The sequence below is a fragment of the Hylobates moloch genome, unplaced genomic scaffold (assembly GCF_009828535.3).
Source record: "Hylobates moloch isolate HMO894 unplaced genomic scaffold, HMol_V3 SCAFFOLD_19, whole genome shotgun sequence".
NCBI lineage: Eukaryota > Metazoa > Chordata > Mammalia > Primates > Hylobatidae > Hylobates > Hylobates moloch.
In genome coordinates, this window is record NW_026652294.1 from 24,184,416 (window position 1) to 24,255,132 (window position 70,717).

At 51.4% G+C, this 70,717-nt stretch overlaps 1 protein-coding gene across 5 annotated transcripts; it reads right to left on the reverse strand.

Moving 5' to 3' along the window:
* Positions 1-11,521: 11,521 nt before the first annotated feature.
* Positions 11,522-59,847, reverse strand: TTLL1 (TTL family tubulin polyglutamylase complex subunit L1). 5 transcript variants are annotated; one of them, XM_058431641.1, is made up of 12 exons: positions 59,714-59,847; positions 56,548-56,579; positions 50,985-51,069; positions 46,754-46,870; positions 42,233-42,441; positions 40,995-41,175; positions 36,721-36,855; positions 36,344-36,452; positions 31,925-32,068; positions 24,328-24,414; positions 20,464-20,627; positions 11,522-13,724 (listed from the first exon to the last, which is right to left on the reverse strand). In XM_058431641.1, the coding sequence occupies exons 4-12, from the start codon at positions 46,864-46,866 to the stop codon at positions 13,595-13,597; spliced, it is 1,272 nt and encodes a 423-aa protein (XP_058287624.1). In that variant the 5' UTR covers positions 46,867-46,870; positions 50,985-51,069; positions 56,548-56,579; positions 59,714-59,847; the 3' UTR covers positions 11,522-13,594. The 5 variants fall into 5 exon arrangements, with proteins under 5 accessions (XP_058287624.1, XP_031994444.1, XP_031994447.1 ...); XM_032138553.2 differs by lacking the exon at positions 56,548-56,579; XM_032138556.2 differs by lacking the exons at positions 50,985-51,069; positions 56,548-56,579.
* Between the last annotated feature and the right edge of the window lie 10,870 nt (positions 59,848-70,717).

A 70,717-nucleotide genomic window follows, 5' to 3' on the forward strand; every position in this document is an offset into this window, starting at 1 on the left:
CGCTCTGTCGCCCAGGCTGGAGTGCAGTGGCGCGATCTCGGCTCACTGCAACCTCCACCTCCCGCGTTCACGCCATTCTCCTTCCTCAGCCTCTCCAAGTAGCTGGGACTACAGGTGCCCGCCACCAGGCCCGGCTAATTTTTTTTTTGTATTTTTAGTAGAGACGGGGTTTCACCGTGGTCTTGATCTCCTGATCTTGTGATCTGTCTGCCTCGGCCTCCCAAAGTGCTGGGATTACAAGCGTGAGCCACTGCGCCTGGCCTTTTTTTTTTGAGATGGAGTCTCACTCTGTTGCCCAGGCTGGAGTGCAGTGGCGCAATCTTGGCTCACTGCAACCTCCACCTTCCAAGTTCAAGTGATTCTCCTGCCTCAGCCTCCTGAGTAGCTGTGATTACAGGCATGCACCATGGCACCCAGCTACTTTTTGTATTTTTAGTGGAGAGCGGATGTTTCACCATGTCAGCCAGGCTGGTCTCGAACTCCTGACCTCAAATGATCCGCCCACCTCAATCTCCCGAAGTGCCGGGATTACAGGCATAAGCGAACACACCTGGCCACCTCTTATTCTTTATATACTGTATTAGGGTGGTACCTTTACAATTGACGAGCCAATATTGATACATCATTATGAATTCAAGTCCACAGTTTACATTAGGGTTCATTGTTTGTGTCGTATAGTTTGTGAGTTTTGACCCATGCATAACTACATCATACATAGTAGTTTAACTAACCTAATAGTTCTCTGTGCCTCATGTTTTCATCTCTCCTCTCCACTCCCAAGTCCCTGCCAACCACCGATCTTTTTACCATCTCCATAGTTTTGCCTTTTCCAAAATGTCACAGAGTTGGAATCATAGTATTTGTAGCTTTTCAGCTTGCATCTTTAATTTGGTGATATGCATTTAAGTTTCCTCCATGTCTTGTCTTTTCTTTTTGAGACTGAGTGTCGCTCTATCGCCCAGGCTGGAGTGCAGTGGCACCATCTCAGCTCACTGCAACCTCCGCCTCCTGGGTTCAAGCGATTCTCCTGCCTCAGCCTCCTGAGTAGCTGGGATTACAGGCACCCACCACCATGCCCGGCTCATTTTTATACTTTTAGTAGAGACAGGTTTTCGCCATGTTGGCCAGGCTGGTCTCAAACTCCTGACCTCAGGTGATTCGCCCACCTCGGCCTCCCAAAGTGCTGGGATTACAGGCATGGACCACTGCGCCCGGCCTAATTTTTGTATTTTTAGTATGGGGTTTTACCATGTTGGCCAGGCTCGTCTCGAACCCCTGACCTCAAATGATCAGCCCACCTCAGCCTCCCAAAGTGCTGGGATTACAGGCGTGAGCCACCACACCTGACCTAGTTTTTGTATTTTTAGTAGAGATGGTGTTTTACCATGTTGGCCAGGCTGGTCTTGAACCCCTGACCTCAAATGATCGGCTTGCCTCGCCCTCCCAAAATGCCAGGATTATAGGCTTGAGCCTCAGCGCCCAGCTTCCTCCATGTCTTTTCACAGCTTGATAGCTCTTTTCTTTTTTTGAGACAGGGTCTTGCTCTATCACCCAGGCTGGAGTACAGGGGCACGATCTTGGCTCACTGCAGCCTGGAACCCCTGGACTAAAGCAATCCTCCCTCCCCAGCCCCACAAGTAGCTGGGACTACAGGCACGCACCGCCACGTCGGGCTAATTTTTGTATTTTTCGTAGAGACAGGGTTTTACCATGTTGGCCAGGCTGGCCTATCCAGCCTGGGTGCTATCCAAAGCCTGAAATGTCAAGGGCAGGCAGAGGACAGTGGCAGGGGCTACGTCAGAAGATGGCTGAAAGCCTCAGGGAAATGTTTTTTTTTTTTTTTTTTTTTTTTGAGATGGAGTCTCGCTCTGTTGCCCAGGCTAGTGGCACAATCTCGGCTCACTGCAGGCTCTGCCGCCCGGGTTCACGCCATTCTCCTGCCTCAGCCTCCCGAGTAGTTGGGATTACGGGCGCCCGCCACCACGCCCAGCTAATTTTTTTGTATTTTTAGTAGAGATGGGGTTTCACCGTGTTAGCCAGGATGATCTCAATCTCCTGACCTCGTGATCCGCCCGCCTTGGCCTCCCAAAGTGCTGGGATGAGAGGTGTGAGCCACCAAGCCTGGCCAGAAATGTGTTTTAACTGGGTCTCAGGAATGAGCAGGAGTTCAGCAGGTGAGGTAATGGGGAGGGGACCCACATACCAGGAACAGGTATGGCATGAGCTGTGGCCCTGGGGCAAGATGGTGAGGAGCACGGGGATGCCTGAAGGTTCAGTGCCTGTAGCTGGGAAACCCACTCCAGGCTGAGCAATGGGGCCGGGCCAGGTATAGATTGGGGGCTGATACTCCAAAGACTCTCCCACAATGAAGGGATTCCTGGACGGCCGTTAGTCAAAATTTTCCAGCTGCCCTCCTGTCTCCTTTCTTTGCCAAAGCCTTTCTGCTTGGGCTCACTTGCCCAAATGTGCCAAATGTGAGACATGGCACCCTCCAGGTTGGAAGTGGATGTCCTGTCACCATGACACACCCCGACCTTATGGCTGTGACTCAGCCTTCTTCCAGCCCAGAGTTCTGCCAGCCCCAAGCTCACCCTCCCTTGGCACTGGCCCATGTTCCAGCTCCACCAAATGTGCTGTTCTCCACAAGCCGGCAGGTGGTGGGCAAGGTCTGAAAACTGCCTGCCCAGGGAACCATGGGAGGGGAGGGGCAGCACCCAACAGCAGGTATGCCTTCATGGCTGCTAACAATAGCAGGAAAGCAACCAGACCCAGGCACAGGTGCACAAGCTTAGCCACCTGGGAGGTAGGATAGCCATTACCCTCCTGTCACCATCTGCAAGGAAATAGACTCAGAGAGGTGAAGGAGCCAACCTGAGCTCACACAGCCAGTAGGTGGGCAGGGAGTGCCTCCACGGACTCCTAATTCCAGAGCCCAGGCTTTTTAGCTGGAGGTGTCCAGCACCGTTCTGCACACTGGGGCTACTGAGGGGACTGTGATGACAAGCTCCTGCCCTCATGGGGCAGCCCTGATCTGCGGGGAGAAACATTCAACAAAGCAACAAGTGAGCAGAAATTCTTTCTCAGGGCCATGGAGCTTGGCCTGTCCTCGCCCTGGCTTCTCCGTGCCGTTCAGTTCCCAGGCTGGTGCTGTCTTTCCTCCCTGCCCCTGAAGTGGCTCTTTCCCCATCCCAGAAGTCCCAGGGCAAAATCTGGGTCTCCCCTGAAAGCTGGGTCAGTGCAGCACATGCCTTCAGCTGAGGGCACTCAGAGGCAGAAAGGACATCTTTTCCATGTGTCCCTTCTACGCACCCCCGGAGGAATCCGGCCTCTGCTTGAACTTGCCCTTGATAGGAGTCTCATTACCTCACAAGATGAACCATTCTATACCCAGGCAATGCTAATGGAGACATCCCCTGGCCCCTAACATTCGGCTAAGCATGGTGGCTCATGCCTGTAATCTCAGCACATTGGGAGGTTGAGGTGGGAGGATTCGCTTGAGTCCAGGAGTTCGAGATTAGCCTTTTTTATTTATTTTTTATTTTTTATTTTGAGACGGAGTTTTGCTCTTGTTGCCCAGGCTGGAATTCAATGGTGTGATCCTGGCTCACTATAACCTCTGCCTCCTGGGTTCAAGTGATTCTCCTGCCTCAGCCTCCCGAGTAGCTGGGATTACAGGCATGCGGCACCATGCCTGACTAATTTTGTATTTTTAGTAGAGATGGGGTTTCTCCATCTTGGTCAGGCTTTTCTTGAACTCCTAACCTCAGGTGATCCACCTGCCTCAGCCCCCCAAAGTGTTGGGATTACAGGCATGAGCCACTGCACCCGGCCGAGATTAGCTGTTTTTGTTTTTTTTTTTTTTTGAGACGGAGTCTTGCTCTGTCGCCCAGGCTGGAGTGCAGTGGCGTGATCTTGGCTCACTGCAAGCTCCGCCTCCCGGGTTCACGCCATTCTCCTGCCTTAGCCCCCCCAGCAGCTGGAACTACAGGCGCACACCTCCACGCCCAGCTAATTTTTTTGTATTTTTAGTAGAGACGGGGTTTCATCATGTTAGCCAGGATGGTCTCGATCTCCTGACCTCGTAATCCACCCACCTCGGCCTCCCAAAGTGCTGGGATTACAGGCGTCAGCCACCGCGCCCAGCAAGAGATTAGCCCATTTTTAACCCTTCCTATTGCCCTGACACCTCAACATGCCCACACACAGGCTGAGAGCACTCCACCCTGGCAGCCAGGTAGCCCCGTGGAATAAGCCTGATCCCTCCCCCAGGTTCCCTTCCAGCCTTCCCCTGAGGGTCACTCAGTCACTTTGAAACACACCAATGAGATCTGCTCACGTCTCTGGCTAGTGCCGTCCGCCCTGACCCCCAGGAAATGCACCTGCCTGCGGGTCCTCAGGCCCTCAGGCTCTCTTGGCCCGCACCTGCTAGGTGGGCCTGCTCCCTGTGGGCTCCTCCCATCCAGCCGCCTACATGGGGGCTGGCCTTCCTCTCTGGGGCCCGTGAGTGTAACTGAGCCCTTCACCTACACCTCTCTGAGTGTGATTTCTGCGGCTGTGCTGGAAAGACCCCAAAAGGCCAAAGGGGCTTCCCTGTCTCCAGCACTCTCTCCCTCCGTGGAGCCAGCGCCCCTCGCCCATTCCTTCTGTGCTCTGCTCCTCACCTTGGCCCCCAGAAACACATGCACATCACGAATTGCCCCTCATCACCTAACAGCCCCTGAAATCCTTAGTGTTACACCTAAATCATCCCTTCTAGAGACTAAATGTCTTTGACTTCCCCATCATCCCTCGCCCACCTGCTGCTCTCCCTCCGTTTTTGCTGCTCTGACATTGTCCATAAATGCTTCGACAAATGACCAGCGTTGCCTGGGCGTGGAGGACAGAACTCAGCCCTTGCCCTCCAGTTCCTCCTTATCTCAGCCTGGGGGTGGATAGCAAAGACCCAGGCAATAAGAGCGACATAGCAGGAGGACAAGGACAATCCCAAATGAGTAGACGGCCTGGTTCCCACAGTCGTCCAGCCATCACATATCATTGCTGCACGCGTGTGTCAGGCTGGGGCCAGGCAGGGGCACACGGAGCTGGAGGCTGTGCCGGGGAGAAAGCACAGAGGCACAGGCCTGACCCGGATCATCTCAGGGATATGAGTGCTTTGGAGAAAACAGAAGAAGGTGGTAAGAAAGTGGGGCTAGAGGGACCACCAGGAGAGCCTCTCTGGGACCGGGCACGGTGGCTCACGCCTGTAATCCCAGCACTTTGGGAGGCTGAGGGCAGGTGGATCACCTGAGGTCAGGAGTTCGAGACTGGCCTGACCAACATGGTAAAACCCCGTTTCTACTAGAAATACTAAAATTAGCCGGGCGTGGTGGTGGGTGCCTGTAGTCCCAGCTACTCAGGAGGCTGAGACAGGAGAATTGCTTGAACCCGGCAGGCAGAGGTTGCAGTGAGACAAGATCATGCCACTGCACTCCAGCCCGGGTGACAGAATGAGACTCAGTCTCAAAAAAAAAAAAAAAAAAAAAAAGGAGAGCCTCTCTGGGAAGGTGGCAGACAGGATAGGCTGCTCCAAGTGATGAAAAGAGCCAGGCCTGCAGAGATGGGGGAAGAGAATTCTAGTAGAGGGGCCTGCCGTGCAAAGGCCCTGAGGCAGGGAGGGGCATGACTCTTGAAGATTGCTGTGTCTCCAGCAAAACCAGCAAGGGCAGAAGGGAGGGGGCGGAGGGGGCGGAGAGGGAGGCCAGAGAGGCAAGGAACTTGAGTTTATTTATGTTCCAGGGGAGGCTTTTGGAGGGCATTAGGGCTCTGACAGAATCTGATTTATGCTTTACAATGCAAGAGAGGCTGGGCATGGTGACTCATGCCTGTAATCCCAGCACTTTGGGAGGCTGAGATGGGAGGATCCCTGGAGCCCAGGAGTTCCAGACCACCCTGGGCAACATAACAAGACCCCCATCTCTAATATTTTTTAAAATAATAATAAAATGTAAGAGAAAGGAGAGACCAGTAGAGACTAGAGTCACCAGGAAAGGCTACATGGAAGAGGCAATGATGCCTTCTACCACAGAATTAGAAAGGAGTCATGATTTCCTGTGAGCAGTACAAAAATCACCCCTTTAAAAATCTGGCTGGGCATAGTGGCCCCTGCCTATAATCCTTTGGGAGGCCAAGGTGGGTGGATCATGTGAGCCCAGGAGTTTTTTGTTTTTTTTTTTTTTGAGACAGAGTCTTGCTCTGATGCCCAGGCTGGAGTGCAGTGGCACAATCTCAGCTCACTGCAAGCTCTGCCTCCCAGGTTCACGCCATTCTCCTGCCTCAGCCTCCCAAGTAGCTGGGACTACAGGCGCCCGCCACCACGCCGGGCTAATTTTTTGTATTTTTAGTAGAGACGGGGTTTCACCGTGTTAGCCAGGATGGTCTTGATCTCGTGATCCATCTGCCTCGGCCTCCCAAAATGCTGGGATTACAGGTGTGAGCCACCGCGCCCGGCTGAGCCCAGAAGTTTGAAACCAGCCTGGGCAACATGGCAAAACCCCATCTCTACAAAAAAATTAGCCGAGTATGGTGGCACATGCCTGTAGTTCTAGCTACTCAGGAGGCTGAAGTGGGAGGATCACCTGAGCCTGGGAGGTTGAGGCTGTAGTGAGCTGTGATTGTGCCACTGCACTCCAGCCTAGGTGATGGAGTAAGACCCTGTCTCAAGAAAAAAAAAAAAAATCAAAATGGTTTCTCCCAGGAAGGTATACGAATGGCCAATAAGGACATGAAAAGATACTCGACATCATTAGCTGTCAGAAAAAATGCAAATCAAAACTATAATGAGATACCATTTCACGTGAGCAGTGGTTCACATTTGTAATCCCAGCACTTTGGGAGGCCAAGGCAGGCCAATTGCTTGAGGCCAGGAGTTCAAGACCAGCCTGGGCAACATGGTCAGACCCTGTCACTACAAAAAAATAAAAAATTAGCAGCCGGGCACGGTGGCTCATGCCTATAATCCCAGCACTTTGGGAGGCCGAGGCAGGTGGATCACGAGGTCAGGAGTTCAAGACCAGCCTGGCCAACGTGGTGAAACTCTGTCTCTACTGAAAATACAAAAGGTAGCCACATGTGATGGCATGTGCCTGTAATCCCAACTACTCAGGAGGCTGAGGCGGGACAGTCGATTGAACCCAGAAGGCAGAAGTTGCAGTGAGCCGAGACCACATCATTGCACTCCAGCCTGGGTGACAGAGTGAGACTGTTTCAAAAAATAAAATAAAATAAAATAAATAAAAATTAGCAGGGTGTGGCGGCATGCACCTGTAATCCCAGCTACTTGGGAGGCTGAGGTGGGAGGATCACCCCAGGAGGTCAAGGCTGCAGTGAGCTGTGATCATACCACTGTGCTCCAGCCTGGACGACACAGCGAGACCCTGTCTCAAAAAAAAGAGCTATCAGGCTGGGCGTGGTGGCTCACACCTGTAATCCCAGCACTTTTGGAGGCCGAGGCGGGTGGATCACCAGGTCAGGAGTTCAAGACCAGCCTGGCCAAGACGGTGAAACCCTGTCTCTACTAAAAATACAAAAATTAGCCGGGCATGGTGGCAGGTGCCTATAATCCCAGCTGAGACAGGAGAATCACTGGAACCCGGGAGGTGGAGTTTGCAGTGAACCGAGATTACGCCATTGCACTCCAGCCTGGGCAACAGAGCAAGACTCTGTCTCAAAAAAACAAAAAGTTCTGATTTCATTTTAACTAGTACAAGATACAGGAAGGGAAGCTGCCTGGTGACGTTCTTGCTATTCAGCCATGGCCTCGAGGCAGCATTATTCATAACCATGAGTAGCGTGGCCTTTCTGAACAGCTTCTGAAAAGCACGTTTGTTACTGCAGCTTTGCAGTTTACCTCCTTCTACATTCAGGGCTCAAACCCCATTTAACACACGCCCCCTGCTGGGCCACTGAGAACTGCTTGTCTCTGCAGGTCCGCTTCCACCCGGTGTGCAGGCTCCCCGTGCGCAACTCCGCTCCTCCCGTCCCTAGGGCCCCACCTGAGTTCACATTCTGGCCTGCACTGCCAGATCTCCCTCTAGCCTCTCACCAGCTCCATCATCCTCTGATGTGCCCCAGAGGCACATCTCTAAGAACACTAATGCCATCACTCAAAAACATTTGGCTGGAAGCCGGGCACGGTAGCTCATGCCTGTAATCCCAGCACTTTGGGAGATGGAGGCCGGCGGATCACTTGAGGTCTGGAGTTCAAGACCAGCCTGGCCAATGTGGTGAAACCCCGTCTCTACTAAAAATACAAAACTAGGCCGGGCGCGGTGGCTGATGCCTGTAATCCCAGCACTTTGGGAGGCCGAGGCAGACGGATCACGAGGTCAGGAGATCAAGACCATCCTGGCTAACATGGTGAAACCCCATCTCTAATAAAAATACAAAAAATTAGCCGGACATGGTGGCGGGCGCCTACTGTAGTCCCAGCTACTCAGGAGGCTGAGGCAGGAGAATAGCATGAACCTGGGAGGCGGAGCTTGCAGTGAGCTGAGGTCAAGCCACTGCACTCCAGCCTGGGTGACAGAGCGAGACTCCGTCTCAAAATAAAACAAAACGAAACTAGCTGGGCATGGTGGCGCATGCCTGTAATCCCAGCTACTTGGGAGGTTGAGGCATGAGAATGACTTGAACCCAGGAGGCAAAGGTTGCTGTGAGTCGAGATTGTGCCACTAGCCTGGGCAACAGAGTGAGACTCTGTCTCAAAAAAAAAAAAAAAAAAAGAGGAAAGAAAGGAGGGGGGGAGGAGAGGGGAGGGGAGGGGTGGGAAGGGGAGGGGAGATTAGGTGAGTTAAACTGGAGTTGCCGGGGAATGTTGGCCAAGTGGCAGGCAGGGTGGGCCTGGGCCTGGGGGAACACCGTGGGCCCCTAGACTTGTTCCTGCTGACAGAGCGCCAGCGGCTGGGAAGGAGCATGAGCAAGGTGGGTTTGCATCTGTCACTGGAGGAGCGCTCTGAATACTTCTCAGGACAAAAGCAGGAGGCCGCCATTGTTCACAGGATGTGAGATCTAATATGGTTCAGGCTGGGGCAAATCAGTGAAGATCAAAATCCCTCATCTTCCACAATGAGGGACTGGAATCAAAGGTGGATGTGCTCCCACCTGCTCACAAAGGGTCCTCACGTGCCCCAGGGCCCTCCGCTGGGACACAGTTCACATTAGGCGTGCCCAGTCGCTGAGCAGCCCCAGTCGCTGTGCCGTTACAGGCAGGCAGGGCCCTGCAGGAGATCTTGGCCTCCCCAGACCACAGGGGCTGCAGGGCTGCTGCGGGGAGAGGGCCAGGCGGCCACAGCACAGCCGGGAATGGCTCCAGAGGGGAGGGTGGAGAGTGCGCTGGCCCCTGGGGGGACTCAGGGAGGAGTTGCATGGGTTTGGCGCTGGTGGACATGGTGTGTGGCAGTGCGAGCCAACAGGCCAATGGGCGGCAAGCATAGGAGGCTTTATGGAGCGCCCTGAAGAACCACTGTGTGGAGGGGAAATGGCCCCTGTGAGGAAAGTCCTAGAAGCCAGTGGAGCGCAACCAGATGCAGGTCCAGACTGATGGGGTCTCCGTGGAAGCCCAGGTGGGAGGCGGAGGAGGAGAAGGGAGACAGTGAGAAGGTTGTCACCAGGCCCTCACTAATACCCGGGGAGCAGCCCGTGTGCAAAGGAGGTGAAGGATGGTGGTTTTGTTTTGTTTTGTGTGAGATGGAGTCTTGCTCCATTGTCCAGGCTGGAGTGCAATGGTGCCATCCCGGCTCACTGCAACCTCCGCCTCCTGGGTTCAAGTGATTCTTCTGCCTCAGCCTCCCAAGTAGGTGGGATTACAGGCATGAACCACCAAGCCCAGCTAATTTTTGTATTTTTAGTAGAGACAGGGTTTCACCATGTTGGCCAGGCTGGTCTCAAACTCCTGACCTCAGGTGATCCACCCACCTGAGCCTCCCAAAGTGCTGGGACTACAGGTGTGAGCTACTGTGCCCAGTCGAGGATGGGTTTATATTGGGAAAAACCAAGCCTATCAAACTTGGTGAAAACAACCACAGGATGCAACCTTCTGGCCTGGGACCCACCCCATCAAGTGTGTGGGGGCTGACAAGAAAACAGCGACGGCTCCTGGACAGCTCCCAGCAGGGCTCACTGCTCGGGCCCAGCCTAGCGCTGAATGGGGCTGTTCCTGGCCCGACAGCCTCCCGAGGCCAGCTGCCAACACCGCACCCTTCCCACCCGTGTCCTGGAAGTGCTCAGAGGAAACATCTGCCCAGAACATGACATCACTAATGAGACAGTCACTATATGACATAAATCCACTTAGCAGAGCCTCACCCTCACCTAGCAACTGGGTCACCAGCAAACTAACCACTTGGTGTGACTCCTCCGTTAGGACTACGTGGCCCTGGAGCCTCAGAGGCCAACGTTCCCAACCAGGGACTCCACCCTTCTCCCAGAGAGAGGCAAAAACAACACAATGTAACTGAGAACCGGGTTGTAAAAACCGGTGGAAGAGATGGGAACAGTTAACAGGGTGTCTTTCACCTCTGTGTGTAGGAGCCGAGGTGGAGCCGCCAGCTGTGCAGAGGACACCCCCTCCTGGGGGGTAAGAGGGCTCGCCAGAGCCAGCGAGGCGGGAGGGCAGGGTCCCTGTGCGGTGGCACTGGTTGTTTCTGTGGCAAACAGAACTCCCCCACCTTTTTTTTTTTGAGACGGAGTTTCACTCTTATTGCCCAGGCTTGAGTGTAATGGCGCCATCTCGGCTCTCCACAACCTCCGCCTCCTGGGTTCAAGCAATTCTCCTGCCTCAGCCTCCAGGCTAATTTTTGTATTTTTAGTAGAGATGAGGTTTCACCATGTTGGCCAAGCTGGTCTCGAACTCCTGACCTCAGATGATCCACCCTCCTCAGCCTCCCAAAGTGCTGGGATTACAGGCATGAGCCACCGCGCCCGGCCACAGAGCTCCCCATTTTATACAGTGGGAAACAAAGGTGCAACAACCCCAGGGACAGGCTTGGGAAACAGCTAATAAACAGCAGAGCCAGGCCACAAGGCCAAGTCTGACTCGGGGATCTCCATCCCACACCCGCCATCAACAGCAAACACATTAAAACTAAACCCCACGGCTGGGTGCAGTGGCTCACACCTGTATTCCCAGCACTCTGGGAGGCTGACGCAGGCAGATCACCTAAGGTTGGGAGTTTCAGACCAGCCTGGCCAACATGGTGAAGCCCCATCTCTACTAAAAATACAAAAATTAGCCAGGCATGGTGGTGTACATCTGTAATCCCAGCTACTTGGGAAGCTGAGGCACGAGAATCACTTCAACCTGGGAGGCAGAGATTGCAGTGAGCTGAGGTCGCGCCACTGCACTCCAGCCTGCTGGGCGACAAAGCGAGACTCTGTCTCAAAAACAAAACAAAAACAAAAAAAACAAAAACTTAAACACCAGGGAACACACACAACGCACATACCCATAAGATCATGAAGAAGGAACGGCTGAAACGTCCACCAATAGCAGTTTATTTGGAGTCTAGCCAAGTACCATTTGTGTATGTTTCTCTTACTTTCTATTCTACCATGTGTTGAAAAGATCTATTTTTCCCTAATTGGCAGTGAAACATCATCAAATATATGTACACATATACACACACACAATATGGCACGTACACTTGACACACATCCATGCATGGGTACTGAGAGAGCTTGGGCAAGTCAGGGAAGACCCTTATCTGAAGGACATACCCTTGGTGCCATTTGGGAGAACAAACTCCTGTTACTAGCATTGCAACAAAAACAGGTGGCAAGCTTTAAAGATAAACTCAAGACAGGGAGTGAAACTTCAGCAAATATGTGTTAATACGACCATGAATAAAAGGCCCTTCCTGGCCAGGCGCGGTGGTTCACGCCTATAATTTCAGCACTTTGGGAGGCCGAGGCGGGAGGATCACCTGAGGTCAGGAGTTCGAGACCAGCCTGGCCAACATAGTGAAACCCCCGTCTCCACTAAAAATACAAAAATTAGTTGGGCGTGGTGGCAGGCGCCTGTAATCCCACCTCCTTGGGAGGCTGAGGCAGGAGAATCGCCTGAACCCAGGAGGTGGAGGTTGCAGTGAGCCTAGATTGTGCCATTGCACTCCAGCCTGGGTGTCAAGAGTGAAACTCCACCTCAAAAAAAAAAAAAAAAGACCCTTCCTAAGAACAGCACTGTAACTCATGAGTTATTACTCAAATGCATCTGTCCATCTACCCACCAACTCAGGTCCTCTCCATACACTCCTGTAAGTCACCGGGCTACCGGGAGACTGCATGGGAACACCATGCTTGTGCAGCCTGTCCCGCAGCCATCGCTCCTCCCACAGCTCCTGGCTGCCCGCGGCGCTTCCCTGCAGCAAACTCAGCTGCTGACGTCATAAAAGACCTGTTTGCGCTCGTCTGCTTCAATTTACAACTGACTCATCCACAAAACCGAAGTGGTAGGAACAGGTCTTTTTGAAGCCGGGCGTGGTGGCTCATGCCTGTAATCCCAACACTTTGGGAGGCTTAGGCAGGAGGATCACTTGAGCCCAGGAGTTCGAGACCAGCCTGGCCAACACGGTGCAACTCTGTCTCTACAAAAAAAAACTTTAAAAAGTAGCTGGGGGTGGTGGTGTGTGCCTGTGTGGTCCCAGCTAGTCGGGAGGCTGAGGCGGGCGGATCACTTGAGCCCAGGAAGTTGAGCCATGATCGCACCATAGCACTCCAGCCTGGGTGACGGGGCGAGGTCCTACCTGAAAAGAAAAAAGAAAAGAAACCAGGTCTTCCTGGGAGCACCTAGACACCTAGACTGACGCATATTTCTAGTTGCCTGTTTTCTTCAAAATCACAGTCAAGTAAGCTGGGCGCGGTGGCTCACGTCTGTAATCCCGGCATTTTGGGAGGTCGAGGTGGGCAGATCACCTGAGGTCAGGAGTTTGAGACCAGCCTGCCCAACACGGTCGAGACCCCATCTCTACTAAAAATACAAAAATTAGCTGGGTGTGGTGGCACACACCTGTAATCCCAGCTACTTGGGAGCCTGAGGTGGGAGAATTACTATCCAGGATGCAGAGGCTGCAGTGAGCCGAGATTGTGCCAGTGCACTCCAGCCTGGGCGACAGAGCAAAACTCTGTCTTGGAAAAAAAAAGAAAAAAATCACAGTCAAGTAAAAAGAAACACAACTAAATGAGCCGTCAGTTAAATACATTCCTCTCTCATGGCAGGACTAGTCTATAAGATTTGTTTTGTTTTTAATTTAGTGTAAAGTTTTTAAATGTTTAAACCTTGTGACACATCAAATTACATGCTTGAATCTGTTACTTTCTGTCAAAAAAAGTGAGTTTTTAATATGAAAATTCTGCTTAGGTTAAAAAAAAACGAGTTTTATACATCTGCGTGAATTGTTTCCTTTAGCACTGTCAAACAGACTCCATAACCTTCCAAAGAAGTGCCTTCATTTATTTACAGGGCTTAGGAAAGGAAAAAAGCTCTACAAAAGGGAAATTTCAAAATAGGGCTTCAGCAGGGGCCCAGGTGGAGTGAGTAGTTTTGATAAGGTCCAGGTGGGAGTCACTTCCAGGTGGTGAGGACGGTTCTCCCCGAGTCTCTCGATCGGCCTGCTCTGGGCCCCAGAGACTGACCCTGACGGCTTCTCAGCTCCCGGTCAGCCCCGTCACCCTGGGCCAGTTCTTCATCGTACCTGGAGACAGAAACAGCCAGGATCACGGCAGGCTCTCTTTCGAAGGCAACAGGCAGGGCCACCAGGCTGCTGTGTGGCAAAAACATCACCCAGAGAAGCGGCCTGAGGGGGCCCCACTCCGCAACTCCTGCTGGCTCCCGCCCACCTCCCACCTGGCTCCAGCCCACCTGCCCGCCAGGTGGCTTTCGCAGCCCAGCAAACGCTCCCCAAGGCCAGCCTGCCTCTGTGGACAACCCTGTTAAGTTGTTATTGTGGACAGTGCTCTCCCCTCGGAAGCTGACATTTTATACAGGTCACCAGGTCAAATTTGGCAATGACTCCAAAGGCAACATGAATGAGGTGACACAGAACCAGCCCGGGGTAAGTGAGGTGAGACTGCCTGGCTGGAAACGCTTCACACAAGGCACCTGCAGGCTGGGGGGACTAACCCCATTCCAGATGGGAGCGGCACATGAGCACCGGCCAGTGGAGGCCAGGGCAGAGAGGCCCCACAGTGCACACTCAGCTAGAGACTCTGCCACTGTGACCCACGCCATCCCTCCCCATTTTCTTTTTCTTCTTTTTTTGAGATGGAGTTTCACCCTATCACCCAGGCTGGTATACAATGGTGCAATCTTGGCTCACTACAACCTCCACCTCCCAGGTTCAAGCGATTCTCCTGCCTCAGCCTCTCGGGTAGCTGGGATTATAGGTGCCCACCACCACACCCAGCAAATTTTTGTATTTTTAGTGGAGACGGGGTTTCCCCATGTTGGCCAGGCTGGTCTCGAACTCCTGACCTCAGGTGATCTGCCCGTTTGGCCTCCCAAAGTGCTGGGAATGACAGGCGTGGGCCACCGTGCCCAGCCCCCATTTTCTTTAACTGCCTGTTTCCCAGTTAAAGTTCATGCATCCTAAGGCCGCATGCACTAAGGAGGCAATAGTGCAGGAAACAGCCTGAATTTTCGCATCTGGAAGAGCTGGATGCCAGCTGCAGCTCCCCAGATGGGGTGGTCACAGCATCTGGGCAAGTCCTGGGTCCTTCCCACAGTGACGGGGCCCTTCTCTCACGGGGTCCCGGAGCATGGTCATTGCTGCCTGCACCTATTGCAGGCTGTGGCAGGGAGCAGGCTAGGGGAATGGGGCCGCCCCCTCCACGGTGACTCACATTACCCTCCCAACTCGGGCGGCAGCACCAGGACTTGCTTCCTCTGGGGGGAAACTGGGGTTCTAGAGGTTTGCTCAGGGCCTAGGGTCCCACAGCCAGTCCGTGGCAGAGGTAAGATTAACCTTTAGGACTTCTGATTTCTAATTCAAGAGTTTTTTGTCCAGCAGAGCTGAGGAGTGTGGAAAGCATCTTTCCCCAGTTAAAGCACATCCGTCGGTGTGCTGCGCTGGCCATCCTGACTAGGACCCTCGGTTGTATGTAGGTATTTATGTCAAACACGAAAGGTACCCAGATGCTGAGTGCTAATCTTTCGGACTTCTGGAAAAGGGTGGATTTCTGTGATAAGCTTATTACCAAAACCAGAGTCTGCAGGTTGAATGTAGTGTGAGTTAGAAACTTCTGAGGTTAAAGAATGTATTTTCTGCATTGTGCTTCTGGTGGCAAACTGGGACTGAAAGAGGAGGTGGGAAGAAAGCATTTTCGGATTCCTTTTTTTTTTTTTTAAACGGTCACCCAGACTGGAGTGTAGTGGCGCGATCTTGGCTCACTGCAACCTCTGCCTCCTGGGTTCAAGAGATTCTCATGCCTCAGCCTCCCAAGTGGCTGGGATTACAGGTGCATGCCACCACGCCCGGCTAATTTTTTGTATTTTTGGTAGAGATGGGGTTTCACCATGTTGCCCAGGCTGGTCTCGAACCCCTGAGCTCAAGCCATTTTCCTGCCTCGGTCTCCCAAAGTGCTGGGATTACAGGTGTGAGCCACTGTGCCTGGCCGCATTTTCTGACTTCTGTCTGTGAAGCAGACACCACAGGGATCCAGGCTCTGCACCAGGGTGCGGCTGTCAGGACGATGACATGGGGGCCTGCTTCCTCTCTGCCTCTCGAAGGAGAGACACAGCCACAGTCCTTATGACACAAGGAAGCCAGACAGGACACCCCCGGAACTCTGGAATCTGCCTGGGTGGGGGATCCTCCAGGAAGCCTCCCTGGCCCCTCTCCACAGGATGAGATACCCCTCCCCACTGGGGGCTCCACATTCATAAATGTCTTCACTCCACTGCCCCTCTGTGTTTGCTTCACTGGCCAGGGGGCTGCAGTGACTGCCTGTCTGGTTCGTGGCTGCCTCCAGCAGCTTGCTCAAGGTCTGGTGGATAGGAATCTATTGAATGAATGGAGAAAAGGATCACATATGGTGACCCGTTTCACAGAGCACTTGTGCTGATATGTGTGGCTCAAAAAACAAAACAAACAGAAAGGAGCATTTGGCAAGCAGCTGGCACCGGGATGCGCTGTTCCCAGGGGTGGTCTGGCCACCTACCGAGCCAACGCAGAGGAGAATCAGAGCCAAGATGGTTCTTCAAAGTTCCTGTTCTAGCAGGCTTTTCTTCTGGGTTTTCACAGAAAGAATCTAGTCACTGTTAGGGTTTTTTAAAGGCTGTAAAAGTACAGTCAGCAACTTCAGAACAGGGTCCTGGAGGTGGCAGATGCAAAGTGCCAGGCCTTGTGGGGTCATAGCCAATGGCGTGGCCTGGGGCACGTGATCTCATGTGGCCAGTGTCCTCTGCTAGATGCTGCTGGGCTCTGAGGGGTTGCTGTGGGCACGCAGAGCACCTGGCATGGACGCGCGGCGCCGCTCAGATGACGTGGCCCTCCCAGTCAGCACCAACTGCTACTGCTGCAGGTGGCTGCACCTGAAAACGGAGCTGGGGTTCTTTGATCAGCTGAATGCCTAAGGGAAGCAAGGCCCGACTAGAAGCGTTTAGAAGCCATCAGCTCCACACAAGAGCCTTCCATTACTCCTCAGGAGCCGGGAGTGGATGGCTGGATCAGGGAGCGGGGTCACCTTGTTGTCTCTTCAACTAAAAGCAGTGAGGCTCTGGCCTCTGCTTCTTCTTCTTTTTTTTTTTGAGGCAGAGTTTTGCTCTGTCGCCCAGGCTGGAGTGCAGTGGCACGATCTCAGCTCACTGCAACCTCCGCCTCCTGGGTTCAAGCCATTCTCCTGCCCTCAGCCTCCCAAGTAGCTGGGATTACAGGTGCCCACCACCACGTCCAGCTAATTTTTGTATTTTTAGTAGAGATGGGATTTCACCATGTTGGCCAGGCTGGTCTTGAACTCATGACCTCAGGTGAGCCACCTGCCTTGGCCTCCCAAACTGCTGGGATTACAGGTATGAGCCAACATGCCCAGCCTGGCCTCTGCTTCTTAGCCTGGAAATGGCGAGTCTGGCCCACTCCCTCAAGAAGGCCAAGGGCTGGATGGGGCAGAGGCTCCACACACTCCCAACAAGCCAGCCTCTCCACCACCCTCAACTGGACTGAAGAGAATCCCCCAAGGTCCTCATGCTACTGACAAGTCTCCCTGCAATGGTCCCCAACCCATACACCCTCACAGGCCCCCTCAGTCCTCCAGCACAGGGGCCACCAGGACCCAGCCCCCAAGGCCGCCATCGCAGTTGCCATCCCCAACCCTGATCTCACCCTTCACTTCCCAGGCTGCCAATCCCAGTCTGACCCCATCCCCAGACTCACCTTCTGTGGGCTCCGGAACTCTCTGCCCATCATCGCACCGACCATGCCCTCCGCTTGTCCTTCAATCTCCGCTTCCCCTTCCTGCTCTAACAGGCTCCTGCGAGACGCTGCTTCCCCTGCAGCCCCTGGTGTGGAGGCTGCTTTCTCTCCCACCCACCATACTCCTGGTTGGAGGCGGCCTCCTCTCTAAAGCCCCCAGCTCTTTCCGGGCCTGGTCACCACAGTTACCTTCGTCCTTGCGCCGTCACCTCCAGTCCTCCCGGTCACCACCCCAGATCCCTTGGAGAGCCAGGGTCCTACCTAGTTCATGGTGGCAGGTGACGGCAATGACCAAACAGATGAAACCCCCAACTCCCTGACCTCTGGTGACCCTGTCCTCTACTCCATCTCAGTCCCATCCCCAGGGAGTCCCCAAGCCTCGTCACCCCTCGCATTATCTCCATGGCGAGTGCTCACTCCCTGACCACTGCCCCTTCTCCTCCCAGCCCACTTCCCTAGTGCCCGACTCCAACAACCCTCCTCCCCGTGGGACTGCCACCCACCCCCGCCTTCTCCCTGTCCCCACTGCCCTCTCTCTTGCCATCGCAAGCTCCCAATCCTGGTCCCTCCCAACCCTCTGCCTTCTCTGTACCTAGCCTGGGCAGCTGACCATGGCGGGAGAGAACAGCCAACCACACACACTGACTGGTCGCCCCTGAAGTTCACAGCCACTACCCTGTAGAGGCCCCGAGGTTGCCGGCAAGCCCAGCATACTTCCATCTGAACTTCCCTTCCACCTGCTCATCCTGTTCCAGACAATGAGCTGTAACATGCGCATCCACACCACAAATCACCCACAGCAGGGGCAAGAGGCAGCTGAGCGTGGGCTCCAGAGTCCTGGGCCCGTGTTCAGATCCTCCCACCAGCAGCGCCTACCCGCTACAAGCCTGACGTCTGTGTGTGTGTGTGTGTAAATTTCACTAAATATTTCTTCGTTTTTTAAAAATTTAAATGAAACGCACATTTTTGCTTTGACAGAAGCATGTAACTGTGAACCTAACACACCTACTCCTCTGCCTTTTACTGCCGTCTCCTTCCCCCTCTTCTCTATGCCCACTCGACCGCAGTATCGATGCCAACAACATGATGTGTGTCCTTCCACGTTTCCCTGCTCATGCATTCGCATGTAAGCCACTGCACATGTCACTTCATGTACACACAGGGGATTCTGAGGCCAATGTTTTACAAGGATTACATTATACACCCTTTTCTGCAGTGTTTTTTTCCCAGGCAACCTCCCAGGCCCCATGGTGTAGCTCTGGGTCAATCTTTTTTTTTTTTTTTTGGAGACAGTCTCACTCTGTCGCCCAGGCTGGAGTGCAGTGGTGCAATTTGGGCTCACTGCAACCTCTGCCTCCCGGGTTCAAGTGATTCTCCTGCCTCAGCCTCCTGAGTAGCTGAGATTACAAGCGTGCACTACCACACCCAGCTAATTTTTTTTTTTTTTTTGTGAGACAGAGTTTCACTCTTTTTGCCCAGGCTGGAGTGTAATGGCATGATCTCGGCTCACTGCAACCTCTGCCTCCCGGGTTCAAGTGATTCTCCTGCCTCAGCCTCCCAAGTAGCTGGGATTACAGGCGCCTACCACCATGCCTGGCTTTTTTTGTATTTTTAGTAGAGACGGGGTTTCACCATGTTGGCCAGGGTGGTCTCGATCTCTCGACCTCGTGATCCGCCCACCTCGGCCTCCCAAAGTGCTGGGATTACAAGTGTGAGCCACCGCACCCGGCCTAATTTTTGTATTTTTAGTAGAGATACAGTTTCACCATGTTGGTCAGGCTGGTCTCGAACTCCTGAGCTCGTGATCCACCCGCCTCGGCCTCCTAAAGTGCTGGGATTACAGGCATGAGCCACTGCGCCCAGCCGGGTCAATCTTTTTAAAGGCCACTTAATAGACCACAGAATGAATGAACCATACTGTGTTCAGCCCCCACACTCCTAATGGGCTCTCACTTTGTTCCCACTTTCGTCACTACAAGTATGCCACGGAACCGCTCTAAGCCTTTGTTTCCACACCTGTGAAATGGAGCTAATAGTCTTACCTACTTCAAAATATTACTGGGGAAAGGAATTGATACTGTGTGTAAAGCACTCTGCACAGTTTCTGACACATGACAAGCCCTCGAAAGTTAGCTATTTCCTTCCCACCCTGTAAGATAGATCTTATTATACCCATTTTTTTTTTTGTAGAGATGGGGTTTCGCGATGTTTGCCAGCCTGGTCTCGAACTCCTGACCTCAGGTGATCCGCCTGCCTCAGCCTCCCAAAATGCTGGGATTACAGGCGTGGGCCACTGCACCTGGTCTATGATACCCATTTAAAGGTAGACAAACTGAGGCTCAAACAGTTGCACTGAGTTCCTCCCTGTCACCCAGCTCTATGTGGCAAAGCCAGGGAATGAGCTCAGGTGACCTGTGAGAAATACGCACTCCACCCAGCCTGCTCCAGCTATCCCGGAGGCCAACGGGGGAGCCTGGCACGTGATCAGTGCAGCACACATATGTCGTGAGTAGGAGCATACACGATGATCAAGTTTAGCACCCAAACTGCTTTTCTGGGCTGGGTGCAGTAGCTCACACTTGTAATCTCAGCACTTTGGGAGGCCGAGGTGGGAGAATCACTTGAGGTCAGGAGTTCAAGACCAGCCTGGCCAACATGGTGAAACCCTGTCTATACTAAAAACACAAAATTTAGCCAGGAGTGGTAACACATGCCTATAATCCCAGCTACTTGGGAGGCTGAGGCAGGAGAACTGCTTGAACCCAGGAGGCAGAGGTTGCAGTGCGCCGAGATCGTGCCACTGCACTCCAGCCTTGGCGACAGAGTGAGACTCCCTCTCAAAATAATAATAAAATAAACAAATTGCTTTTCTGCTACAACACGATCTATCCCATCATGTCATTAGTAAATGAAACACTCTGCCCAAATAAGGAGAATCCTCATATGCCCAGAAATCCAAGCTGGGCTATGGCACACGCCATTCGGAAACACAGAAGGACAAGCGCACAGTCGCACGCAAACTTACAGAATCTCGTAATTGCCGAGGACTTCCTTTGGGGGCGACTTGTTCCATTTGCAGTCTGGGATTTCGCCATTCGGGACGGCGATGTTGAGGGTGTCGTTAATCAGGTTGTACTTGAGGATTCGGTCGTTGGCAGTGCTGGACGTGAGAGACGGGGACGCATTCACCTGTGAGACGAAAGATCCACGTTCCTCACCTGTGTCTCTCGCTCTTTTGGAGTGAAAACGTGCACTGCAGAAGGAGATGCTGGCTGCTACACACTTGTCAAGTCTTTTTTTTTTCTTTTTTTTGAGACAGAGTTTCGCTCTTGTTGCCCAGGCTGGAGTGCACTGGCGCGATCTCGGTTCACTGCAACCTCCGCCTCCCGGGCTCAAGCGATTCTCCTGCCTCAGCCTCCGGAGTAGCTGGGACTACAGGCGCACACCACCACGCCCAGCTATTTTTTGTATTTTTATTAGAGATGGGGTTTCACCACGTTGACCAGGCTGGTCTCGAACTCCTGACCTCAGGTGATCCTCCCACCTCAGCCTCCCAAAGTGCTGGGATTACAGGTGTGAGCCACCGTGCCTGGCAAATGGTTATTTAATATTGCTACTATCTAATACCATCAGAGCACCTTGGATAGGAAGCACTTTGTGATCCACTTTTATTAGCTGTTCAATGAAACATAAGTAATACTTAAAGGTAGGATTAGAATTAGGATCTACAAATCAGAGATCACACAAACATTTTGGGCTAGTGTATGTCACAAACATATTATCAGTGCCTACCTGTGTGACTGGTTCTGTCCTAAGAACCAAGAGCCCCACAGGGGTTTGTTAGAATCAGGGACCCAAATGACCCTGCCCAAGCAGCAGTGTGGGTTTAAGTGGAAGACAATGGGCTCCCTTTTTGCTAAGAGAGTAATATTTCATCAATAAAGCAGCATTCTCACTCAAATGATGAATCCTTCCAACACATGGAAAGGTGGTCCCATAAGGCCTCTGAGAAGCTAAGCAATGTCACAAAATCTGCACATTAAAATGACGACATTTGCTTTGTTCTGTGGAGAGTCCCATAGGCTCTCAGTCACTACTTTTTTTTTTTTGAGACAGAGGCTTGCTCTGTCACCCAGGCTGGAGTGCAGTGGTGCGATCTCGGCTCACTGCGACCTCTGCCTCCCACGTTCAAGCAATTCTCCTGCCTCAGCCTCCCGAGTAGCTGGGATTACAGGCGCGCACCACCACGCCTGGCTAATACTTGTATTTTTAGTAGAGACGGGGTTTCACCATGTTGGTCAGGCTGGTCTTGAACCCCTGATCTCAGGGGATCTGCCTGCCTCGGCCTCCCAAAGTGCTGGGGTTACAGGTGTGAGCCACCGTGCCCGGCCAGTCACTACTTATTTACTTATATTTTAGGCACTGTTCTAATGACCGTGGTTAGCTGTTTCAGGCCATGGGGGATTAGAGGGAGCAAATTTGTAAGCTGTTCAGGTTTCTCCCAGTCAGACTGCCTGTCTGTGCTGCTAGCAGGGCATCAAATATGTACTGTGCCAAAGAATTGCACAGATCTCATTGTCCCAAAAATGACCACTGTAGTATACCATAATAATATAATTCTTATTATGAATACATGAAGATTAAGAATTATTATTAGGGGCCGGGCGCGGTGGCTCATGCCTGTAATCCTAGTACTTTGGGACGCCGGGGCGGGTGGATCATGAGGTCAAGAGCTTGAGACCAGCTTGGCCAACATGGTGAAACCCTGTCTCTACTAAAAATAAAATTAGCCAAGTGTGGTGGCGGGCGCCTATAATCCCAGCTACTTGGGAGGCTGAGACAGGAGAATCGCTTGAACCCAGGAGGCGGAGGTTGCAGTGAGCTGAGATCACGCCACTGCACTCCAGCCTGGGTCACAGAGTGAGACTCTGTCTCCAAAAAAAAAAAGAATTGTTTTAGGCTATGTGCAGTGGCTCACACCTATAACCCCAGCACTTTGGGAGGCCAAGGTGGAGGGATCACTTGAAGCTAGGAGTTCAAGGCTAGCCTAGGCAACACAGCGAGACCCTATCTCTACCAAAAAAAAAAAAAAAAATTATCTGGGAAGAGTGGCAGACACCTCTTGTCCCAGCTACACAGGAGGCTGAGGTGAGAAAGATCACTCGAGCCCAGGAGTTCAAGTTGCGCCGAGCAACGATGGTGACATTGCACTCCAGCCTGGAACACAGAGCAAGACTTGGTCTCTTAAAAAAAAAAACCCAGGCCAGCCATGGTGGCTCAAGCCTGTAATCCCAGCACTTTGGGAAGCTGCAGTGGGCAGATCACTTGAGGTCCGGCGTTCAAGACCAGCCTGACCAACATGGTAAAACCCCATCTCTACTAAAAATACAAAAATTAGCCAGGCGTGGTGGCAGTTACCTGTAATCCCAGCTACTCAGGAGGCTGAGGCAGGAGAATTGCTTAAACCCGGGAGGCGGAGGTTGCAGTGAGCCAAGATTGTGCCATTGTACTCCAGCCTCGGTGACAGAGCAAGACTCTGTCTCAAAAAAAAAAAAATGTTCACAATTAAGATCCTAGTTCATCCAGGAGAGACTTCCATTCAAGTCACTCTGTTTTTGTTTTTTTTGTTTGTTTGTTTTTGAGACAAAGTCTCCCCTCTGTCACCCAAGGTTGGAGTGCAGTGGCGTGATCTCAGCTCACTGCAACCTCAGCCTCCCCAGTTGAAGCCATTCTTCTGCCTCGGCCTCCCCAGTAGCTGGGATTACAGGTGCGCACCACCACACCTGGCCAATTTTTTTATTTTTAGTAGAGGCGGGGTTTTGCCATGTTGGCCAGGCTGGTCTTGAATTCCTGACCTCAGGTGATCCACCCGCCTTGGCCTCCCAAAGTGCTGGGATTACAGGAGTGAGCCACCGTGCCCGGCCTCGTTATTCTGTTTAACATGGAGGACAAGAAAGTACAAACGCTGGCTGTCTATTCCCCGCTCACACACCCAGCTTTGGTGGCAGAAGGATATGCCTGGAAGATGCCATGATGGAACCAGCTCACTTGCTCTTCAGCAGCTTCCTACAGGGGTTCTCATGACTCTACCCACAGGGAACCAGTCCCTACAACCTGCTATTGTGGACTTGGGTGTCCTGGCTCAAAATGTGACCGAGATGAAGGGCCCAAGCCATCCACTGGCGAAAGAACTTGGTTGGGAGGGCGTGCAGGGAGATGAACCAATAGAGCTGGAGTTCTTTTGTCCCCTTGGAGGCCTGAAGCTCCTCCTCCTGGCTCCAGAGCAATGGTTGGGTTTGAAGCTGGGGCCTCTGAGAAGTGCGCCAGCGCCCACTGTGGCTGAGGTCGCACCAGCCAGGCTTGGTGTCAGGAGGCAGCGCTAAACAGATAGTCACCACGACATCCTCTCTACCCATTGAAAGAGGCAGAGGAATCCACTTCCAAACTCTGCCTTCATATATGCCGAAGAACAGCAGGGGCGTTCCTTCCCTCAGGAGAGTGTGCTCCTGCTGGCCAAGGGCTGCCGAGGTTGTGCGCTGCTTTCCTAGATGGGAACACTGTCACCCATGAGGACAGTGGAGGGCCTGGGGGACAGGGTGCAGGACTGAGGGAGGACGGACTAGCCCAGACGCACCCTGGAGGTGTCGTAGCCACCAGGTTCACGTGAGATGGGCCACAGCTCCTTGTCGTGGGCTGGGCTCTGGGAGGGGAGCAAGGCAGGAATGTGCTTATACCTTAACCATCAGCAAACAATCAAACCTGAACATCAGTCCCCTTCCTGCCTGGCCTGAGAAACATCTGGGGCCTGGGGGACTGCTGGGCCCGAATCGGGGCAGAAGCGTGTCGGGGGCTGTGTGTGGTGACCAGGTGCAGGTGCTCCCGCAGTTACCTCAATCAGCCAGGGCTTCAGCTTGTCGTCGATGATGATGTCGTAGCCATAGCATTCAAAGCAGTGCTTGTCATTGTTCATCACCGGCTGGAGAGAGAGTGACCAGTGGGTGACATGGCCAGCATCGAAGGGCGCAGCCGAGACCAACGCCACAGAGACAAGCAGGGTCGTCCCACAGTCCCAACCTCCCACAGCAGGGGTTCCCACCCTCCACCACAAACGCTTCCTTCCCTCCTCTCCCTCTTCCTCCCGCAGAGCTCAGAGATTGGGCACTTTCCTTAGCCTGACAGAGGGAACTGATGAAGCCGTAACGGGCATCTCTGCATCTCACTCATCAGAGGCTTGACTAGCACCCAACCCCTCTGTCGGCGTGAGACTGTCATCAGAGTGGACAGATGTCCAGCTCCAAGCCCAGAACCTGCAGTGAAGGTCTGTGCAGCCTTATCACAGACAAACACAAACTGTCCACCAGGCTGCCCGTCACCCCTTCCCAGGCCCTTAGGGATCCGGGTGCCAGACTATTAACCTCTGTTCCCTGTGACAAAAGTAAATCCATTTAAATACAAATTTTTGAATTTCCTTTGTAATTTTCAATTCCATTTCACTTAGATACACCTTAGATTAACTGTTCTCCAGATACATAAATAACGCCACCTGAGGCTGGGTGCAGTGGCTCATGCCTGTAATCCCAGCACTTTGGGAGGCCAAGGTGGGAGGATCACTTGAGCCCAGGAGCTTGAGACCAGCCTGAGCAACACAGCGAGACCCCCGCCTCTACAAAAAATAAAAAATTTAGCTGGGTGTGGTGGTATGTGCCGGTAGTCCCAGCTACTCGGGACGGCTGGAGGCTGGGAGGGAGAGGAGTGTGGTGAGGAGTGCTGGAGTACAGTGAGCCATGATCATGCCACTGCACTCCGGCCTGGGTGACAGGGCAAGAACCTGTCACTTAAAAGCAAACAAACAAACAAAAAAAGAAAACTGGCTGGGCGCAGTGGCTGATGTCTGTAATCCCAGCACTTTGGGAGGTGGAGGCGGGTGGATCACCTGAGGTCGGGAGTTTGAGACCAGCCTGGCCAACATGGTGAAACCCTGTCTTACTAAAAATACAAAAAATTAGCGGGCCGTGGTGGTGGGTGCCTGTAATTCCAGCTGCTTGGGAGGCTGAGACAGGAGAATCACTTGAACACAGAAGGTGGAGGTTGCAGTGAGCCGAGACTGCGCCACTGCACTCCAGCCTGGGCAACAAGAGTGAAACTCCGTCTCAAAAAAAAAAAAAACAACACAAAAAAGCCCCCCAAAGCCAGCTGCTTATGATGCAGATTCCTGGGCCCTCCCCAGCCTGCCTGGATTCAACCTCTGGAGACGCACCACAGTTTTACAGGCTCCTCAGAGACTTGTGCAACCTGGCCGGGCGCGGTGGCTCACACCTATAATCCCAGCACTTTGGGAGTCCGAGGCGGGTAGATCACGAGGTCAGGAGATCGAGACCATCCTGGCTAACACGGTGAAACCCCATCTCTACTAAAAATACAAAAAATTAGCCGGGCGTGGCGGCGGGCGCCTGTAGTCCCAGCTACTCGGGAGGCTGAGGCAGGAGAACGGCGTGAATCCGGGAGGCGGAGCTTGCAGTGAGCTAAGATCACACCACTGCACTCCAGCCTGGGCGACAGAGTGAGACTCTTGTCTCAGAAAAAAAAAAAAGAAAGAGAGACTTGTGCACCCTATAGTCAGTGAAGCATAGAGATGGGGTAGGGAGGTCTTGTCACACGATAGAGGGCATCAGACTCCCCTTCAACAAAACACTTGAAGCTAGAAACTCTGGGAAGGAGAGAGCCCGGTCCACCCTCCTCACTCACTGAGGGAAAGGGAGGCTCTGGTTGGCTGCCTCCTCATGTAATTTAGTGGAATTACATTTAAACTAAAAGCCTGGTATCCTCATCCAGGCCAGTGCCCAGATGACTGTCTCAGAAAATGTCTGTAAGACAGGAAGTCATTAGCCTGACTGTCATTCTCCAAACCCCGCTCTGCCTCCAGCCCTGAGCAGGCTGCCTGCATTGCGTAGCTCTCAGCATCTCTGTCCAGTCTCATGCTGCAGGTTTGGGTTCCTCGAGGGGTCTCAGAGCCACCTCCCGTCCTGCACCAGGCCCCTCCCATGTGCCTGTTTCCTTGTCTGCCGCACTCTGAGGACAACATGCCTGGTAAAAACCAGGTGATGAAATATTTGCTAAGTGAATAAAAACTGAATAAATAAATTCCTGCTCCCAAAGGCTCGCAGAGCCTTAGAAATCTATCATAACAGCTTTTCAGTTCAGGAAACTGAGGCCCAGAAGGAGTCGTTCAGAGGCACCTGCCAGAGGGCCAGGCTTGAAGGGATATAGGTTTCCTTGATTAAACAGCTAACTTTTTCTCAAAGCTCTACCAAAATGGGCTGGGGAGGGAGAGAGAACAAAGGGCGGGTTAATCTGGTATTAGAATTCACACAATCACGTGTTAACAGATTAGCGGAATTTAACTCTACCCAATCATGAAGTCAGTCTCTGCAGAGCACTGTTCACGTATACGCCGTGACACTGCTGTCAGGGTCCCGGTTTCACAGATGAGGCATCTGAGGCCCAGCAAGAGTGGGCTCTTGAGCAAAGTCCCCTGTCGGGATATGGTGGGGCCTGGCATGGAATCAGATCTGAACTCCACACTCGTTACCTGCCACCCAAGCTGCAACCCAAGCCACCAAGGTATAAGGAGCTTCAGTGGGACAAGAGATGGGGCACTCTGCCCCTAAGATGTATCTCCAGCAATGAACTAGGTCCTGAGTTTTTTCTGTCGAATCCTCACTGTGAGCCAAAGACACAGAACGAACCCACACACCATGCTCATGCACCACTTTGAAAGCAGGAAGAGCTTCACTCAAAGTGCAGAAAGTCAAGGCACCCACCCGACATCATCTCTTTCTTTCTTTTTTTTTTTGAGATGGAGTTTTGCTCTTGTTGACCAGGCTGGAGTGCGATGGCACGGTCTCGGCTTACTGCAAATTCCACCTCCCAGGTTCAAGCGATTCTCTTGCTTCAGGCTCCCAAATAGCTGGGATCACAGGCGTGCACCACCACACCCAGCTAATTTTGTATTTTTAGTAGCGATAGGATTTCACCATGTTGGCCAGGCTGGTCTCAAACTCCTGACCTCAGGTGATCCACCCACCTTGCCCTCCCAAAGTACTGGGATTACAAGCATGAGCCACCGCACCGGGCCTTTTTTTCTTTTTTTTTTTGAGACGGAGTCTTGCTCTGTGGCCCAGGCTGGAGTGCAGTGGCGCAATCTCGGCTTACTGCAATCTCTGCCTTCCGGGTTCACACCATTCTCCTGCCTCAGCCTCCCGAGTAGCTGGGACTACAGGTGCCCACCACCACGCCCGGCTAATTTTTTGTATTTTTAGTAGAGATGGGGTTTCACCATGTTAGCCAGGATGGTCTTGATCTTCTGACCTTGTGATCCACCCACCTTGGCCTCCCAAACTGCTGGGATTACAGGTGAGCCACCACAGCCCCTTCTTTTCGTTTTTTGAGACAGAATCTTAGTCTGTCACCCAGGCTGGGGTGCAGTGGTGTGGTCTCCGCTCACTGCAACCTCTACCTCCCGGGTTCAAGCGATTGTCCTGTGTCAGCCTCCCGAGTAGCTGGGATTATGGGTGTGTGCCATCACGCCTGGCTAATTTTTGTATTTTTAGTAGAGATGGGGTTTCGTCATGTTATCCAGGCTGGTCTTGAACTCCTGGCCTCAAGTGATCCGCCCACCTCAGCCTCTCAAAGTGCTGGGATTACAGGCATGAGCCTCTGTGCCTGGCCACCTCTGTCTATAGTTTTCTTTTTTCTTTTTCTTTATTTCTTTTTTTGAGACAAGGTCTCACTCTGTCGCCCAGGCTAGAGTGCAGTGGCGTGATCACGGCTCCCTGTAGCCTCAATCTTCCAGGCTCAAGTGATCTTCCCAGGTCAGCCTGCCCAGTAGCTGGGACTATAGGCATGCACCACCATGCCTGGCTAATTTTTGTATTTTTTGTAGAGACAGGGTATCGCATGTTGCCCAGGCTGGTCTCAAATTCCTGGGTCAAGCAATCTGCCCACCTCGACCTCCCAAAGGGCTGGGACAACAGGTGAGCACCAACACATTTGGCTAATTAAAAAAAATTTTTTTTTTTTTAGTAGAGACAGCATCTTGCTATGTGGTCCAGGCTGGTCTTGAACTCCTGGCCTCAAGCAATCCTCCTGTCTCAGTCTCCCAAAGTGCTGAGATTACCAGCATGAGCCACCATGCCCAGCCTCTTAATTTTCGTGGTTGTTTCACTGAAGCCTTTCACTTCAAAGAGGCTCAATATAAGTGGATATGTTTAAAGGTAAAAGTAGAAGACAACGCCTTAATTTTCCACAGAGAATATTTCTTTTTTTTTTTTTTTTTGTCTTTTTTTTCCTTTTTGTGGAGAAGGAGGTCTCGCTATATTGCCCAGGCAGGTCTCGAACTCCTGAGTTCAAGCTATCGTCCTGCCTCTGCCTCCCTAAGAACTGGGATTACAGGTGTGAGCCAACACATCTGGCCTCCACAGAGAATGTTTCATATAAATATGTTCATACAGCAAGGCACAGTGGCTCCTGCCTATAATCCCAGCACTTTGGGAGTCCGAGGCAGGCAGATCACAAGGTCAAGAGATCGAGAGCATCCTGGCCAACATGGTAAAACCCTGTCTCTACTAAAAATACAAAAATTAGCTGGGCGTGGTGGCACGCACTTGTAGTCCCAGCTACTCAGGAGGCTGAGGCAAGAGAATTGCTTGAACCTGGGAGGCGGAGGTTGCAGTGAGTTGAGATCGCATCACTGCACTCCAGCCTGGCGACACAATGAGACTCTGTCTCAAAAAAAATTGAAAACAAAAAATATGTTCACACATCAACCTTGATGTCATCACACTTTCTCCAGAACAGCAGTTTCACACATTTCTTTCTTTCTTCTTCTTTGTCCTTTTTTTTTTTTTTTTTTTAAAGAGACAGGGCTGGCTGGGTGCAGTAGCTCATGCCTGTAATCCCAGCACTTTGGGAGGTCCAGGTGGGTGGATGACCTCAGGTCAAGAGTTTGAGACTAGCCTGGGCAACATGGCGAAACCCCGTCTCTACTTAAAAATACAAAAATTAGCCAGGTATGGTGACGTGCACCTGTAGTCCCAGCTACTTGGGAGGCTGAAGCAAGAGAATCTCTTGAACCCGGGAGGTGAAGGTTGCTGGGAGCCAAGATTGTGCCACTGCACTCCAGCCTGGGTGACAGAGTGAGACTCTGTCTCAAAAACAAAACAAAACAAAAACATTAAAGAGACAGGGCCTCGTTGTCACCCAGACTGGAGTGCATTGGCACAATCATGGCTCACTGTACCCTCAAACTCCTGGACTCAAGCGATCCTCCCACCTCACCCTCCTGACTAGCTGGGATCACAAGTATATGCCACCATGCCCGGCTAATTTAGTTTTTATTTTTAGAAGCAAGGTCTTGGCCAGGCGTGGTGGCTCACATCTGTAATCCCAGCACCTTGGGAGGCCGAGGTGGGTGGATCACAAGGTCAGGAGATCCAGACCAGCCTGGCCAACACAGTGAAACTCTGTCTGTACTAAAAATACAAAAATTAGTTGGGCGTTGTGGTGCAAGTCTGTAATCCCAGCTACTCGGGAGGCTGAGGCAGGAGAATTGTTTGAACCAGGGATCGGCGGCTGCAGTGGGCTGAGATTGTGCCACTGCACTCCAGCCTGGTCGACAGAATGAGATTCCGTCTCAAAAAAAAAAAAAAAAAAGCAGGGTCTTGCTTTGTTACCCTCAAGTCCCAAACTTTTGGGCTTAAGTGATCCTCCACCTCGGCCTCTCAAAGTGCTGGGATTACAGGCGTGAGCCACTGTGCCCAGCCAATTTCATACATTTCCGACTGTGGAGCGAAGCTCTTTCTCACAGCCTCTTGACGCCAATGTGGGGGACACATACCACAGTCTGGCCATGGTTACTTTTGCTCTTTGACGTGGTGGTGATTCTTTGAACTTTGGGAGTTTTGTAAAGCACCTTTGTTAAAAGAATGGGAAGTATCCCACCACACACACACTCCACGGTGATGTGGCACCCACTCTCTGGGCCCATATCTGAGTAGTTGGGTCTCTCAGGGGCCACCTCAAAAGGTAGAAGGACAGACCATACTTGCCCTCAGAGAAAAAAACAAAAGACCACAAAACTGACAGGAGAGACTGGGCTCCTGGAGTGGGCTGGGGAGGGTGGGCGGGTTGCTTTCCTGCCCCTCCCTCATAGGTGAGACGGGGAGATTTCATGGGCTTTGGGCCAGAAACCTATTCTACTTCCCAGCCCTGGGGCCTGGGCCTCCGTTTTCCCAGGAGTCATATGCGGGTAACAAAACACCCTCAAGACACCCGCTGAGGGAGCACTGGAAATATATATTTTTTTCCAGACAGTCTCACTCTGTCGCCAGGTTGGAGTGCAGTGGCGCGATCTCGGCTCACTGCAAGCTCCGCCTCCCAGGTTCACACCATTCTCCTGCGTCAGGTTCCCGAGTAGCTGGGACTACAGGTGCCCGCCACCATGCCTGGCAATTTTTTTTGTAGTTTTAGTAGAGATGGGGTTTCACCGTGTTAGCCAGGATGGTCTCAATCTCCTGACCTCGTGATCTGCCCACTTTGGCCTCCCAAAATGCTGGGATTACAGGCCTGAGCCACAGCGCCCGGCCCCGGAAATATTAATAGTAGCCAGCTTGCTGGTGCTCCGATGTTCCTTTCTCTCCTTTCCCTTAAAAATAGATGTGCACCTGCTTTAACACTGTAAAACAAAACACGAATGCCAACTGAAAACCAGCAAATAAACATAAAATGTGAAGATAAAAAAAGAAGAGGCATGCCATTTCCAGCCCGAAATATCTATGAAATACTAAAGTCAGGACATCTACAGACAAGAGGCTGCTGGAAGTCCATCTCCAATATATCAGTTTATGCCAAAATAGTTATTATTGACTTAGTGGGTATAAGAGGGGTGAAGGGGCCAGGGCCTGTGGCTACACCTGAGAGGCTAGCCTGGCTCACCCCGGAACGGCACTGGGCTGGAAGATAGCCCCTTTCCCTTCCTGAAAACACTGTAGCCTCTGGCAGACATGCAGGTGGCAAGAACATGAAAACAGGCTTTTTTTTTTTTTTTTTTTTTTTTTTTTTGAGACAGAGTCTCACGCTGTCACCCAGGCTGGAGTGTGATCTCCACTCACTACAACCTCCGCCCCCCGGGTTCAAGCGATTCTCTTGTCTCAGCCTCCCAAGTAGCTGGAATTATATGTGCATGCCACCACGCCCGGCTAATTTTTGTATTTTTAGTAGAAACAGGGTTTAACCATGTATGTGGGCCAGGCTAGTCTCAAACTTCTGACCTCAGGTGATCTGCCCACCTCAGCCTCCCAAAGTGCTGGGATTACAGACGTGAGCCATCGCGCACAGATGAAAACAGGTATTTTTAACAGAAAGACAGCAAGCCCCCCTACTCCCAAACGGGCCCTGGGAGCCGGCTGCCCCGCCCGCACCAAACTCACCGCCACGGCCTTCAGGGACTGCACGATGATCCAGTGGATCTTGTCGAACAGCTTGCTGGTCACCTCCTTGCCGCGGGTACTCTCCAGGTACAGCCGCAGGTTGCTCACTGTCCACTTGCCCCCATGGATGTGGTTGTAGTCCTCCTGGGGACGGGAAAGCGGGCACGCATCCCTCAGGCTATGCACCCCAGAGGAACCCAGTGGAACCGTTGCATCCCCCAAGCATTTCTGGAGTGCCCCCTGGGTGTGGGCATCCAGCAACAAGGCAAACGTCCGGACCCCTGCCCCAGGGAGATCTGGGCTGGCTAGTTTCCGTTTTGTTTTAAGACAGGGTCTCACTCTGTCCCCCAAGCTGGAGTGCGATGGCATGACTTTGGTGCACTGCAGCCTTGACCTCTTGAGCTCAAGCGATCCTCCCACCTCAGCCTCCCAAGTAACTGGGACTACAGGCATGTGCCACTATGCCTGGCTAATTTTTAAATTTTTTGTAGAGAAGAGGTCTCACTATGTTGCCCAGACTAGTCTTGAACTCCTGGCCTCAAGCGATCCTCCTGCCTTGGCCTCCCAAAGTGTTGGGATTACAGGCAAGAGCCACTGTGCCCGGCCACCTGGGCCTCCTATTATGTGGGGTTTTTTTGTTTTTATTTTTGTTGTTTTGAGACAGAGTCTCACTTTGTCACCCAGGCTGGAGTGCAATGGCACGATCTCGGCTTACTGCACTGTGAGCCACCATGCTTGGCCTTCCGTGGGTATTTTAAAATGCTCATCTCCCTAATGCTCTCAGGCTTAATCATTTATGCCTCACAGCACAGGCTGTGGAGTGCTGCCAGGATACCCTTCAAGACCAAGGCACTCATTCTTCTAGCTGAGACCCACCCTCACTGGGCGTGCCCTTGGCTTGAGGGAGCTGCCTAATCCAGGGTGAAAGCCCTCCCCAAGGCAACAGCATATCATGTCTGGCTGATGCCAGGTGTCAGCCCCTGCTCCCTCCAGGACAGCTCTGCAGGGCCACCCCCGCTCCACAGCGCCCCACGGTGGGCAGGGGTCTCCACTGCAGCAACATCAGCTTGCTGACTTCTACCTCAGAGTCTTTCCTGGGGAAGCCAACCTAAGACACGCCTGGGCTGCACACTGCAGTTTAAAAGCACCACACCCATAACTCTCCAACAACCTTGAGAAGTCGCCATTATCATTCCACTTCACAGGGGAGGCCGGGCTCAGAGAAGCTGTTACTTGGCCAAGCTTTCCTCCTGGCTGGGATGGGGCTGGGCTCCCAGCCCAAATGTTCTGATGCCAGTTCTGAGCTCTTCCTGTTTTGCCACCCCTGAAAATTAATTCTCCATACACTGCTTGCCTTTGAAGGCAAAGAGCTAGAAAATACCCAAATGTATTACATTGTTAGGAGACTGCAATTTCATTTTCTAAGCATAAAGTGAGAACCATGAACTAAAAACCAGCCTACTAACTCTTCGAGCAAACACCACTGACTCAAAGCAGATAAAAGGAGAATTAACCGTATTTTAAAAGAAAGTCCAGGCGCAGTGGCTCATGCCTGTAATCCCAGCACTTTGGGAAGCCAAGGTGACAGGATCACCTGAGGTCAGGAGTTCGAGACCAGCCTAGTCAACATGGTGAAACCTCGTCTCTACTAAAAACCCCAGCCAGGTGTGGTGGCGCGCACCTGTAACCCCAGTTACTCGGGGGGGCTGAGGCAGAAGAATCGCTTGAACCCGGAAGGCGGAGGTTGCAGTGAGCCAAGATCCCACCACTGTACTCCAGCCTGGGTGACAGAGCAAGACTCTGTCTAAAAAAACTAATAATCATAAATACATAAATAAAAAATAAAATTTGTAAAACTGACGCTTGCTTGGTTTGCTCTGAGGAAGACCTGAAGGGGAAGCGAGTTAGGCCAGCCACATGTGGAAGCCACTTGGCCCCCGTAAGCGGTGGCCATCGTCATCCCAAGACCAGCAAGGTGAACCCCTGGCTCCTGTTGGCAGCTGTGGGGCCCGGAGGGCTGGTGAGCTGCCCAAGTCACAGAGGTAAGTGATGGGCGGAGGACCGCGTCCAGCCTCGTCTGACCAAACTCTTCAGCAGGTTCTTCAGAAATGCATATTTCATACCAATACTCACTCTTTCTCCTCAAATTAGAAAAAAGACCAGCGCATTCAAGGCTTCCATTCAAAGAAGATTCAAATCAAAGAAGGAGTCTTTCATAAAGAAACGAGACCTTTGGTTTGTGTTGGGGTGAAATTAGAGCCCCAAACCTGAACCGCACCCACAAAGCCCTGTGTGTCTGCCTTTGCTGGCCTCTCCAGTCCCTCCCCATCCACTGCCCTCAAGCCAGGGGCTCCTGCTACCCTGGCGTCCTTTCAGCCCCTGTAACGCTCCAGCTGGCAACAGGGCCTCGGCACATGCTGTACCTACTACTATGGAACCTTCCCTACCTCCTCTGGATTATCCCTACTCATGCTTCAGATCTCGGCTCCAGCACCGCTTTGCAGGGAAGCCTTCTCCAACCGCTGGATGAGGGGCTTCTTTTGTTCCATGCTCTTCTAGATGTGTGTTCCTCACTTTCAGAGCAAGCAGCTCGGTTTGTAATTTCATGTTCATCAGGGTGATTATTTGATGACTATCTCCCCTGGAAGCTCTGGGATCCATGAGAGTAGGTACTAAGGTAGGCTTTGCCTATCACTGTGTCCTGGGCACTCGGAAGGGGACCAACTCACATAGGTACTCAATGGGTACAGATGCCTCTCCGATGGGGCTATGTCCAGATAAACCCATAGCAAGTTGAAAATATTGTAAGTTGAAAGTGTATTTGGCTGGGTGCAGTGGCTCACGCCCCTAATCCCAGCACTTTGGGAGGCCAAGGCGGGTGGATCACGAGGTCAAGAGACCAAGACCATGCTAGCCAACAAGGGGAAATCCCATCTCTACTAAAAATACAAAAATTAGCTGGGCATGGTGGCTCACGCCTGTAATCCCAGCTACTCGGGAGGCTGAGGCAGGAGAATCGCTTGAACCTGGGAGGCGGAGGTTGCAGTGAGCGGAGATCATGGCACTGCACTTCATTCAGCCTGGCAACACAGCGAGACTCCATCTCTTAAAAAAAGAAAAAAGAAAAGAAAAAAGAAAAAAAAAAGAAACTGCATTATTTAACGCCAGGCACAGTGGCGCACGCCTGTAATCCCAGCACTTTGGGAGGTTGAGGTGGGTGGATCACTTGAGATAAAGAGTTCGAGACTAGCCTGGCCAACATGATGAAACCCTATCTCTACTAAAATATAAAAATTAGCCAGGCATGGTGGCACATGCCTGTAGTCTCAGCTCCTCAGGAAGCTGAGGCAGGAGAATCACTTGAACCTGGGAATCAGAGGTTGTGGTGAGCTGGGATCATGCCACTGCACTCTAGCTGGGGCAACAGAGCGAGACTCCACCTCAAAAAGAAAAAAAAACGTGCATTTTATATACCTAACCTACTGAATATCATAGCCTTGCCAATCTAAGACATGCTCAGAACACTTACAATAGCCTGAAGTTGGGCAAAATCATCTAAGGCAAAGCCTATTTTATAATAAAGTGTGAAATATCTCACATAATTTATTGACTACTGTACTCAAAGTAAAAAACCAAATGGTTGCATGTGTACTTGAAGTACAGTTCCTACTGAATGCATGTCGCTTTCATACCACTGGAAGCTTGAAAAATTGTAAGTTGAGGCAGGGTACCTCAGGGACGCTCTAAGCAGAAGTCACCTCATGACATCCTCCCACAGTCCCGCCAGGTAACACTATGATCTCCTTTTATAAATGGAGAAACTGAGGCTCTGAGAGTTACACTGACTTGCCCGATGCCACAGAACTAGAAAGGCAGGGCTTGCGCCTGCTGCCTTCTTTCTCCAGGTGCCCCCACCCAGCCCCGGCATTCAGCTGATGTGCCCCAGGCCAGCCTGCCTGATGCCTAGAGCCCCCCAGTCCCATCAGTGCCAGACCTTAGAACAGGATACTCTTTGAGTATCACTCCTATACCCACGCTGTTCTTGCAGAAATAGAAGAAAGAAACCCACAAAATCGGACCTTTTTTTTTGAGACAGAGTCTCACTCAGTTGTCCAGACTAGAGTGCAATGGTGCGATCTCAGCTCACTGCAACCTCTGCCTTCCAGTTGAAGCAATTCTCCTGCCTCAGCCTCCCGAGTAGCTAGAATTACAGGCACCAGCCACCATGGTAATTTCTGTATTTTTTTTTTTTAGTAGAGACAGGGTTTCATCGTGTTGGTCAGGCTGGTCTTGAACTCCTGACCTCAGGTGATCCACCCACCTCAGCCTCCCAAAGTGCTAGGATTACAGGCATGAGCCACTGCACCCGGCCTGAAAGTCAGTCCATTTCTGTAAGCACAAGTGAAAGGACACACTCACCCCGTGTTTCTGGATGGCGACGTTGGTGAGATGAACGAACATGTTGTCCAGCTCACTGGTACTCGGGGTGTATTTCACTGTGCAGAACCGGCAAAACCCAAGCTTGTACCTAAGAGGGAATGTAGATTAATTCAAACTCTGAGGAGAAGCACAAAGAAAAGACACCACTTCATTCTCTAAAAAGAGCTGCTTTTGTGTGTGTGATTTACATGACTCGCATCAGCATCGGGCCTGACTGCTCTTACTTCCCTTAATCCCAGCCCCGTGCCAGGCACCGCACATGCGCTGTTTTACGAAACCTCACAATGGTGCTAAGAAGAAAGACGTTTTGGGTGAAAACACAATCAAGAGGGAACCAAAACCTTAGGGACGCTTACATGTAACAGCGCAGCGGACGGTATGTGGACACCAGAACGTACAAGCGCAGGTCGAACTTCCTCCCGCCAATTAGTAATGGGTTGTTAATATAGAGAGAAATCACGTAGGCTTCTTTATTAGATTGAGACACAAACCTAAACATGGCAGAGAAAGTAAAAATTAGATGGTAAAAGATGCAATAACGAAGACACAATCCATGAAAGGAATAATTGACAAGCCGGACTTCATTAAAATTAAAAAATTAAAGAGTTTTGGCCGGGCACGGTGGCTCACGCCTGTAATCCCAGCACTTTGGGAGGCCGAGGCAGGTGGATCACTTCAGGTTGGGAGTTCAAGACGAGCCTGGTCAACATGGTGAAACCCCGTCTCTGCTAAAAAGAAAAAAAATTAGCCTGGTGTGGTGGTGTGTGCCTGTAGTCCCAGATACTCAGGAGGCTGAGGCAGGAGAATCACTTGAACTCAAGAGGTGGAGGTTGCAGTAAGCCGAGATTGCACCACTGCACTCCAGCCTGGGCGACACAGCAAGACTCCATCTCAAATAAATAAATAAGTAAGTAAGTAAATAAATAAATAAAGACAGTAAAAAGATCTGTGGTTGCTACAGACTAGGGATAAACAGGCAGAGCACAGAGGATTTTGACGGCAGTGAAACTACTCCGTATGTTACTATGATGGTGGATCCGGCTGAGCTTGGTGGCTCACGCCTGTAATCCCAGCACTTTGGGAGGCCGAGGCGGGTGGATCACCTGAGGTCAGGAGTTCGAGACCAGTGTGGCCAACATGGTGAAACCCTGTCTCTACTAAAAATACAAAAATAGCCAGGCATGGGGGTGGGCACCTGTAATTCCAGCTACTTGAGAGGCTGAGGCAGGAGAATCGCTTGAAACCGGGAGGCAGAGTTTGCAGTGAACCAAGATCCTGCTACTGCACTCCAGCCTGGGCAACAGAGCGAGACTCCATCTCAAAAAATAAATAAATAAAATAATGGTGGATCCATGTCACTATACATTTGTCGAAGCTCCCAAAATGGACAACACTAAGAGTAAACCCTAATGTGAACTATGGCCTTTGGGTGATGATGGGTTGGTGTCAGTCTGCCAATTTTTATTTATATTTTTTTTTTTTTTTGAGACAGAGTCTTCCTCTGTCGCCCAGGCTGGAGTGCATTGGCGTGATCTCGGCTCACTGCAACCTCCACCTCCTGGGTTAAAATGATTCTCCTGCCTCAGCCTCCCAAGTAGCTGGGATTACAGACGCCAGTCACCATGCCTGGCTAATTTTTGTATTTTTAGTAGAGACAGGGTTTTGCCATGTCGGCCAGGCTGGTCTCAAACTCCTGACCTCAAGTGATCCACCCGCCCTGGCCTCCCAAAGTGCTGGGATTACAGGCCTGTGCCACCACACGTGGCCAAATTTTTTTTTTTTTGAGATGGTCTTGCTGTGTTGCCCAGGCTGGAGGTGCGGACACAGCTCACTGCAGTCTCCTGGGCTCAAGTGATAGTCTCACCTCAGCCTGGTGAGTAGCTGAGACTACAGGCATGCGCCACGACACCCCAGCTAATCGGTTTGCCAATTTTAACAAATGTTCCATTCTGGTGGGGGATGCTGATAAGGGGGGAGGCCATGCATGTGTGGGGGAAGGGGTATAGGAAAAAAAAAATCTCTGTATCTTCTTCAATTGTGCAGTAAACCTAAAACTGCTCTAAAAAAAATCAAACTACTGGAGGCTGGGCGCAGTGGCTCACGCCTGTAATCCCAGCACTTTGGCAAGCCGAGGCGGGAGGATCACGAGGTCAGGAGTTGAGGATCACGAGGTCAGGAGTTCAAGACCAGCCTAACCAACATGGTGAAACCCTGTCTCTACTAAAAATACAAAAATTAGCCAGGCGTGGTGGCAGGTGCCTGTAGTCCCAGCTACTCAGGAGGCTAAGGCAGGAGAATCGCTTGAACCTGGGACATGGAGGTTGCAGTGAGCTGAGATCGTGCCACTGCAGTCCAGCCTGGGCGACAGAGTGAGACACTGTCTCAAAAAAAAAAAAAAAAAAAAAAATCAAGCTACTAGAAAAAAAAATGGATGGTAAAGACCAAAGGTGTATTTAGTCAGCTGGCAACACGCTCCCGGCCTCTCACTGTGAGGGGCTGGGTCATCAGGAAGGAAATGGGGGTGCGGTGTACCCATGGAGGACACACCCCCTGCCCCAGGGGACAGTGCAAGCAGCTGCAGGACAGTCCCCAGGAGTCCACTCAGGGAAATGCTCCTTGGGCCTGGCCATCTGGGGGCTGGCAAAGTGTAATTAGATTTAAGCATGGCCGGGCATTGTGGCTGACACCTGTAGTCCCAGCACTTTGGGAGGCCGAGACAGGCAGATCACTTGAGCCCAAGAATTTGAGATCAGCTTGGGCAACATGGTGAAACCCTGCCTCTACAAAAATGAAAAATTAGCCAGGTGTGGTGTGTACCTATAGTCTCAGCTACTCAGGAGACTGAGGCGGGAGGATCGCTTGGGCCCAGGAGGTTGAGGTTGCAGTGAGCCATGATCCCATCTTAAAAAAAAAAAAAAGTTTTTTTTTTAGGCTGCACACAGTGGCTCACCCTCTGTAATCCTAGCACTTTGAGAGGCCAAGGTGGGTGGATCACCTGAGGTCAGGAGTTAGAGACCAGCCTGGCCAACATGGTAAAACCCCATCTCTACTAAAAATAAAAAAATTAGCCAGGCATGGTCGTGGGTGCCTGTGATCCCAGCTACTTGGGAGGCTGAGGTAGGCAGATCGCTCGAACCTGGGAGGCGTGAGGTTGCAGTGAGCTGAGATTGTACCACTGTACTCCAGCCTGGGCAACAGAGTGAGACTCCATCTCAAAAGAAAAAAAAAAGTAAATATGTATAAAATGAGAAGGTGTCTCCTGTCACCCTGGGAACTCCTGACAAGTGAGTCATCTCCCCACTGGAAAAGGATCAGACGGAAGCTTCGCCCCAGTGGGCCCCAGGCCCTTCTGAGAAGCTGAGAAAAAACAAAGACAAAGAGGAGCCAGCAGACCCAGGCCCCTGGGCTTGCCACGAGGCCACTGCCCCACCACTTGCTCGGCTGTGCCCATCGGCTCCTCTCAGATGCTTCATGCTTCATGTGTGTTACCTCGTTCCATCCCCACCATGACCCCGTGGTGGTGGTGCTGGTGTCCCTGGTTTACTCAGATGGAGAACGTAAGACGTGGAGCGTCTGAAGAACAAAATACGCTCAGCCACTTCGTGTGAGACTGGGCTTCAAACCCAGGACCCTAGGGCTGCAAGTCCCAGGACTTTGGCAGGTGCCTCGCTGCCTCAGAACCACCACGACTGAGCGGTTCTCACACCAGCCTGTAATCGAAAAGCGGCTGCAGGCCCTGGCCCATGACCTACACCCTTCTTCATGGCCTGCCTTGGGCAGAGTCTGGGACTAATCACACGAAGACAGCCACAGAGCCCCACTGTGACGCCATGTGACAGATGACGCATGCCTGCAAAAGCAAGCATGGGCTGTGTGGCTCGTGGCCAAAGACCACGGAACAGGCCAGGAACGGTGGCTCACACCTGTAATCCCAGCATTTGGGAGGCCAAGGTGGGTGGATCACCCTGAGGTCAGGAGTTTGAGACCAGCCTGGCTAACAGGGCAAAACCCCACCTCTTTCTCTCTCTTTTTTTTTAGACAGAGTCTCACTCTGTCACCCAGGCTGGAGTGCATGGCACGATCTCAGCTCACTGCAACCTCTGCCTTCTGGGTTCAAGTGATTCTCCTGCCTCAGCCTCCTGAGTAGCTGGGATTGCAGGCACCTGCCACCTTGCCTGGCTAATTTTTTTTTTTTTTTTTTTTGTATTTTTAGTAGAGATGGAGTTTCGCCATCTTGGCCAGGCTGGTCTTGATCTCCTGACCTCGTGATCCACCCACCTAGGCCTCCCAAAGGGCTGGGATTACAGGCATGAGCCACCGTGCCAGGCCGCAAAACCCCATCTCTATTAAAAAAAAAAAAACAACTCTATTAAAAAAAAATACAAAAATTAGCTGGGTGTAGTGACGCATGCCTGTAATCCCAGCTACTCGGGAGGCCGAAGCAGGAGAATCGCTTGAACCCAGAAGGCGGAGGTTGCAGTGAGCTGAGATTGTGCCACTGTACTCCTGCCTGGGCGACAGAGGGAGACTCTGTCAAAAAAAAACAAACAAAAAACCACAAAGACTGCAGAACAGCATAAAACGGTGAACTGGGACCTGGCACACAAAGTGGGTGGCTGCCCACACTTACGAAGACGTCTTGCTGTCCCGGGACCACTTTTTGATCTGTGAGAGCTTGTTGATAAGGAAGATGCCCTTCCCCTGGGCCTTGCCACAAGGCTTCATGATCCACGTGCTGGACGGGCTCTTCCGGAACTCCTCTACAAACAGGTTGTAGTCAGCGGGCAGCATATAGGTGACCGGAACAAAGTCTGCAAGGCAAAGACACCCAGCACTGGTAAGCGGCGAGCCCAACAGTGGCCATGAACAGAAAGATCTTACCCCTGCCTTTCCAGGGCCTGTGGGCTTAGTGCCCCCCACCGCAACCCAGCAGCTAACAGAACAAGGGCCTCTGCTGCACAATCCCTGGGCAACACTCACAAGTTACATTTACAGAGCCTACCTAAGCACCCTACAAACCTGTATTTTTCAATCCCCACAGCCACCTGGGAGCTACTGTAAACCCTGTAATAATTCCCATTTAGCAGATGAGGAAACTGAGGCCCAGGGAGATCAGATAGAGAATTCTGCCCAAGTTTGTGAAGGAATCTGAAACTATTCAGTACAGCTTTTATCCCGGACTGGACAGGGACACACTGTCTTCCCTAGGTATAGCCAGACAGAGTCATGAGCCCTCGTGGCAGCCTGTGGCTCAAGAAGTATTTCCCCAGGCCAAGCGCTGAGGGCATCCTCTGGCTTACACAAAGTCCATGCTGGCTGGACGCGGTGGCTCACGTCTATAACCCCAGAACTTTGGGAGGCAGAAGTGGGTGGATCACAAGGTCAGGAGTTCAAGACCAGCCTGGCCAATATGGTGAAATCCCGTCTCTACTAAAAATACAAAAAAAAAAAAAAAAAAAAAAAAAAATTAGCCAGGCATGGTAGCGGGCACCCGTAGTCCCAGCTACTTGGGAGGCTGAGGCAGGAGAATTGCTTGAACCTGGGAGGCGGAGGTTGCAGTGAGCTGAGATCACACCACTGCACTCCAGCCTGGATGACAGAGTGAGATTCCGTCTCAAAAAAAAACAACAAAAAAACAAAAAACTACATGCCAGGCAATTCCCAAGGTACTCACAGAAACTAGGATGCCAAACTCAGGCCCCTCCTTCTCCCTCATTCTGGAGACATCTGAAATGAAACACGTGCCACCACAACTCACGTGGACATGCCCATGCATCAAAGCCAACAGTCACCACCTCAGCGCCTTGCACTCCAAAGAAAAAATTCAGCTGTTTAGTGAAAACATGAGCTGGTGGAAAAGGCACAAACCCAGATAGAGGTATTTTCCATTTTCATCTTTTTCTGCCAGAGGACTCCCTTCTTTCTCCAGCTCCTTCCTGTATCTTTTGATGTTCTTCACCATCAGGTCCTTCCGGGTCAGTTCATAGTGGTTTGGAAAATGGTTGACTATTTGGTCGTCTGAGAGCCGATATCCAGCTTCGACGCTGAACACATTTCGGATGGTTTGCACACTCATCCTGAAAGAGATGAGCATGAGGGACACTTGGCAGTGATGTCTATGTGGCAGAAGTCCTTGTTCCCATCCCCGCAAACACCCTGAACCCTCAGCACCCTTCCCCACTACTCCCACATCCCCCAGCACCTGAGCCAGGGGCTGCCCGGCCCACAGCAGCAGAGAACGGGTGCCCAGGGACAGGCCGGGACCCAAGCGGTGTGAGGGCCAGGAGCTGTGGCTGATTCTGAGCTGTTTCCCTCTCTGGCCCGGAGCAGGCACTCAATAGATGTTTATTGATTAGTGATAACACAGATTAATGATAACACTGTCAACAAATAAAAGATATACTCTTTTCAGACTCTGAAGTCAGGAAACTCATTTAAACAGGATCTGTACCGAAATTCAGGAAGGTCAAGGACCCTTTAAAAACAAAATCACAGGGGTTATTTAAGAGCCCTGAGTCAGTACTTGATGTTCTTGGAGAGTCTGCTGAAGGGGCAAGTTGGGGACAACAGAGTTGAAAGAGAAATAGATTCCTTCCGAGCCTCTGAGAAAGCCACAGTCTCCCCGCCACACGCCTGTCCTCACCAACCCCTCGAGAAGCAGGGAAGGGGTACGGAAGAAGGGCTGGCCCCCACTCAGAGCCAGAGTCACAAAACATGGCAAGTGGCCCCAGCCTCTTGCACTGTGGTCCCCGTGCCCCCAGCCTACCCCTACCCCACAGCACCACCCTAGAGAGGGGGCTCAGTTGCTGTGGATTCCAGGATGGCTAGAATAAAGGGCATCTTTTTTGACTTATTATAGAAAACCTCCATCACACTCAGAAGGAGAAAGCGTTAAGGGACCCCCATTGCCCCACTTCACCAGTTAACGGCACGTGGCCAGTCTCGTTTAGTCTGAACCTCCACCCCCCTCAGCACTGGCATGTTCTGAACCAATTCCCAGACATCATATTATATCATCCAAAGCATTTCTGTAAGATTCTCTAACGGTTCAAGACTCCATGTTCTATCATGTGATATCCTATTTTATATAATTATCAGAACTAAAAAAGCGATATTTATGTATGTATGTATTTATTTATTTATTTTTGAGACGGGGTCTCGCTATGTTGCCCAGGCCAGGGTGTCATGACTTGATCTTGGCGCACTGCAACCTCTGCCTCCCAGGCTCAAGCGATCCTCCTACCTCAGCCTCCCAAGTAGCTGGGACTACAGGAAGGGGCCACCGTGTCCAGCTAAACTTTTATAATTTTTTTTGTAGAGACGGGGTTTTGCCATGTTGCCCAGGCTGGTCTCAAACTCCTGGATTCAACTGATCCTCCCGCCTCAGCCTCCCAAAGTGCTGCAGTTACAGGTGTGAGCCACCGTGCCTGGCAACGGCAGGAATACTTCTATAGGGACAAGCTTCCCTTCATCAACAATCTAGATGCCTCAAGAACAGTTCATACATAAAACACAGAATCAGTGCTTGATTCTTTCCCTTTATTTATCAGCTTTTCAAAATAAAGAGCTGGTCGGGCGTAGTGGCTCACGTCTGTAATCTAGCACTTTTGTTTTGTTTTGTTTATTTGGAGATCTGAGTTTTACTCTGTTGCCCAGGCTGGAGTGCAGTGGCACGAACTTGGCTCACCGCAACCTCTGCCTCACAGATTCGAGCCATTCTCCTGCCTCAGCCTCCCGAGTAGCTGGGATTACAGGCATGAACCACCACACCCTGCTAATTTTTATATTTTTAGTAGAGACGGGGTTTTGCCATGTTGGCCAGGCTGGTCTCAAACTCCTGACCTCAGATGATCTGCCCGACTTGGCTTCCCACAGTGCTAGGATTAGAGGCACGAGCTAACGTGCCAGCCTATAATCCAGCACTTTGGAAGGCTGAGAATTGGGGCAGGGCTCAGCTGAGCAATTCTACTCCTCCTTGTGGCACTCACTGAGGTCATTCAGAAACTTAGAGCCAGCCGATGGGATGAGCTGGGGGTCCCAGAAGGCTTTCTTCATGTCTAACACCTTGGCAGGCCTGGCTGGAGGCTGGAAGGCGGGCACAGCTGCACTGCCATGTACAACACCTACCTGTGGCCGCTGTGGCACGGGGCTTCAGGATGGCACCTTCTCACAGGACAGCTCAGGGCACCCGCATGTTTCCAATAGAGGAACTGGCCTAGGCCCAGGCATGTATGATTTTTACTGTATTCCACTGGTCAACGTGGTCAAAGAGTCTTTCACAAGGAAAGGACAAAGACCTCAACTTTAGAGTGAAGTAGTGGCAAGAAGTTTGTAGCCATCTTTATTTTCTCTCTTTCTTTCTTTTAGAGACAGGGTCTCGCTCTGTTGCCCAGGCTGGAGTGCAGTAGCACAATCAAGGCTCACTATAGTCTTGACCTCCTGGGCTCAAGCAAGCCTCTCATCTCAGCCTCTCAAGTAGCTGGGGCTACAGGCATGAACCACTATGCCTGGATAATTTTCATATTTGTTTGTAGAGATGAGGTTTCACCATTTGCACAGGCTGGTGTCAAACTCCTGGGCTCAAGAGATCTGTCCGCCTCCACCTCCCAAAAGGCTGCGATTATAGGCATGAGTCACTGTACCCAGGCACCCCACCACCCAGCTAATTGTTTTGAGACAGGGTCTCAGTATATTGCCCAGGCTGGTCTCAAACTCCTCCCAAAGTGCTGGGATTACAGGCATGAGCCACTGTGCCCAGCCCATCATAATTATTTTAACGGCTGCACCATAATCCACTCAAAGTACTTACCCCACCCCCCGACACTGTTTAACACTGAGTTGTTTCCAGTATTTTACCCTAACCAATTTTTCTGTAAACCTGATAGTACATTTAGTGCTTAGAACAGAAGCTCTTCATTTTTATTTTTTTACTTTTTTTTGAGACAGAGTCTCATTGTCACCCAGGCTGGAGTGCAGTGGCGTGAATCTCGGCTCACTGCAACCTCCGCCTCCCAGGTTCAAGCGATTCTCCTGCCTCAGCCTCCCGAGTAGCTGGGACTACAGGCAGGCACCACCACACCCAGCTAGTTTTTTTTACTTTTAGTAGAGACGAGGTTTTGTCATGTTGGCCATGCTGGTCTCGAACTCCTAGCCTCAAGTGATCCACCAGCCTTGGCCTCCCACAGTGCTGGGATTACAGGCACAAGCCACTGTGCACGGCCAGAACAAGAGCTCTCAAAATATCAATTAGCTTGGCCGGGCACACAGACAGAAACCCCTGTCTCTACTAAAAATACAAAATAAGCCAGGCGTGGTGGCACATGCCTGTAATCCCAGCTACAAGGGAGGCTGAGGCAGGAGAATTGCTTGAACCTGGGAGGTGGAGGTTGCAATGAGCCGAGATTACCCCATTGCATTCCAGTCTGGGTGACAGGAGTGAAACTCCGTCTCAAAAAAAAAAAAAAAAAAAAAAAAAACTATATGTGTGTATATATACATATATATATATATATATAAATGAGCCAAGGCTATTACACTGTTTAGCTTTTCTCTTTATCTCATTCCATTTTTTGCTGTTGTTGAGAATAGCTCCGAAGGCTGGGTACAGTGGCTCAAGCCTGTAATCCCAACACTTTGGGAGGCTGAAGCGGGAAGATCACTTGAGTCCAGGAGTTTGAGACCAGCCTGGGCAACATGGGGAGACTCTGTCTCTGAAATAAATAAATAAATGAATGAATGAATGAATGGATGAATGAATAAATAAATAAATAAATAAATACCAGCTTAAGAATAATTCAAATGTTTTTTTATGGCCGGACATGGGGTCATGCCTGTAATCACACTTGGGAGGCCGAGTGGAAGTCCCTTACATCAGGAGTTCAAGACCAGCCTGGCCAACATGGTGAAACCCCGCCTCTACTAAAAATACAAAAAAATTAGCCAGGTGTGGTGGCGCCTGTAATCCCAGGTACTTGGGAGCCTGAGGTAGGAGAATCGCTTGAACCCAAGAGGCGGAGATTGCAGTGAGCTGAGATCGCACCATTGCACTCCAGCCTGGGTGACAGAGCAAGACTCTGTCCTGTCCTCTGGCCCAGCTATAACGCATGCTCACTGGAAGGGGAGGGCTGAGGCTCTTGTTTCTCACCCAAACTCCCCACAGGGTTGCTGCGCTGAAACACCACGGACTTCATACTCCAGGCTGAACACAGTGACATGGGAACACACCACAACACACACTCTCACAAAGAACCTTAAGGAAAAATGTGTGCAGGGAGACGGCACAATGACAGGAGACACTGGCTCTGAGGCCACTCTCTGCAAGGCACTGGAATTAGTAAAACCGATACGTAAGCCTCAGAGAAACAACCCAGCCCTGCTGTGTATGCTTACCAGTAAAAATTCCAGTCCTCGTTTTCTGTCACTTGGACCCATCCTCTCTTTTCAAAGTTATTGATCAGCACTGACTTCTCGATATCAGTGACCCATTTTACTTTTCCTGCCATAATCCTGGAAGAGATCAAAATATTAGAGCTACGAAACTTCAACAGCTCACTTCCCTTTAAACCCAAGGAATCCTCTAAACAGCACGCCCACTCCAAACTCGATCTTACCCCGGCAATGGTTCTCAACCAGGGACGATTCCATCTCCCAGGGGACACCTGGTGATGTCTAGAGAGTCTGGTTGTCACGACCGGGGGATGCCTCTGGCATCGGGCATGTCCAGGCCAGGGATGCCGCTCAACATCCGACTGCACACCTGACCCGTCACAACCAATTATCCAGCCCCAAATATCAACTGTACCAAGGCTGAGAAACCCTGGTCTGGTGGGAGATACAGGCAGCTACCAAGTCACCACCCGGGAGTGTTCAATTGCAAGTGTGCCAGGAGCCACAAAGGAGGGGCACATGGGGCTCTGAGAGCCAGAGACAGGGCAGCTGGGGAGGGCCACCCTGAGAAGGGGACCCTCGGGCCGATTTCCGATAGGTGAGTGGTGATCGGCATGCCTGTCCCACATCCCTCCAAGCACTGCCTGTCTCCCTACTTCAAGTCCTACCCTCTGTAACTGTGGAGTGACCAAAAGTGTTTATATGGACTGGACGTGGTGGCTCACGCCTGTAATCCTAGCACTTTGGGAGGCTGAGGCAGGCGGATGGCCTGAGGTCGGGAGTTCAAGACCAGCGTGGCCAACGTGGTGAAACCCCATCTCTACTAAAAATACAAAACTTAGCCTGGTGTGGTGGTACACACCCATAATCCCAACTACTCAAGAGGTTGAGGCAGGAGAATCGCTTGAACCCGGGAGGCAGAGGTTGCAGTGAGCTGAGATCAGGCTACTGCCCTCCAGCCTGGGTGAGAGAGAGACTCCATCTCAAAAAATAAAAATAGGCCGGGTGCGGTGGCTCACGCCCGTAATCCCAACACTTTGGGAGGCTGAGGCGGGCAGATCACGAGGTCAGGAGATCGAGACCATCCTGGCTAACACGGTGAAACCCTATCTCTACTAGAAATACAAAAAATTAGCCGGGCATGGTGGCGGGTGCCTATAGTCCCAGCTACTCGGGAGGCTGAGGTAGGAGAATCACTTGAACCTGGGAGGTGGAGGTTGCAGTGGGCAGAGATTGCGCCACTGTACTCCAGCTTGGGCGACAGAGCGAGACTCCATCTCAAAATAATAATAATAATGAATAAAATAAAAATAAAATAATTTTTTAAAAAAGTGTTTATCTAGGCCAGGCACAGTGGCTCATGCCTGTAATCCCAGCACTTTGGGAGGCTGAGGCAGGTGGATCACGAGGTCAGGAGATCGAGACCGTCGTGGCTAACACAGGGAAACCCCATCTCTATTAAAAATACAAAAAATTAGCCGGGTGCAGTGGCGGGTAGTCCCAGCTACTCGGGAGGCTGAGGCAGGAGCATGGCATGAACCCAGGAGGTGGAGCTTGCAATGGGCTGAGATCGCGCCACTGCACTCCAGCCTGGGCGACAGAGCCAGACTCCACTTCAAAAAAAAAAAAAAATTGTTTATCTGCCCACATCACTCCCATTTAACAACCTCCATGACTCCCCAGGGTACTTAAACACACAGACCCCTGGCCCTCACCTGCTTCTCCAGGTCCACCTCACACCACCTTCTCCTTTACCCTCTGTTCCGCCATGCTGGGCTTCTCCGCCCATTCTCTCTCCTGCCGCAGGCCTTGCACACACTGGGCCCCTCCGCCTCCAGCATGCTGCCCTCGCTCTCTGCCTGGCAAAGCCGCCTCCTGCTCATCTGCCAGCATAAACTAATGTCGCTTGCTCCACAAAGCCTCCCTGACCCTCCAAACCAGGTGCTGGACCCCTTGGCACCCCTGGAGCTCTGTATCGAGCACCTGCTGTCCCTGCTGGGGGCCAGGGAGCTGGCTTGCTTTCTTCTTCACTGCTATGTGCCCAGGGCCCAGCTCCGTGCCTGGCACGTGAGGGATGCTCAGTTCACACGGAGAAACTGGCTGCAGTCCCAGGCCTGTCAGTGCCACTCAGAGCTATCATAGTTACAGGAGGACTCTGGACCTCGGTTTGCTCTGAAAAGTCTGGTTTGCAAACTGCTCAGGCAGCCCAAGATTCAAGGTCCCAACCCAGCTCCGACCAGGAAGGGTACAGGAGGCTGCCTCCCCACCCTGGTGACCCCCACACCACAGGCACCTGGCCTGTACGATTCACATGTACTTAAGACGATCTTCTGGCCGGGCACGGTGGCTGACGCCTGTAATCCCAGCACTTTGAGAGGCTGAGGCAGGCGGATCGCTTGAGCCCAAGAGTTTGAGACCAGCCTGGGCAACATGGCAAAACCCCATCTCTACAAAAAAATACAAAAATTAGTTGCATGTGGTGGCATGCACCAATAGTCCCAGCTACTTGGGAGGCTGAGGCAGAAGGATCACTTGAATCTGGGAGGTCAAGCTGCTGTGAGCCAGGATGACGCCACTGCACTCCAACCTGGGGGACAGAGTGAGACCCTGTCTTAAAAAGAAAAAAAAAAAAAAAAAAAGCACTCAAGAGACATTCACTATTATCATCATTATCCCCACTTCACCAAGAAGCTGAGGCTCAATAGTTAAGAGCCTGTGTAAGAACCATACTCAGCTGGGTGCAGTGACTCATGTCTACAATCCTAGCACTTTGGGAGGCTGAGGCGGGCGGATCACCTGAAGTCAGGAGTTCAAGACCAGTCTGGCCAACATGGCGAAACCCCGTCTCTACTAAAAATACAAAAACTAGCTGGGCGTGGTGGCATGTGCCTGTAATCCCAGCTACTCGGGAGGCCGAGGCAGGAGAATCGCTTGAACCCGAGAGGCGGAGGTCATAGTGAGCCAAGATCGCACCATTGCACTCTAGCCTGGGTGACACAGCAAGACTGTCAGAAAAGAAAAGAAAAAAGAAAAGGAAGGAAAAGAAAAAAAAAGAGAAGAGAAGAAAAAGAACCAGACTCAAGGGAGTCCTGGTGCCCTGATTCAAAGCCAGGGTGATACTACTCTAAAGTGCCGCCTGTCTCCATACAGCCCATCACTTCCCTCTGTGAACCTGGCCTTTGGCAGGATGATGACAACACCCAGGTCACAGGGTCAATGAGCAATAAACAGAACCGCTCTCTGCAAGCTACAAGGTGCTGTATAAAGGACTGCTGTTAGGTGATCCGACATGGTGCATGTGGAACCTCAGCAGTCACACCAAGATGACAGTAAAAGCACAGGAGCCGCACCCCAGAGCATGAGCCCATCCTACACCCCTCACACCCACAGACATGGGGACCATGGGACCTGCACCCCAGAGCATGAGCCCATCCCACACCCCTCATACCTGCAGACACAGGGGCCACAGGAGCCGCACCCCAGAGCGCAAGCCCATCCCACACCCCCACACCCGCAGACACGGTGGCCACAGGAGCTACACCCCAGAACGCGAGTCGATCCCACATCCCTCACACTCACAGACACAGGGGTCATGGGAGCCGCACCCCAGAGCGTGAGCCGATCCCACACCCCTCACACCAGCAGACACAGGGGCCACGGGAGCCGCACCCCAGAGTGAGCCCATCCCACACCCTTCACACCCGCAGACACGGGGGCCACGGGAGCCGCACCCCAGAGTGTGAGCCCATCCCACACCCTTCACACCCGCAGACACGGGGGCCACGCCAATGGCTCAGGGGACTTTTCATTTTCACTATGTGATTTCAGCCTCCACAGCTGTGATTTCCTGAGGAATCCTGCTTGCAGCCTAGGGACCCCCCCAACCACCGCCGTCCAGGCTGCATGGTTCACACGTTGTACTTAAAGCAAGCATCTTAGTGGGTGACCTCACACCAGCCACTGACATCTACCTGGAGGTGACAGAAGAGTAGTGACTGGAGACCAGGAAGGCTGTGTGTGATTCTCACACAGTGCTCCCCAGGCCTCAACGATTCCAGGTGTGAGACCCCAAACCCAGCGAGGCAGACGGGCCAAACATCCTCATCCACATTACACTAAGCAAGTGGGGCAGGTGCTTTAGCCAGACCATCAGGTGTCCCTCCCAGGCCCCTGTGCTCTCTCTCCCACCGTGTGGACAAATGGTCCCTAAGGGGCCATCTCAGGCTGTACCTACCATAGGCACTGACGGGGCACCACTGGCAACGCCCATGCTCACCTCAGTCTCGCTGACGTCACTGATGCCGGCCCCTCCTTCTTCCCTAAAAGTTAACACACAGATGAAATGTACATCACACACATTAAGAAGACACTCTTTAACCATTTTTTGTTTGTTTTTGTTTTTTTGAGACAAGTTCTCACTCTGCTCACCCAGGCTGGAGTGCAGTGGTATGATCTCGGCTCACTGCAATCTCCGCCTCCCGGGTTCAAGTGATTCTCCTGCCTGAGCCTCCTGAGTAGCTGCGACTACAGGCGAGTGCCACCACACCCGGCGAATTTTTGTATTTTTTGTAGAGACAGGGTTTCCCCACGTTGGCCAGGCTGGTCTCAAACTCCCAGGCTCTAGCGATCTGCCCACCTCAGCCTCCCAAAGTGCTGGATTTATAGGCGTGAGCCATCGCGCCTGGCCTCTTTAACCATTTTAAGAATACTATAACAAAACCGTAACTAGCCAGCATATTCAGTGGCTGGCATCTTGTTTAACAAATGTACACCAAAAGATGCTCTTAAGAGTCTTTCCATTACAGTAAGAATTTCTGAACTGTATTACTTGCTGGCTCTAGCTGGCCTTCTCAAGCTGCCACACCACCCTTCATGGCACACACCCCTTGCTCCAGCTGAGCTCAGCCCCTTCCCACACCTGCCCGACCCTTTCCTCCCACCTGCAAGCCTGTGTGCACCCTGTGCCCCACCTGGAACGGCCCCTCTGCACTGCCTCTTCTCCAACTCCTACCAGTCATGCGAAGTACAGTTCAAAGGCCACTCCCTCCACAGACAGCCATTCTCAGCCTTAGCTGGATGGAGCTAAGCTGCCCTCCCCAGACCCTCTGTCTCCTCTCCTACCATCCTTGTTGGCACTCAGAACTGCCTACCTTGCATTTCAGCCCTTTAAGTACATTCCTTCTATAAACACAGGAGGGTGGGACTCTGAGTCACCTGTTCCCACTTTTGCATGACTTTTTTTTTTCTTTTTTTTTTTAGACAAAGTCTTGCTCTGTTGCCTACACTGGAGTGCAGTGGCACATCTTGGCTCACTACAACCTCTGCCTCCTGGGTTCATGCAATTCTTTTTTTTTTTTTTTTTTTGAGACAGAGTCTCACTCTGTCGCCCAGGCTGGAGGATCTTGGCTCACTGCAATCTCTGCCTCCTGGGTTCAAGCATTCTCTGCCTCAGCCTCCCAAGTAGCTGGGACTACAGGCACCTGCCACCACGCCCAGCTAATTTTTGTATTTTTAGTAGAGATGGGGGTTTCACCATGTTGGACAGGTTGGTCTTGAACTCCTGACCTCATGATCCACCCGCTTCGGCCTCCCAAAGTGCTGGGATTACAGGCGTGAGCCACCACACCTGGCCTTTTTTTTTTTTTTTTTTTTTTTTGAGTCAGAGTCTTGCTCTGTCACTCAGGCTGGAGTGCAGTGGCACCATCTTGGCTCACTGCAACCTCCACCTCCTGGGTTCAAGCGATTCTCCTGCCTCAGCCTCCCAAGTGGCTGGGATTACAGGTACGTGCCCCCACGCCTGGCTAGGTTTTGTATTTTTAGTAGAGACAGGTTTTCACCATGTTTACCAGGCTAGTCTCAAACTCCTGACCTCAAGTGATCCATCCCCTTCTGCCTCCCAAAGTGCTGAGAATTACAGGTGTGAGCCACTGCACCTGGACCCCTTCCATTTTTTTTTTTTAAACAACACAGATAATTGATTACATCACATTAATAATATCTACAAAGGCTCCAGAGCTGGTAATTTCTGGGCTTGATATCATCACCAATAGCTTGAGTTCTTCCCATTTTCCATTTTCCCATCCTCAGAAAATTGGCTCTGTCCTCAGTCAAGCCCAGTCAAGACAGCTACATTTCCAGGAGAGGAAAAGCCTGTTTCTTTTTCAGAGTTTCTTTTTATGTGAGAAAATCTTTTGGAAAAAAAATAAAGGCCAGACAGGGCGTGTGGCGTAGTGGCTCATGCCTGTAATCCCAGCACTTTGGAAGGCTGAGGTGGGTGGATCACCTAAGGTCAGGAGTTCGAGACCAGCCTGACCAACATGGTGAAATACCATCTCTACTAAAAATACAAAAATTAGCCGGGCATGGTGGCACGCGCCTGTGATCCCAGCTACTCGGGAGGCTGAGGCAGGAGAATTGCTTGAACCCAGGAGGCAGAGTTTGCAGTGGGCCAAGATTGTACCACTGCACTCCAGCCTGGGCAACAGGATGAGACTCCGTATCAAAAATAATAAAAAATAGGCTGCGCGCAGTGGCTCATGCCTGTAATCCCAGCATTTTGAGAGGCCAAGGTGGGTGGATCACCTGAGGTCAGGAGTTTGAGACCAGCCTGGCCAACATGGCGAAACCCCGTCTCTAATAAAAATACAAAAATTAGCTGGGCATGGTGGTGGGCGCCTGTAATCCCAGCTACTTGGGAGGCTAAGGCAGGAGAATAACTTGAACCCAGGAGGCAGAGGTTGCAATGAGCCGAGATCATGCCATTGCACTCCAGCCTGGGTGACAAGAACAAAACTCCGTCTCAAAAATAATAATAATAATAATACTAACAAAGACCAACAATACTCCTTTTTAAAAATACATATATAGGCTGGGCGCAGCAGCTCACGCCTGTAATTCTAGCACTCTGGGAGACCGAGGCAGGCGGATCACGAGGTCAGGAGATCGAGACCATCCTGGCTAACATGGTGAAAACTCTTCTCTACTAAAAATCTACAAAAAATTAGCTGGACATGGTGGCGGGCGCCTGTAGTCCCAGCTACTCAGGAGGCTGAGGCAGGAGAATGGCATGAACCTGGGAGGCAGAGCTTGCAGTGAGCCAAGATTGCACCACTGCAGTCCAGCCTGGGCGACAGAGTGAGACTCCGTCTCAAACAAACAAACAAAAAACATATATAGCTCTCTCACTGGCCAAAATTGTATCACCCACCAATTCCTAAAACAAACATAGGCTGGCCAAGTGGCATGGCTTACACCTGTAATCCCAGCACTCTGGAAGGCCAAGATGGGCGGATCACCTTAGGTCACAAGTTCAAGGCCAGCTGGACCAACAGAAACCCCATCTCTACTAAAAATACAAAATTAGCTGGGTGTGGTGGTGCATGCCTGTAATCCCAGCTACTCGGGAGGCTGAGGCATGAGAACTGCTTGAACCCGGGAGGCGGAGACAGCAGTGAGCCAAGATCACACCATTGCACTGCAGCCTGGGCAACAAGAGCAAACTCCATCTCAAAAACAACCACCACCACCACCACAACAAAAACCCACTGGCAAGGGAATGAGCGTATCAAACTGGCTTAGGCTAATTAGGATTTATTCCTGAGTTGGGGATATGACCACCTTCCCTGAGCAAAATTCTTGATTTAATTAATCAAGAAAAAAATGAAAAAAGGATATGTGTCAGCTACAAGTGTCTTGACAGATCAACTGAGGCAACTGAGATTTAACAAGTTGAGACTCTCACAGCAGTTTGGTTAATTTCCTTGACATTATTTACTAATGCTTACCAAATTGCAACTTTGTGTCATACTTTCTACTAACCATTTTACCTAACAATATCATGGCATTAAAATAAACTAAATCCTTATTCTCATCAAAAGGGATGCCAAGGAAGACAGAAACAGAGTTCCTGTCTTCTGAAAAAACTCTAAACATATTTTTTTTCTTTTTTGAGATGGCTAGCTCTGCTGCCCAGGCTAGAGTGCAGTGGCGCAATCTTGGCTCACTGCAACCTCCGCCTCCCAGGTTCAAGCGATTCTTCTGCCTCAGCCTCCTCAGTAGCTGGGATTACAGGCACCCACCACAATGCCCAGCTAATTTTGTATTTTTAGTAGAGGTGAGGTTTCACCATGTTGTCCAGGCTGGTCTTGAACTCCTAACCTCAGCCTGCCAAAGTGTTGGGATTACAGGTGGCTCGAGCTACTGTGCCCAGCTGACATCTTTTTCTTTCTTTCTTTCTTTGCAGGCTCCCCACCTGCTTTTTCTAGGTTTCAACCACAAGCTTCCAATCTCTTATCATCAGGTGGTTAGGTTGGAGTAATTCTAGCCAGGACCCCAGCTGGGCATTGGAGCTCAACCATGCCTGCACAGAGTAAGGAATGACATATTTATATCATCATTAAGAACAAAAGCTACCACCGTTTTTTTTTTTTTTTTTTTTTTGAGACAGAGTCTCGCTGTCACCCAGGCTGGAGTGCAGTGGCACGATCTTGGCTCACTGCAGGCTCCGCCCCCCAGGGTTCACACCATTCTCCTGCCTCAGCCTCCCAAGTAGCTGGGACTACAGGCGCCCGCCACCCTGCCTGGCTAAATTTTTGTATTTTTAGTAGAGACGAGCTTTCACTGTGTTAGCCAGGATGGTCTCGATCTCCTGACCTCGTGCTGGGATTACAGGCGTGAGCCACCACGCCTTGCCTTTTTTGTTTTTTTTTTGAGTCTGCATCTAGCTCTGTCACCCAGGCTGGAGTGCAGTGGCGTGATTTTGGCTCACTGCAAACTCCACCTCCCAGGTTCAAGCGATTCTCCTGCCTCAGCCTCCTAAGTAGCTGGGACTACAGGTGCATGCCACCATGCCCGGCTAATTTTTTGTATTTTTAATAGAGACGAGGTTTCACTGTGTTAGCCAAGATGGTCTCTATCTCTTGGCCTCGTGATCCGCCTGCCTCGGCCTCCCAAAGTGCTGGGATTACAGGTGTGAGCCACTGCGCCCGGCAAAAGCTACCACTTATTAAGCTCTAGCATGTGTCAGGCACTGGGTGGGGTAGTTTATGAATATTCTTCTCCACTGTGTATATTATCGTCTCATGTGATGCCCAAAGGCAGATGATATGGTTTACCTGTATCCCAATCTCACCTTGAGTTGTAACAATGCCCACGAGTCAAGGGCAGGGCAAGGTGGAGATAAACGAATCATGGGAGTGGTTCCCCTGTACTTTTCTCGTGGTAGTGAATAAATCTTGTGAGATCTGATGGTTTTATAAATGTGAGTTCCCCTGCACAAGCTCTCTTGCCTGCCACCATGTATAATGTGCCTTTGCTCTTCCTTCACCTTCCGCCATGATTGTGACTGTGAGTCAATTAAACCTCTTCCTTTTATTAATTACCCAGTTTTGGGTATGTCTTTATTAGCAGCAGCATGAGAACAGACTAATACAGCAGGAATTCTCCCCATTTTATAGATGAGGAAAACGGGGGCCAGAGAATAAAAAGAGGAAAGAGTGCAGCCTGTGGACAGCCTACACGCTTCCCTCCCACACCAGATGGCAACTGTTGTTTCATATGTGCCTCCCACATCAGATAGCAACCTCCTGTGGGGCAGCACAGTGGGCTGCCTCAGGAGTGGGCTGACTCGTGTCTGTTCTCATGTCGGGCACACAGCCAGCCAGGCCTGGTGTGGGGCTCCAAAATCGTGTGTAGACAAGTGATCCACCGGGCCACGCCCCACAGTGAGGAAGAATGGGTGATTCCTTCCCAACCCTGAGCAATACTAAGCCGTTTTCCTTAGAAAAGTAAATAAATACCTGGTATCAGATTGTTTTATTGTTGCTTCCTCCTAAAACAGAAAACGGAAGTGGGGTTAAGGGTACCGAGTAATGTGTTATTATCTCTCCTGGTTCACATGAATTGATGCATCTGAATTTTATGCCACTTTCTAAACTGAGCATCATAAAAACCTAACCAGGAAAAACAGAGAGTGACAAATTGACCTTTTATGTTGAATGCAACTCAAAATTGGAGTTGGGGCTGTCACCACCTGAGGTGCGTCAACCACAGAAAGCCATCCTGAAACCAGACAGCTGCCGGTTATTTTCAGAAGACAACCTGGGGCTCGCTCCTGGGGCAACCGGGTAGGGTCGTCATGAGCTCGAAGAGAAGGTTTCCCACGAACACCCTGGGTATCAGGGCCATTGACAGTCTAACTTCTCATCCATCCACACAGCCCTGACAGCCACTCAGTGCCAGGCCTGTAACAGAGAGACATTAAACTGAGAGCCCAGATGGGGGCGGGGAGCGCAGGAGACACATTTAACAAGCTGTAAGGCCTGCCTGTAGCAAAGGGCTTCAACAACACATCACACTTCAACTGTGGCCGGGGAAGGGAGGGATGGTTAATTTGATCCAGCAGCAAATCAGGTCAGCTCCACTCCAGAAGATTCCAAATCCATCCTCAACTCCCATAATGTCCGCTCTCTCCTGGGCAACTGCAGCAGGCCCCACTCTGTCCCGTGCTACTCTCCTCACTCCACGACAACCCATTTCCCACCCAGCAGCGGACCAATGTGTGACACACACAACATTAACCATGTCACCCTGCTCACTACCCTACAGTGGCTTCGTACTGCATTCAGAACGAAGCTAGTGGTCCTCCATGGCCTACGAGGCCAGCCCTGCAGATCTGGACCATCACCTCTTAGGCCCGGTCTCTCACCAATCCTCTTTAGCCCCTGGCCTTCTTTCAGCTCCTGACACCCCACAAGCTGCATTTTGTCTTAAGCCTTTGCTCTTCCTCCAGATCTGTCCCTTCTCAAAAGTCAACTGCTCAGAGTGGCTTTTCCCAACCACTGAATCTCAATCCTCCTGACTCCACCACATTGTCACTTTATTTTCTCCATGGCACTTGGGTTGTAAGCAATCATTTAGTCCAGTGCTACTCAAAGCATGGCCCATAGGTGAGCAGCACCTGGAGCTTGTTAGAAATACAGATTCTTTGGGAGGCCAAGGCAGGTGGATCACCTGAGGTCGGGAGTTTGAGACCAGCCTGGCTAACATGGTGAAACCCGTCTCTACTAAAAATACAAAATTGGCTGCGCGTGGTGGTGCACATCTGTAATCCCAGCTACTCAGAAGGCTGATGCAGGAGAATCACTTGAACCTGGGAGGTGGAGGTTGCAGTGAGCTGGCATCACGCCATGCACTCCAGCCCGGGCAACAGAGTGAGACTCCATCTCAAAAAACAAAACAAAAGAAATATAGATTATTAGCAGGGCACGGTGGCTCACGCCTGTAATCCCAACACTTTGAGAGGCCAAGGTGGGTGGATCACCTGAGGTCAGGAATTCAATACCAGCCTGGCCAACATGGTGAAATCCTGTCTCTACTAAAAATACAAATATCAGCCGGGCATGGTGGTGGGCACCTGTAATCCTAGCTATCTGGGAGGCTGAGGTGCGAGGATTGCTTGAACCTGGAGGCAGAGGTTGCAGTGAGCCAAGATCACACCACTGCACACTCCAGCCTGGGTGACAGAGCAAGGCGGTCTCAAAAAAAAAACAAAAAAACAAAAAAAAACCCAAGAATATGGCCAGGCACAGTGGCTCACGCTTGTAATCCCAGCACTTTGGGAGGCCAAGGTGAGCAGATCACCTGAGGTCAGAAGCTCAAGACCAGCCTGGCCAACATGGCGAAACCCCATCTCTACTAAAATTTAAAAAATTAGCCGGGCATGGTGGCACATGCCTGTAATCACAGCTACACGGCAGGCTGAGGCAAGAGAATTGCTTGAACCCAGGAGGCAGAGTTTGCAGTGAGCCGAGAGCGACCGCACTCCAGCATGGCAAGAGAGTGAGACTCCGTCTAAAAATAAATAAATAAATAAATCAAGTAATAACAATGTCAATGATGACTTCACGTTGAGCAGTGCATTTGTTTATGGCGGTATTGTCACTGTCCATCTCCACGCTCGCACTGGGTGACGGTACCATGCTCCACAGTGACTGCTTACCAGTGTCTGTAATTTGAGGGCAGAGCAGGGTCCATATTTTTGTTTGTTTGTTTGTTTGAGACAGAATCTCGCTCTGTCGCCCTGGCTGGAGTGCAGTGGCGCTATCTCGGCTCACTACAAGCTCCGCCTCCCAGGTTCACGCCATTCTCCTGCCTCAGCCTCCCGAGTAGCTGGGACTACAGGCGCCCGCCACCACGCCCGGCTAATTTTTTTCTTGTATTTTTAGTAGAGACGGGGTTTCACCGTGTTAGCCAGGATGGTCTCCATCTCCTGACCTCGTGATCCTCCCGCCTCGGCCTCCCAAAGTGCTGGGATTACAGGCGTGAGCCACCGGGGCCCATCTTTTTGTACCGCCAGAACCCGGAACCATAATGTGCTCATCAAACGTTTCCTGAGCAAAGAACCTGCTTTGCAAATGCCAAAAGGGCTAACAACGATAAGATACTTTCACTTCCAGAATTAATCCCCTCTAATGCCCCAGCTACTCTATGGAAAGGATGACTACCCCGCCCTGCCCTCTTAGCTGACGGGGAATCAGAGAGGGGAAATGTCCTGGTCCAGTCACCTAGAGGGAAGACACAAGGCTCTGGTTTCCTGCCCTGAGTTCTCTCCACAGGTACACTGCGCCCTGCAGAAGATGCCAACAGAAACAACACAGATTGCAAACGAATGGGAAACGTGTAGGAACAATGAAAGTCTGGGATAACAAATAATAAACATAATGATGCAATTACAACAATCGGACAGCACGAGGTAAGTCAAAGGAACTCAGCGGAGGGAGAAAGGCACGGTGGTTAGCGCGGGCTTCCTGGAGGACGCGGATCCGGCAAGCAGCATCTGAACCGCATTTTCGCAGCCGCGTAGACACTGGCGCCCACACTCTCTCACCTATGCGCACTCGCCAGCCTGCGCGCAGCCACACCTTCGGTGTCCGGGAGGCGGCGGCCTGGGGGACAGGACCTCACCTGTGGGCTCAGAGCGCCGAGAGACTCGGAGGAGCGCCCTGCAGGGATGCCTCGAACCGCGCCCCCGCCCCGCCTCCAGCCCCTCTCCGGCGCTCGCAGGAGAACGCAGCCTGCTGCCAGGCGCACCGGCCCGCCCCGCCCCACGCTGCACTCTACTTCCAGGGCGGCGCCCCGGCAACCCAGGACGCGACCGCCGGCACAGCGACTACTTCCGGAGTCAGACTTGCCTGGGGCTCCTCTGGGGTCCCTACCTCGGGCGGCCGCTATGCCCAGGGCTTGGATCCTAGGAAATGCCAGGCCGTCCACCCTCCCCACCTTCAGGGCCCAGAAAGGAGATTGAGAAGGGTCTGGAGCACGGGATTAAGTCTAAAAAGAAAACTAGAGCGGTATGATGATTAGGTCCGAATCCTAGTTTCGGTCTTAATCCGCTGTTTAGCCTCTCCTACCCCTTCTACCTCCGCTTCCTTATCTGAAGAAATGGTGATGTTGTGCCACGGCACTCCAGCCTGGGCGATAGAGCGAGACTCCATCTTAAAAAAAAATAATAATAATAATAATAAAATTAAAATAATTTTTTAAAAAAAGTGTTTATCTGGGCCAGGCGCGGTGGCTCACGCCTGTAATCCCAGCACTTTGGGAGGCAGAGGCGGGTGTATCACGAGGTCAGGAGATCGAGACCATCCTGGCTAGGCTGAGGCAAGAGAATCGCTTGAACCCAGGAGGCAGAGGTTGCAGTTAGCCAAGATCGTGCCACTGCACTCAAGCCTGGACCACAGAACAAGACTCCGTCTCAAAAAAAAAAAAAAAAAAAAAGAAGTTTATTATTCTCATTACAGACCTGTGTTAACCTCGAATTTTCTATACAATTATTCATTTTTAATTTCATCAGTTTAAAGAGTTATGCAAACTTGTGCAACTTGTAAGTGCCAGAGTCTGGCTTTGAACCCAGGACATCTGACCATTCATGCTGCTGCCTCTCAGGAGGGGTGGTGGCGTGCTTTCTTAGTGATGATTGGAGCTTTGCTAACATCACTTCCCATAATCTCCCAGCACAACCGCCTCCCAGGCCCAGAGCACATTCAGCCCATCATCATTTACTTTTGGCACCACCTAGTGGAACCAACACTAATCTGGAGTCCAAATTGCCAGTTCATACCCTTCAGCTGCCGTCTGGGTGTGAGGCCTTGAGAAGTCCCAAGGCTTCTGGCTACAGTGTTCTCACCTTAAACCCAGGAGATGAGTGAAGGCTTGCAAGATGTGCTTAGGGCCTGGCATAGTAAAGTGTTCAATAAACATTGTAGCCTTCCAGCATGTTGCCTCATGCCTGCAATCCCTGTACTTTGGGAGGCCAAGATGGGAGGATCGCTTGAGGTCAGGAGTTCCAGACCAGCCTGGCCAATATAGCAAGACCCCATTTCTAAAAAAAAAAATCTTTTTAATCAGCTGGGTATGGGGGCATATGCCAGCAGTCCTACTCAGCTACTCAGGAGGCTGAGGTGGATCACTTGAGCCTAGGAGATTGAGGCTGCACTGAGCTATGATCCCGCCACTACACTCCAGCCTGGCCAACAGAACAAGACCCTGTCTTAGAGAAAAAAGGTTAAAAAAAAAAAAAAGAATTTTAAGGCAGGCCATGGTGCCTCACGCCTGTAATCCCAGCACTTTGGGAGGCCGAGGCGGGTGGATCACCTAAGGTCAGGAGTTCGAGACCAGCCTGACCAACATGGTGAATCCCCGTCTCTACTAAAAATACAAAAATTTGCCGGGCATGGTGGTGCGCACTTGTAATCCCAGCTACTTGGGAGGCTGAGGCAGGAGAATTGTTTGAACCTGGGAGACAGAGGTTACAGTGAGCCGAGATCGCACTATTGCACTCCAGCCTGGGCAACAGGCTTAAAAAAAAAAAAAAAAAGAACTTTAAGATGGCGACAGCAGCATTAAACTAACTGCAGGGCTTGTCTGAGCACGGGGTCCTATGGGTCTGTACAGGTCACAGGCCCATGAGGCTGGCCCTACCCTAAGAAGCTGGCCACAGCTCCCCTCAATGAATTCCCACAAGAACTCTGCTGAGTTAATGGTGTTATCACCACTTTTTAAAAAATAGTGGTAAATTGGCCGGGCGCAGTGGCTCACGCCTGTAATCTCAGCACTTTGGGAGGCCGAGGTGGGCAGATCATGAGGTCAAGAGATCGAGACCATTCTGGCCAACATGGTGAAAACCTATCTCTACTAAAAATACAAAAATTAGCCGGGCATGGTGGCACGCGCCTGTAGTCCCAGCTACTCAGGGAGCTGAGGCAGGAGAATCGCTTGAACCTGGCAGGCAGAGGTTGCAGTGAGCCGAGATCACACCACTGCACTTCAGCCTAGCGACAGAGCGAGACTCCGTCTAAAAAAAAGAAAAAGAAAAAGTGGTAAAATACATATAACATAAAACTTAATCATCTTAGCCATTTTTAAATGTAGTTTAATGATGTTAAATATATTCACATTGTTGTGCAACCAATCTCTAGGACTTTATCATCTTGCAAAACTAAAACTCTTTACCCATTGAACACAATTCCCCATCCTTCCTTCCCCAACCCCTGGTAACTACCTTTCTACTTTCTGTCTTAATGAATTAGACTCCCTAAGTACCTCATCTAAGTGGAATCTGGGCCGGGCACAGTGGCTCACGCCTGTAATCCCAGCATTTTGGGAGCCCGAGGCAAGAGGATTACCTGAGCCCAGGAGTTTGAGACCAGCCTGGGCAACATAGGGGGAACTCGTCTCTGCAAAAAAAAAAAAAAAAAAGAAGAAGAAGAAGAAAGAGAAGGAAGGGAGGGAGGGAGGGAGGAAAGAAAGGGTTCGCCGCTGCTCTTTGAGCTTCGCAGTGCCATCCAAGGATGACAAGAAGAAGGAAGACACCGGAAAGTCGCTAAGAAAGACAAAGATTCAGTGAACAAATCTGAGGGCAGGGCCCAAAAGAAGAAGTGGTCCAAAGGCAAAGTCCGGGACAAGCTCAATAACTGAGTCGTGTTTGACAAACCTACCTATGACAAACTCTGTAAGGAAGTTCCCAACCATAAACTTATAAGCCCTGCTGTGGTCTCTGAGAGACTGCAGATTCGAGGCTCCCTGGCCAGGGCAGCCCTTCAGGAGAGCCTTAGTAAAGGACTTAACAAACTGGTTTCAAAGCACAGAGCTAGTAATTTACATCAGAAACACCAAGGGTGGAGATGTTATAGCTGCTGGTGACGATACACGAACAGGTCCAACCAACTGTACATTTGCAAAAATAAAACTTTATTAAATCAAAAAAAGAGGCCGGTCGCGGTGGCTCACGCCTATAATCCCAGCACTTTGGGAGGCCGAGGTGGGTGGATCACCTGAGCTCAGGAGTTTGAGACCAGCCTGGCCAACATGGCGAAACCCCTTCTCTACTAAAAATACAAAACCTAGCAGGGCATGGTGGCACGTACTTGTAGTCCCAGCCACTAGGGGGGCTGAGGCAGGAGGATCGCTTGAACCCAGGAGGCGGAGGTTGCAGTGAGCCAAGATCATGCCACTGCACTCCAGCCTGGGCAACAGAGTGAGACTCCATCTCTTAAAAAAAAAAAAAAAAGAAAAAAGAAAAAGAAAAAGACGTAGAATCATACAGTATTTGTGACTTATTTTTAGAGAGGAGGTCTTGCTCTGTGGCCCATGCTGGGTGCAGTGGCAGGATCATAGCTCACTGTAACCTTGAGCTCTGGACCTCAAGTGATCCTCCTTCCTCAGCCTCTAGAGCAATTAGGACTACAGGCATGTGCCACCAAACCCAGCTAATTTTTGTCTTTTTGTGACTGGCTTATTTCACGTAGCATAATGCCCTCAGGTTCATCTCTGTTGTAGTATGGATTTCCTTTTTTTTTTTTTTTTTTTTAAGGCTGAAAACATTTCATTGTATGTTTTTAAGGCATTTAAAAAAATCCAGGGCCGGGGGCAGTGGGGAGGGATAGCATTAGGAGATATACCTAATGTAAATGACGATTTAATAGGTGCAGCACACCAACATGGCATATGTATACATATGTAACAAACCTGCACATTGTGCACATGTACCCTAAAACTTAAAAGTATAATAAAAAAAAAAAAAAATCCAGGGCCGGGCTTGGTGGCTCATGCCTATAATCCCAGCTCTTTGGGAGGCCCAGGCAGGCAGATCACCTGAAGTCAGGAGTTCGAGACCAGCCTGGCCAACGTGGCAAAACCCTGTCTCTACTAAAAATACAAAAATTAGCCGGGCGTGGTGGCGGGCGCCTGTAATCCCAGCCACTCAGGAGGCTGAGACAGGAGAATCACTTGAACCCGGGAGGCGGAGATTGCAGTGAGCCGAAATCATGCCACTGCACTCCAGCCTGGGGGATAGAGCAAGACCCCGCCTCAAAAAAAAAAAAAAATTCCATTCATCAGTTTCTACCTTTTGGCTATTGTGATTAATGCTACTATGAACACGGTGTATATCTGAGACCCTGGTTTCAATTTTTTTTTTTTTTCTTAATAATTCAGAAGATGGCCGGGTGTGGTGGCTCATGCCTGTAATCCCAGCACTTTGGGAGGACAAGGCAGGTAGATCACCTGAGGTCAGGAGTTTGAGACCAGCCTGACCAACATGGTGAAACCCCGTCTCTACTAAAAATACAAAAAAAAATTAGCCAGGTGTGATGGCGCATGCCTGTAATCCCAGCTACTCGGGAGGCTGGGGCGGGAGAATTGCTTGAACCTGGGTGGCGGAGGTTGTGGTGAGCCGACATTGCGCCATTGCACTCCAGCCTGGGCAACAAGAGAAAAACTCCGTCTCAAAATAAATAAATAAATAAAATAATAATAATAATTGAGATGAGGTCTCACTATGTTGCCTAGGCTGTCTCCAACTCCTGGGCTCAAGTGATCCGCCTGCCTTGGCCTTCCAAAGTGCTGGGATTACAGGCACGAACCACCACCCCAGGCTCCTTGCTTTCAGTTATTTGGGGTATGTACCCAGCGTGAGACTGCTAGATCATGTAGGAATTCTATATTGAACTTTCCGAGGACTCTCCATAAGGTTTTCTGCAGCAGCTGCACCATTTCACATTCCCACCAACAGTGCCAGAGTTCCAATTCCTCCACATCCTGGACAATACCTGTTATCTTCTATTTTTTGATACCAGTTATTCTAACGGGTGTGACATCCTCCCCGCCTTGTAAATATGGAAACTGAAGCTAGAAGGTGGTGAGTAACTTGCCCAAGGCCAGGCGGCCATCACTACAGCAATCACTACAGCAGTCATCGTCACTGGGCAGATGTCTCAACACATCAGCCCCACTCACACTGCCACCAGGAGGCCGGCTTGCCACTGTCACAGTGCCGGCCAATAGCACACGCAAGGACTTCGCCTTCGCTCCAGTCTGAGGCTCCCTGAGGCCAACAGGAGCCCTCGGGCGCGCCCCATGCTACTGCAGCCCCCCGGCCAGCCAGCTGGTCCCGAACCTGCATAGACCTGGCCATGCTCCTCCCCATGCTGCCCCACCCTCAGCCTCCAGCAGCCTTGCCCCCTTCTCCCCCACTTCCCACCGCAGGCCCTGACTTCCCAGGGTCTCTGTCCCCTCTTCCCTCCCCCTTGCAGCATGGAGGTGGGAAGGCTGCCTCCTCTCCAGGTGAAAGAACCAGGTGCTCTAGGGATCTCTCCTTATCCTCCAGCCCAAGGGGCTGAGGCCCAGAGGGCAGGCCTCCTGGCCTGGGACAAGAATGGAGTCCCTGGGGGCTCAGAGAACAATAAGAAAGCCAGCCAGGTGCCGTGGCTCACGCCTCTAATCCCAGCACTGTGGGATGCTGAGACAGGTGGATTACTTGAGGCCAAGAGTTCGAGAACAGCCTGGCTAACATGACAAAACCCTGTCTCTACCAAAAATACAAAAAATTAGCGAGGCGTGGTGGCACGTTCCTGTAATCCCAGCTACTCTGGAGGCTGAAGCACGAGAATTGCTTGAACCTGGGAGGCAGAGGTTGCAGCGTGCTGAGAGTGCGTCATTGCACTCCAGCCTGGGCAACAGAGGGAGACTCAGTATCAAAAAAAAAAAAAAAAAAAAAAAAAAAAGAGAGAGAAGAAAATAATCTTCAAAATCTTCAATCCCCAGAGCTGGTGGGAGACGAGGGCCGCTCCTCACCTGTTATTCCTCCAAGAACCGCCCACAGGGTGGCTGTTTGTTTCCCGTGGGGGGCCTGGCTTTCCATTCCCTCCTTCTCTCCCCCTTCCCTTCTCATCCATTTCCACCCCTTTGCCCTCCTGCTGGGCAGCCAAGTCCCCCGTGCCCCAGTTCCCCAGTCCTGGGGACCCAAGTATCCACCCAGGTAAAGCCAAGGAGATGTCCAGTCAGGGCAGGGTAAAGGACAATAACAAAAGTACCGACTGGTACCCCAGGAGAGCCTCCCCACAAGTGGACTTCCAGTGCTTAACCACTGCTCGCTCCTGCTCTTTACAATGGAGTTAACAATAGAACCAGCTTCCCGGGGCAGCTGTGACGATCAGATGAGAGCAGGCGGGTGACCGTGCTCAGCATGCAGCCCGCACAGAGGGCAGCTCCTAGGAAGACTGTTCATGATCAATCAAGGGGAGGCTGTTCAGAGAAGACCGCGTGCCCAGAGTGTGAGAGAGTGAGAGTGAGCGTGTGTGTGTTGTGTGTGAGTGTATGTGTGTTGTCTGTGTCAATGAGTGTTATTGTGTGTGTGAATGTGTTTGTGTGAGTGTGAGAATATGTGTGTGGTGTGTGTGAGAACTGGGAAAGTTCTTCTTCAAAGATTATAAAAAGTCACAATTTCTTACTGTAAGATTGCTATCCACTATATATATATATTCCAAATCAGCTGTCCTAGCTTGCTCTGGCATGCCTGGACAGAACCAGACAAGCCCCAGCTCACAGTGCATCCCATTCCTTATTTGGAGATGCTTCCTTAACTATCCCTGTGCAACTTCCTTTTCTTTCTTTGTTCTGTCCCCCTTACCCAATTAAAACGTTTTAAACTAATAGCCAATCGAGTGAAGTGTAAAATGTGAAGTCCTATTCCAGCCAATGGAAACTGGACACAGCAGTAGGGTAGATGCGTTAGGTTGTAAGTAACTGTCTCCTTTGTTCAGTGTGTGCTCGTGGCTGAGCAGCCATTGAGTGGCACCCTTTCTGCAGAAAGTAAAGCTCGCCTTGCTGAGAGATCATTTGTTCCTGCGTTAATTTTTTTTTTTGGTGACACCAAAAACTTCATTCCCAACACGTGTGAGTGACTGTGTGTGTATGTGTGTGTTCACCCCACCCACAGCAGGACCCGAGGTTGGTGGGGAGGGTTGGGATAAGGGGCTTGAAGCTGGAAGGGACTAGAGCTCCTCCCCGACCCCCTGCTAAGCAGCACCCAGCATGGACAGCAGAGGCCCCAGCTGAGGAAGATGGGGCTGATCCTCCCAGGAGCTGGGTCCTGCATGCTCTCCCACGGCCCAGTGAGACGCAGAAACCAATCCTTTCTCCGTCTTCCTCCAAATTGCCTGGGGTTGGACCCCTGCAAGCCAGGAGGAGCCAGCGGCTTCCAGAGGGGATCTGAGCCCAGATCTGGAGGCCTCTGTGTTTGGTGCTCTTTCTTTTGTATCAGCTGGATGGTGAAGGGGGAAGGCAGAGGTGTGTGGGTGAGGGGTTGTGGAGAGTGGAGCCTGGGAGGTCAGATGCAGGTAAGGGAGGCTCAGGGAGCCCAGGCAGCACAGAGCCCGTCTTACGGGGCTGACCAGTCACCGGTCTGCTGCTCTCACCTGCCTGGAGAGGCTCTACTCTGTACCCCAGAGACCTACATGGGCCTGGCCTTGAAAGATGACCAGTAAGGCCTGTAAAGGATGGAGGGAAGAACTGCACCCTATAACGAGCGGGCAGCTAGGACCCCCAAACTTCTCTCAGCCCTGGGTCCTCCTGGGATGCAGCAAGACTGCCTCAGAAGAGATCTGAGCCGGGCGCGGTGTCTCACGCCTGTAATCCCAGCACTTTGGGAGGCCAAGGCAGGGAGATCACCTGAGGTTGGGAGGTCAAGACCAGCCGGACCAACATGGAGAAACTTCATCTCTACTAAAAATACAAAGTGAGCTGGGCGTGGTGGCACATGCCTGTAGTCCCAGCTACTCGGGAGGCTGAGGAAGGAGAATCACTTGAACCCAGGAGGTGGAGGTTGCAGTGAACCGAGATTGTGCCATTGTACTCCAGCCTGGGCAACAAGAGTGAAACTCTGTCTCAATAAATAAATAAATAAAAGAAGAAGAAGAAGAGAGCTGAACCTCTGATCCTCTTCACTGGACCTAAGCTCGGCCCTCCAGGTCCCTGGGCCTTGGTTTCTCCATCAAGAAGTAGCCATGTTGGCCAGGCACGGTGGCTCACGCTTGTAATCCCAGCACTTTGAGAGGCCGAGGCGGGCGGACCACGAGGTCAGGAGATTGAGACCACGGTGAAACCCTGTCTCTACTAAAAATACAAAAAAATTAGCTGGGCGTGGTGGCGGGCACCTGTAGTCCCAGCTACCCAGAGAAGCTGAAGCAGGAGAATGGCGTGAACCCGGGAGGCGGAGCTTGCAGTGAGCCGAGATTGCGCCACTGCACTCCAGCCTGGGCGACAGAGGGAGACTCCGTCTCAAAAAAAAAAAAACGGAGCCATGCAGCCTTGCAGTGCTGTTGAGGAGGCAGAATTGAAGACAGCAAACTGTGCCAGGAATGTGGGTCTTGACTTCAATGAGCCCTCCTTGCTCCCTCCGTCAGGCACACTGCACACCTCATCCCCAGACAGCGCTGGAGGCAGTACTCACAGCTGAGGGAGCCAGGGAAGGGCAATGGGGCAACAGGAAGGCAGGGTGGTGCTGGTGAGAGAGGGCAGAAGAGTTCCTGCTGGGCTTATGTAGTCCCAACATTTTTGGAGGCTGAGGCAGGACGATTGCTTAAGCCCAGTAGTTGGAGGCTGCAATGAGCTATAATAGCACCACTGCTCTCCAGCCTGAGCCACAGAGCGAGACTCTGTCTCAAAAAAAAAAAAAAAAAAGTTTCTGTCAATCAATTAAGCTCCCAGCCCCAACAGGAAAGGCAGGAAAATGAGAACTAAGGTCTGGTTTACATCAGGACGTCCACTTGACCCCACAGCAGTCCCTTTTAGGTTTTCCCTGTTTAGCACAGAAGGAACCTGAGGCTCACAGACATGTAGAGGCTGGCCTGGGCCCAGAGCTTTCTGGGGCCAACACAGCCCTGGCCCGGATCCTATAGAATATCTGCCTGGTCCAGCCGGGCACGGTGGCTTATACCTGTAATCCCAGCACTTTGGGAGGCTGAGGTGAGTGGATCACGAGGTCAGGAGATCAAGACCATTCTGGCCAACATGGTGAAACCCTGTCTCTACTAAAAATACAAAAATTAGCTGGGCGTGGTGGTGTGTGCCTGTAATCCCAGCTACTCAGGAGGCTGAGGCAGGAGAATTGCTTGAACCTGGGAGGCGGAGGTTGCAGTGAGCCGAGATCATGCCACTTCACTCCAGCCTGGGCAACAAGAGCGAAACTCTGTCTCAAAAAAAAAAAAAAAAAAAAAAAGAAAGAAAGAAATTGGGACTTGGACACACCTGAGTGTGTCCAAGTCCTGGGGTTGTGCAGGAGGGCTGACCCTGGCTGAAGTCAGCTTCTGCGTCTGTGAAATGGGCTCATGATACACACTTCACCAGGTTAGAGAGAAGCAGAACTAACACTGATTCTGCAAATGCTTCACAGGCAGCTGAGACAAGGGCTTCCACCCACCTCCAGGTTCCAGGTTCCCACTGGGGCCTCCTGTCTGGAATTCTCTAGTCCCTGCAGTTCCTGGCCTTACCCCCTGCAGCCAACTTGGCTGGTAGCTCCCTTCCTTCCGAGGCAAAGAGCCAGGCTAGCTTTTGCTGCTACATGTCAACACTCAGACTTTGTCTTCCTCACCTTGGCTCGCTCACAGGAGTCCTTCTATCTAGAATGTCCTAAATGAAATACATATCTGGGTCATTTTTTTTTTTTTTTTGAGACAGGGCCTCACTCTGTTGTCCAGGCTGGAGTGCAGTGGCGCAGTCTTGGCTCACTGCAGCCTCCACCTCCCAGGTTCAAGTGATTCTCCTGCCTCAGCCTCCCGAGTAGCTGGGAATACAGGCGCCCGCCACCATGCCTGGCTAATTTTTGTATTTTTAGTGGAGATGGCGTTTTGTCATGTTGGCCAGGCTGGTTTTTTTTTTTTTTTTTTTTTGAGACACAGTTTCACTCTGTTGCCCAGGATGGAGTACAGTGGTGCAGTCTGGGCAACCTCCACCTCTTGGGTTCAAGCGATTCTCGTGCCTCAGCCTCCAGAGAAGCTGGGATTACAAGCATGCGCCACCATGCCTGGCTAATTTTTGTATTTTTAGTGAAGAGAGGGTTTCACCATGTTGGCCAGGCTGGTCTCGAACTCCTGACCTCAAGTGATCCGCATGCTTTGGCCTCCCAAAGTGCTGGGATTACAGGTGTGACCTACCATGCCAGGCCCAACCATGCATTTTTTTTTTTTTTTTTTTTGAGACAGAGTCTCTCTCACTCTTGTCACCCAGGCTGGAGCACAATGGCTCAATCTCGGCTCAGTGCAACCTCCGCCTCCCAGGTTCAAGCAATTCTCCTGCCTCAGCCTCCTGAGTAGCTGGGACTAGAGGCGCAGGACACCATGCCCAGCTGATTTTTGTATTTTTAGTAGAGATGGGGTTTCACCATGTTGGCCAGGATGGTCTTGATCTTCTGATCTTGTGATCCACCTGCCTCGGCCTCCCAAAGTGCTGGGATAACAGGTGTGAGCCACGGTGCCTGGCCCTGCCCCACATTTTAAATGTTTTGAGGTATTCACCAGACTGCCCTCCTAAGAGGGTGTGTCCACGTGTATTCCCAGCACAGGCTAACAAGACGGCCAGGCTCCTGCCTGTCTGACAGGCCATCAAAGGATGAAATGCTGAGAGCATCATTGC

Excerpts from the sequence above, each read along its gene's own strand:
- TTLL1 (XM_032138556.2), bottom strand. The coding sequence starts at position 46,866 with ATGGCAGGAAAAGTAAAATGGGTCACTGATATCGAGAAGTCAGTGCTG. Across the intron at positions 20,628-24,327 it reads TGAAGCCCTGGCTGATTGAG|GTGAATGCGTCCCCGTCTCT; the intron begins GTAACTGCGGGA and ends TTCGTCTCACAG. Across the intron at positions 13,725-20,463 it reads CTCGGCAATTACGAGATTCT|GTACGATGAAGAACTGGCCC; the intron begins GTAAGTTTGCGT and ends TTCTGTCTCCAG.